Raw genomic sequence first — 69,448 nt, forward strand, 5'->3', positions numbered from 1 at the left:
TCCCATCCTCTCACCCATGGCTGACCTGGTGTTGATCGGGTCTCAGGAGAGGCATGCTTGGACAGATTATCTGTGACCTTAGACTTGATGGCAGTGAACACCTATTTGATCATGAACTGTCAAGTAAAGCAGCAGTCGTTCTTTGAAAAAATGAAGTAGCAGAACAATGGTTGCAGTATAACATACCGGATTAGAATTCAAATCCTCTGGTGGCTGCTCCTGACCAGTAAGCCATTTCCACAAATCGGTTTTCCTGTAGTCATGGGATCAAGACTAAATATAAATTTGAAACAGTATTTGATAAAAGAAATTCTTCGATGACTTCAGGGCCATAGGAATCATAGTCTCTCCCTCTGAAACTGGTATTCAAAATGTCTTGACTCCTGAATCTAGATGTAACATCCAAAGTTTTAAGAAGCAAACATCAGCTTAAGGAGTGGAATTTGTGTCTGATTGTGATTAATGGTCAGATGTTACAACACGCACGTTAGTGTTCATAAAGCCCAAAAGAAAAAAAATTCTGGTCCAGACAGTATATAATATATGTAACAGAGAGATAATTCCATATATCACGATCAAAAGGTGGATGGCGCATACAGAAGCTACCCAGTTAAGGCCCCTAATGATCACTAACCTGACAAATTATAGGTAATATGATGGAATGCCAAGGTAAAGAGCAACACTGATAGGGCCTTCTGCACTGATTCTAGTGGACCTATTCATAGCCGGAATGGAAAGGTAAAGAACAACACTGGTAGGGGCATCTGGGAGGATTCAGGTGGACCTATTCATGGCCGTGATCTAGTGATAACTGAAGCAGTATTATAGAAACAAGTTCTGAAATTGGCAAGTAGGAAACAGTGTTTTGATTTTTAATTGCTATTAGAAACTGTGAAGCTCCAACATGATGTTAAGACAAAGAGATGTGCATCTTAGCTTAAGGCAAGGCACAAAGATCCAGCTTTGTTTTCTGTTGATTCAAAGTTCAGAATCAGCAACAAGGAATTACATGAGATTTGCAAACTATGGCATTACTATTATGCCTATCCCACCCACTCCACCCCCATCCCCAACCCCAAACCTTTTTTTTTCCTTTCAGCATAGTGCGCAGACACTGAATTCACAGAGAGCAATGTTCCTCTAAGCAAAATCAATTACGCTACTATTTGGTTTCTAGGAACTGCTTTTCATTTCAATACAGCTGAGTAAACATGACCCAATATGAAACGATGAAAAATATAGGTGTTTTTCTTATATACTTAACATAGGAGTTCTCTTAATCATGCAACTTATAGGAGCTTTTATTTTCCCCTAAAAACATAAAAGAGCCCACTCACAGAGCACATGATTCTTTGTAGTTCCATAAACCTATTGACCTTAAGAATAAATAGAACATAACATAGACAATTTGAAATCACCAAGAACACTTGTTGTGCCCCTTACAAGAAAATTTAGCCTGAAGTGACTTATATTTTTCCTTTAAAAATTTGAAGACCTTGACCTTGAATGGACCATGTAAAGACAAACTGCTTTCCAATTTCTTGAAGAAGGATTGATTGTACGAATTTACAAGGAATATCTGGCTCCTAATGTTGCTAACATATATCCTCAGCAACCAACATACTAATGGATCAATTGATTGATCCAATTACTCCAACAAAAAACAGGATGGCACAAAAGAACCATCAGACAGACGAAATTAAGACTGGAAACAGCAACTTGTGAAGGAGAATACGCTACAACTACAAGGCGGAGCAAGCGCTTTCCCTTGCCGTTCCCCCTCTCCTCTTTCGAATCTTCCCCCAAATCCTTGCTTCCCCCTATCTAAACTGCATCTAATTCTTCAATCGCCTCTGACGCGACAGAGGAATTGGCCGGCCACAGGCAGGGGAACTTACGAGGTCGAGCACTTGCAGGAGGGCGCGGCGCGGATGTTGGACTCATCCATGGAGTGGACGTGCTGTTCCACCCAGGTCCCCAGCACCAGGTCCAGCTCCAGGAACCCCCGCTGCTTCTGCTTGCTCCGGTACACCAGCCTGCGCACCACCGTCCACCAGTCACTCCAACAAAGGGGGGGAAACGGAATCTCAAGCGTGAATCAGCAGCAGAGACCCGGGCACGGACACGCACCTGTTGAGGAGGAGGCGGCGGCGGCTCTCGTCGGAGGAGAGGTCGACGGTGGTGGCGGCGTTCTGCTGGGAGGTGGTGAACGCGGAGAGGAGGCGTTGGCCGGAGGCCGCGGGGAGGGTAGGCGAGGGGAGGACGCGGCAGAGGAGCGCGGCCACCATGGCTGTTTGGCTCGCCGCGCGGGAGGACGAAGAGAGATCGGCGACGGCGAGGGGGTCGCGGCAGTGGAGGGAGGCAGAGGCGTAACGAGGCTCGGCGCCTTTCGAACGGGAAGGCGGGTTTCTATAGAATACGTGTCTCCACGTGCTCAGAATATGTCTCTTCCTTTTCAACAACAGCATCCGTAGCAGCAAAACAACAAGGATTCAAGTACTTGGCCATTTCTGCCTGCATTTCCTGCTCATGTAGCTCATGGCAGGATTGTGGTGGATGGGATGGGATGGGGAGCAGTGAATGTTGATCATACGCCTTGGCAACCACAACAACGAGCTAACGGGTCGCTCAGTGTGTTCAGCCATGTTCCATATCTACTACTCAGTAATGGCACTCCAATATTGAACTGACACAGGTTTTAGAGCAGAGATTACCGACTTAACTTCCAGTAGATGCAAATGCCACCCTGATGTGTCTTTGCTCATGAGAAAAAACAAGATTTGTTTCCATCTAGAAGTTTTGCTTAAGCAGTCCTGAGTCTTTTATCTTTTCTTTTCTACTTCCTCTGAATATGCTTCGGCAAATAGCCAGGACCTCAATATCTACATCTCGCCACTATGTAATGCAGATAAACCTGCTCACAAATGAAGCTTCGGAAGCAGCCGGAGCGGAAGGCTCGCCAAAGCAACGGAGCAAGATCCGTGGTGAAATCAGAACAGATCAAGCGACCAAGGAGCAAGGTTTGTTCCCCTTCCAGTCTTCCTGCGGTTTTCTGTTTGATTTTGAGGGGATGCTTTGGTTAGGGTTATACTAAATCATGTGCTTTTGTAGGCAACTAGGCATTAGTCAATACTGCATACATTTGATACATCAGGTCATACATATATGGTGAATTACTCCAAAACAAAATAAAGTATACCAAGATTCAGTTTCACTGTAAGGTATGGAGACATGGAGTTACATACTACAGATCAGCTTTTCGATTTTTCCCCCCTAAAATCTCAATGACATCGCTATCAAAATCAGAAGTACATGCATATACACTGCAAGCTTTCATATTAATGAAGAAGTGTCCTTGACACAGCTGAAGCAACAGATTCAGCCAAGGAGTGTGAGCACAGCCTGTTCTTCCTGTAGCTTCACAGCGATGCGAAAACCGCGTATGTGGACGACTGAAGAGACAGAGATTCTGTTGAAACAATCCAACAGTGATGCGAAACCGCGTATGTGGACGACTGAAGAGACAGAGATTCTGTTGGAGCAATTCAACAGTGATGCGAAAGAAAAACTATTTAAGCGTAACAAAATGGATTTTTGTCGTGATGTTGTAGCATATATGAATAACCAGTTCATAGGTCGCTGCTATGTTGGATATGTTCCTTTGACTGCTGAAAATATCAAGTCAAAATTGACAGTAATTCGTCAGCAATTGGAGCAACTCCCTAATGCTACAGACAACTCTTTAGCATCCCAGGGAACTTCATACATCAGTCTCCTTCAAAAGTATTACGTGAGAATGCGTTCAGTTCTCTGTGAGGATGCCACAAGTTCACGTTCTAATTAAGAGTGTGCCGAAGAGGGGAAAGAAGAAATTCACAGTTCCCGCTGACAGAATGGCTACTCTGAAGTATTTGAATGAACATGGTTGCATGAACGCTCAGTTATTTAAATATCGAGATGTACTGCTGAGTCCAGAAAATCTAGAAATTTTTCTAGCTAAGGAAGACTTTGCTGACCGGATAGAATTCCTCAATGAGATGCACGAGAAGACACCTTATTCCGAGTGGGTGCCACGGAACATGTAATGTCTTCCTGCAGGTGCCTCTTCCTGCTCTTCGAGCTGATGTCAAGGGAGCTTGTTATGAACTTAGGTAGTGTTTGGTTGGCTCAAATGTAACGTAATATGATTAATGAAGGTAACGAATCCCATTACATATGTTTGGTTGCGGTGGTTTGTAATCAATTGACACTGTAATCGAATCCCTTACCTAAATAATATATATACAAGCTTATTACCCCTCCTCCCCCACCGTAATCAGATATAGCACCCACATAATAATCTGATTACGTTAACAGAGTGCAACCAAACAAAGAGGGCAATCACCTATTCCACCTTTAAATACACTGTAATCTGATTCTCTTTACGTTTACATTACCTTAGCACGAACCAAACACTATCTTAATATGTTTCTTCTTTAGTCTAGCGTGTTTGAGCAAGTGATGCTCTGAACTTCCTGTGTTGTTGGCTTTGTTGCCTGGATCTCTTTAGGCTGGTGGCTTTGTTGCCTTGGGTTGTAATCGTATCTTGTTCCCTATGCTGTTGAACCGGTTTGTCTTTATGCACATGTTTGCATGTTCCATTTTTAAAAATGCACAACCTTCTGCCATGATTTATTCATTTATTCACTGAACGTTTGACTCTACTAGGCTCCGTTTAGATGTTTGTATTGGCAGCCTAGGCATTGCATTTGGAGAAATTGTTCTTTTCCTCTTAGTAATGTACAATCAAAACTGGTGACAACTCCTTGACCGGGTCAAAGGGCAGTGCAAATTCAGTTAGGGCCCCACCTCCCAGGTTTTACCGCGCCAAGGCGAGTGGCGCGGCAGCACTTTGCTCTTGTTCTCTCTTGAAGCATGAGCATTTTAGTCTTGATGTGAAAATTCCACTCATGTTAAGTGACATCACTAAAATTTTCCCTAGGTTGAACAATAATTAAGTATTGTTGACGAAACCATCACCACCAATTAGACTAAAGAAGATACATGAGTACTGATGGTTACTGTAGCGTCATATTATCAAATCATGGATTAATTAGCCTTAATAGATTCCTTACGAATTAGACTCCATCTGTGAAATTAGTTTTATAATTAGCATATGTTTAATACTTCTTATTAGTATCTAAACATTCGATGTGACAAGAATTTTAATCCGGACTAAAGAACCAAACGGGACTTATATATCACGAAATCTATCAAATAGTTGTTGAACCTTGTTCTATTTCATTTGGAGTGAAGAGATGTAGTCATTGGATGACTGCACAACAGCGGGTTACTTGGGTTCCATCATCATCATCATCACCACCACCACCACCATCATCTTCTTCTCATTTTCAATTCCTCTGAGTTTGATATTGACCGCTCATTTCTACCTCAATCTTGGACTTATTTGACGGCCACGATGGCCTTTTAGGCATTTTGACGAACTCAGCAGACTACTTAGACTTACTATTTGACAGCCACGGCGGGCTAGTTAAGCATTTGAGGAAGATTATATCAATCTAGTATTCGTTCCTGCAATAGGGGATGTTGCTTGCCAGTTTTTAGGCCTTGGATAGGTTACTGATAATTCATGACTGGTGCTTGCAGCACAACGAAATCTTAGACCTGCACCCAGTTATTAGACGCGCTCGACCGCAGACTGTGGTTTCAAAATTGGGTCGTCCTACTTTGATTCGCTCTTCGCGTGCTAATACTTCATCTAATAACTATATGGTCCCCTTGCGCAAATCTTCAAGCACCACAAGCATCACATACGCATATTGCATTTCCCCGGTTAACTCCCGTCTTCCCAAAATTCTCCATGGGAACACAACCAAAAGTGCTTGAGTATCGAATAAGGTTTGTCAAACACAGGTGTGCTGTACGTGTGCGGCTGTGGAGATGTTCAAAGTACCATCACCCCCTGTGATATTCCCCCTCCCCTGAGACACAATTAGTTAAGGACGACTTCAATCTGATAGATCACTTCTTCAAAAGGTTGTTAACCATCTAGCAAATTACTCCTTCGGCTTCGGCTTCCGCTTCAGCTTCTGCATCGCTCTCTCCTCTTTATCCTTCTGCATCATTCTCTCCTTCTTATCCTTCTGCATCGTTTCACTTAGTTTCCGACTGCACAAAAGAAAGCACTAGTTAGCTCATCTCTCCATTCCATCTCCTCATAACTACCATCTATTTTTTTTACCCATGTACAATTAACAAATCAAGCAATTGCATCTTCATGTTTATTTGAGGAAAAACATTGCAACTAGAAATTACTTAGGCGTTATTGAGATGCAACCATATTACTTTGACATTAATATATGCTTCAGTTTCTTAAATGTCTCAGTATTACCAGCAGGCTTCACCAACTGCACATGGCAGCTCAGTTTGGAAAGCCGCCTTTCTGTTCAAGAGAAATGGATCCAGTAACCCAACAAGTTGCCTATCATGAACACCATTCTTAGGAGCATGGCTGACTGTTTCTCAGTGTCATGGTCAATCTCAAGATTACTGACAAGGTTTATTATGTATCTAGACAATCCTGATCCTACCAGGAGCTATTGTATAACTTCAATTATTAGCGAAGGTTCCCTAGTCCCTACTGTAGTAAATTGATTTATGTCATCGTAAGTATGCAAATGTTTATGTGACTACGCAAATGAATGGGCTAAAAGAACAAACAAATGCCTTTTTTATCAGAAGAAACGGTATGACAATCAAGTTGGTTTGTTGAAAAAAAGAATAAAGATGCCGAGATCATAAACCGTGTGCATTTGGTTTGCGTAGGTTGAGTTAGTTTGTAAGGTGCTACTAACATAAGGGTCGCAAATTTTTTTTATATGGGTTGCTCTGGTTTTGGTTTAGATCACAAACAAGTAGTATAGGCGTACTGACTGATCCAGAACACATAAATTGGAATCATGGTGAAATAAAGTCTGAACTGACAGCAATTATGTTGGCCCTCTTACAAAATATGCATAGTGTTGCATTGGCTTCAATTAAACCATGATAAGATAAAGTTACAGTTTGCACAATGCAATTTAGCTGATAAAGCTATTCATATCATCAAAGCACTGTTAACACATTGGTTAGTCATTTAACTTAGCATGGAAATCACGGCGATGCCTCAGTATGCTAAATACCTAGCCACTTAATGATCATCATGTTATCCTCATGTTTTGGAATGTACCCTAGATTCTGCTCAACTAAACAATATAACTAGTTTTAAGACTATGCAAAGCGATACAAGCAAGAAGCAACTGCAGAGGTAACATGCACTGAATAATAAGGAGATACAGTAGTACCTTGTGATGGCATCCTCAGCCAAGTAAGAGGAGAACTTTGTGGGGATAAAGGAGTGACCAAAGAAAGTATTCCTGCGGTCCTTTTCAGAGGGAGGTCCTTCTTCTTCTTCTTCATTGATATAGATGGCGCTAGACTGCAGGACCTTGTTCCTCATGTTGACCTCAACCATCCACGAAAGGTTGCGGCCCTTTTCCTTGAGCAGGAAACAGATGACATCTGGATCAACCAAGCTCACCACAGGGAAACTTGGCCGCACCCGTGGAAGGCAGCTCTTGGCAGCCTTGCAAAGCCCAAAGAACTCATCGGCTCCCACGATGGTGTCCACATCCTTCCTCCAGCTGCCTTGGTTGATGTCAACCAACGTCCATGTTATGATGGTGAATTCATCATCAGGAGGAGGATATTTGGTAAGGATGCAGACGAGCTTAATGATGCCAGCATCAGTGACGCAGACACGCCGAAATGGGTCAGGTGCGCCTGGGTCGATGTAGAGGCGGCGAGACTTGAGAGCCTGAGAAGGCAGCCGGACGTAGTGGAGCTGCTGCTGAATCGGGCTGCCCTGGCTGTCAGCGACGACATCAATGAGCAGGATGCCCTGGTAGTAGTCAACCCAGCACAAGGATCTGCCGATGGGGACGACAAGATCAGTCTTCCACGAGTAGAGATCGATCTTCATCTCTGGAGGTATCTGCAGCCTGTTAACACTCCATTTCGGTGGAGTGCCGGCAGGAGGCGGATGGTGCAGCAAGCAGAGGTCGACCTCCTGGTCGTAACGGTACGTGATGTCTCCCACAGTGAACTCCCCATTGTCGCCATGGCAGAGAATGCCCATGTTATGGTTGAACATGATGCGCTGGTGCTGGCGCCGGTACGGTTGGAAGTACTTGTCAGAGGGGTCGGTTCTGCCGCCGTCGAAGAAAGGGGGAAGCACGGTCAGGGACGGCGGCGATGAGGAGGAGGAGGAGGAGGAGTAGCAGGAGTAGACCAGGTAGTCGACGGGGAAGGAGGGGATGTCGATCCAACACATGGAATCCACGAAGGGGACGGACATCCGGAAGAGGATGGAGTTGCGGTGGGCGGCGATGGCGGTGGGCCCCGCGAAGCCACGACGGATCTGCGGCCTCCCCGCCCAGTGGAGGTAGAGGCGGGACAGAGCTATTTCCAGAAGCTGCAAATGCTGCCATTTCATTTTTTTCAGAAAAAGATGACGATATTGTTCAGAAGATAGATCGCATGAAGGTATGTGAAATGAATTTGTGACTGTTTGTCTATATCAACCAGTCCCAATTCTTATTTTTTCTTGTTCCAGGCTTTCTTTAGCTATTTTGTTCCTGCGGACCGTTTGAAGTCTAGGGGAAGGGTGTAACTGAAGTTTTGTCCCTCCTGACCGTATGAAATGAATTTGTACTTAAGGGTGTAATTGGCCGAAGCTACTGTTGTCTCAATAATTCCTGACGATAATTGTTCTGAAGGAACTTTGTAATGTTTCCTAATATCTATTTGTCCTGTTCCTTTGTTTTAGGTGGTACTCGGATTTCAGTTTTAAATTTTGATTGAGGAAACATTAGAATTGTCAGCATGCTAAATTTTTGTTAAAAATACAAATGAGGAAACATTAGCTGTGTTTAGCTGATTTGCTGCCCGTGTGATGCATTATATGAGAAGAAAGACAAAATACTTGAGTACTTGACGGTTGTAATAACGAAAAGCTACACGGGACACCAAAGATAGGTAAGTGATATTCAAGTGACACCAAGTTGTTGATAAAAGACGCATTTTATTGCTGATAAATACGATAATAAAATGCGAGCTGTAAAGGATGATAAAGTTTCAGACACGGATGCTGGGAAATATGATAAAACAGCATTTTTATCGATGGTAAAATGTGAGGCAAGGCAGATGATATTGAATCAATTTGTCATCTATGCAAGTTCACTAATAACTAATAGAAGCTTTAAATGGTGAGAGCTCGTGAAAGGATTCTGCTCCGATTTGCAGGATATACTTGCATCTTGCATTGAACCCACACCTGCAAGGTTGCAACTGCATAACTTCATGGCATTGGTGTAAGACTCTTGGTGATGCTGTACTGAACTTTTTGCAACTACTGAATGTCTAGGCAGGACAATGCCGTAAGAGTTGAGCGGAAGAGAAGCTAAAGAGTTGAGACTTACAGGTCTTCATTTCAAATATCTTAGCACTCTTATATATGGAGGTGTACAAGTCCTGCTGCTCAATGGACCAGAACCTCCTGTCTGTCGCTGTCCTCTGCCCCTCATGGTGGTTAATAGTTCTGAGCCTCTTAAGCTTGTCAGAAGAGGCCAAGGCATAGTCCAAGGGCTTTCTGTCCTGCACTGGAGCAACTGGAGGCAACTCCTTCTCCTCCACAACCTCTATTATTGGCTTTACTGTAAAACTTAGGCTGCTCAGTTGTGCTGGGGTGCTCAAACTGTGAGCTCTCTGGCTGGTATTCCTCATGAGCGATTCGGCGGTTTTGGATTCCTTTTCTATATATCCATTCATGTGGTACATCTGTTCCACACTCAATTCATTGAAGACTTCAAAGAACTCTTTGAACCACTTGTTCGTTTTTGGAGTCTCAAAACTTTTCTCACTTGCATCAGAATCATAGTCACACTGATATCATCACTCAAATCATCACCATCATCTAATGTATTGTTGCCATCAACATTCTCCACCTCAGGGTCAGAACCAGATGGAGGAGCATCATCCATCTCGACTTCAGAACCAGATGGGCGAGGCCTGTATTGCCACTGCCAACCATTTGCCAGAGGTGGAGTCAGAACAGGGCGCAGTGTTTGTGGTGGCGGTCTAGTGTTGCCTCTGTTAGCAGCACCACGATCTGAAGCTTGAGCCCAAGTCGTTCCAGAAGGGTGCAAGGAACCATTGCCACCTCATGCTGGCCTTGCTGTGTTAGGTATCGCATTTGTAGAACTCCATGGTGCCCACTGTCTCCCACCTACTTGCCCTTGTTTCTTGGACTTCTTCCCCATGGTTTCCCAGCCACCATCTGTATGCAGGGTAGGATTATGCAGCGTCAGATAAATTAATCTCCATTTTTATGTTTTAGTTCTTTGTTTTTCATTTTGTCTACTGTAGTTTTCAGTTTCTATTTGTCAATTTCAGTTTTCTTTTTCTGGTTGTCAATTTCAGTTTCAGGGAGAAGTTAATGGGTGACCAAGTCTTGATGAAGCAAGAGCTGGACAACCTGAAAAGGTTGATGGGCAACCAAGAGTTGAAGAAGGATGATGTGCATAAGCTGAAAGGGACTACAGGGAAACCTTGGAAGATGGCAATGTGTTCACTGTGTTTTCTGCTTTTGGCGATCTTGATTGGGTGGTTTGTAATGGACCATATGAATTGGGAGGAAGCATTCAGGGGACTTGTGCTGAGCCCTTAGGCTAATGAACTTAGGATGATGGACTTTTGTATAGCTAGTCCAGTGTTGTTCATGCTGGAAGGTCTCAAGTAGTGTCCAGCCACTAGTACTCCTGAAAGCCTTGTATGTGTTACCCTGAGACACACTATATTAAGTAGCTACATGCCCTTGAAAGCCTTATATGTTTCGCTAATCTCCCGGTCTAGGGAACTTTCTTAGCTCGAATTTACCCTCCTCACCCCGATTTACCCTCGTATTCCAGATTTACCAACCACATCACCACAATACACGAAGGCAATGCAAGCAGCTCACATATTTCTGCCATTCTTTCATTCACTTTGCAAAATCAAACTTTGCGTGCGTGCACTCGCGGCTGAAGTTGTGGTGAAGCCGTCCCTCCTCTCTCTCTGAGCTTCACCTTCCTCGCCACCCTGCCGTCTCTTAGCCGTCGGCACCCCACCCTGCCGCCTGCGGGATCTGGAGCCGTACGTCCGCATGAGGAGTGGTCGTCTTGAGATCCGGCGACGCCGGAAGATTTGGCAGGTCTGTTCATGTAACCCAACTGCAGCTCTTCTTTTGATTTGTCGCATGAGTTGAGATAAAAAACACTGATGGTTTCAAATCTATTTCATCAGCATCATTGTACGAAGCTGGGGAAGCAAATTTGCCTGAAGATGGTACCAAAGAAATTGGTTGGCTTGGGCCTTCACTCCCTACGCTCCGTCGTGGGCAAACATGGTAGCATTCCTATCTTACTAAGTTGAAGCAATACGCCAAGTATACTGTGGTTTCCTTGATGTGTCTATTTTGCTTATGCAGTTCGTCTGACTTGTCAAGTGAGACTTGTCCGTTAGGATCGTTACCTAGGTAGGATTATTCTTATTTAATATCAATTATATGCAATATGTCATGGACTCTGATTTCCTTGGTCTCGTTATGCAGTCAGTTTGGCTTGTTTGAGGCCTTAAGTGAGATGGAACTGTCTGATGTAAGAAGTTGGATTTTATTTTGCACAATGATATTTACTTTTAGCAAATGCTGAACATCTCCATTACAGGACCTAGCTATTATGCTTCTCCCTGATGGGGATTCCCTCACTGATGCAAGGTACCCGGACAGATTTTCTGACTGTGGTGGGTCATCTGGTAGCAGCTGGAATGCTGGATGGGTAAACCAAGTGAGCATAGCAGGCGACTCCAACTACTTGCCATTGAGATTGAAAGGATATATCTGCATATTGAGTTATCTGAGCAGGAACTCTACCAAAAGAGCAATTCATGTCAGTCGCACCTACAGGAAATAAAAGAAAAAATTCATGTTGTGCAGGCACGCAAATATTTCTCTTAAATTGCTTCACTTGTTTGATTCCATCTACTTTGTGTGATTCCTAACTAACAATTCTATATCGCAGTACTTTTTTCTCTTAAAGCCATTCTATTTCCAGAAGCTGTGGTTATCATGGATCAACAGGTTCTCGCAACTCTACTTCCATGTAGAGCGCTCGGCAAGCCTTGCAGCCCACCTGTGCGCCAAGTGTGCTTCTGTCTCTAGAACCAGTTCAATATATGCAGTTGAGTAATGAAATGAGAAGCTAGTGTTTCCCAAGGAAAATAATCTGGTGTAGTATCATGCATCCTGAATATGATGTAATAAACAAGCAGATGAAACACATGGATGTTGCTTTGATAATGTGAAACACATGAAGGTAATTAGGTCTAATACATTGCTAAGCCTAGTAAATTGCCCGTGCTCCTACAATCTCTTCGGTTTGCCATTGTGTGTTGGTATGCATGTCTCAAGTAACTTCACTATATATATGCACGTTGCAGCCATCTAAGTAGATACTCCTTCCGTTCCAAATTGTAAGTCATTTCAAGAATCTTGGAGAGTCAAATTATCTCAAGTTTAACCAAATTTATATGATAATATAATAATATTTATGATGTCAACTAAGTATCATTAGATTCTTTATCAATATATTTTCATAGTATATCTATTTGATGTCATAAATCTCTATATTTTTCTCTATAATTTTGGTCAAACTTGATATGCTTTGACTCTTCAAGATTCTTAGAATGACTTCCAATTTGAGACGGAGGAAGTAGCTTTTATTTTAAGGAAACGGTGGATTTTATTGCATCAAGCACAGTAAACACATATCACTCTCTTTTGTCGGTCTTGTTATGGACGTTTCCGGATTTCTTCTCCGGCCTGCTGTTGGTGGTGGTATTGGTGGTGCCGTTGCTTCTACTTCCTCCTTGAGGGGGAAAATGTCTTTTTCATTGATCAACGTTTTGTTTCCTTTTTTATTTAATTTGTGCACCTATTCTACTGAAGGTACAAAGTTTCAGCAACTATGCAAAGTGCTTGCTGCAGGACGATGATTCTTGTTAAAGAAAGAAGAGTTGACTAGGATGAGTCTTTTTTTCTAGAATACGCAGGGGATGAGAGCTACGTATCATTCCATTAAGAAGAAATAATTAAAGTTATAGTACAACACGGGCCAACCGGGCACGGATGAAAATGGTGAGGTTTAGTTACATAATGACAGGATATTGACCATGTCGATCGCTAGATGACGACCGGTGTTGGAGCCGCTAGATAGCCCGGTCATTAGGCGCTAGATCTCCCGTCCTGCCTGGCCCGCGATCTGCATTAGTTGGGCGCCAAACAGTTCGTTAGCCGAGGGGAATATGTCTCTAATCGCTGCAAAGTGCCTCGGCTGCATCGTGGTTGACAGAAACTTATCAAAGTCGCGTGCGGCGATGCAGTCGGCATCGGCGTCTTGGCTAATGACGCCTAGTTTTCTCGTAGCCGGAATCTCCCCCTTTCGCGATGGCCGAACGGTGATGTTCAAGGGCTTGCTCGCCGTGGGCACCGTTTGCATGTTCGCTGCTTCGGCCGGTGGCCCGTCGGCCAACACGGCAAGACGCAGGCTGCTGATGAATGCAGCTGGTTTTTTTTTCTCTGGCCACAACAATGGAGGAGCCCGGGGCTTCAAGCAGGGTCATCATCGCGCGGGGCAGCGTGGGAGTGCTGTGGCAGTAATGTTTCCGGCGGTAGCTCGGCGCGCGTAGGCATAGGCATGCAGGCTGCCCGTGACCCATCGCCACGCTTTCGCGCCTCCCGTTGCTCGCACTGTAGCTGCGTCATGCATCCAGGGTATGGGCGCGCCGAACGCTGCAGGAAGGCCTGTCACAGTCGTTGCAGGACCTTGAGCCCGGTCGTTGTTCACCTTGCACGCCATCGAGCTCGAGGGAGGCTCGGAAGAAGAGCGTGCGTCCGTCCGCTCGCACAAGACGCGTCCACGGCCGGAGAAAAACGCGGACGCCGCCGACGGGGACGCTGTCCGCGCTCAAGGCAGCGTCACGCGCATGCTGCGTCGTAAAAGTCACCAGGAAGTTCTCGGGCCAGAACTGACGGATCGCGAAGTTATCCGCTCCGGCGATTGGTAGCTCGGAGATGGCGCGCCTGAACCCATGGAGCGGCACGTCCGGCACACCCGGTGCAGCGGTGAACAGCGAGTGTCGTAGCCGCCCCTCCTCAGCATCTATGAACGCGTCTCGGGCAAAGAAACACGTGTGCTCCGGCGGACGGCTGTCGGGGTGTCCTGGTGGCGAGGCCGGCCCGTGCTCGTCGCCACCAGCGTACCTTGAACCTGACGGCCCCTCCCGCAAGGGAGCACGCGGCAGATTATGTTGCTGGGGCGGATGCACTTGTTGACGACGTTGTTGCTTTGCTGAACCACCTGCTCCCGGTCGGCAGGTAAATGTCCTTGAGTTGCAGATCCTCTATGAATCGTCGGAAACGGCCCAAGTTCCTCCGGTTTACGTTGTCGCTGTTCCGATCGGCGGCATCAAGGATTAGATTGAAGTCTCCGGTGATGAGCCACATGGGCGCGACGACGCTGCGGACGGCGCGTAGTTCCTGGAGCTGGAGGAACTCCACCTTGTCAGCATCAGGCTGTGGACCGTACACGGCTGTGAGACACCACGAATCCGCCGCGCCGTTTGCTGAAACGGTGACCGTGATCGAGAAGCGACCGACGTGTAACACCGAGCAAACACAATCAGGAGCACGACAAGCTACGAGGATTCCACCACTGGCTCCCAGGGATGGCAAGTAAGCGAAGGAGGAGAACGAGCTCCCCAGCATTTCAGAGATTAAGTACTGCGATACTACATGCATCTTAGTTTCCTGGAGACAGACGATAGACACCTTGGCATCACACGCCACCGAGCGCACCACATCACGTCGGCACCTTCCATGGTTCTTGACAGCAACTGGAGGTGGCAGCGGTTGATGCGGACACGATCAGGTGGTGGCGCTTGCCTGGCACGCTATCTGCAGGAGATCAGCGTCGGACAGAGTACTAGCCACCGGAAAAATGTCGCGCAACGCTGCGAAATGGCGCGGTTGCATAGTGGACGCCAAAAACTTACCAAAGTTCCTGACTTGCTCCGCTTCACCTTCACGTGAGATAATGCCAAGTTTCTTCATAGCCAAAACCTCCCCCTTCTTGGACGGTCTGACCGTGGCGTTGAGAGTTTGCTTGGCGAGGCGGCCGCTCCTTCTTGGTGTAGGCGTTGGCGCCGTCGTAGGTGGCACGGCCAGTCTGGATGCCAGTGGCTGCTGCAGCGCCAAGCGGACGCTGGTCAAGAACGCTTCTGTTTTAGCTTTCGCCGTATCAATTTCGTTGGTTGGTGCAGGTAATGATGGTGATGAACTTGCCCTGCCCGCACCGTTGCAATTCCTGGCAGCAGCAGTTCTGCTCCCGCACTGGCGTCCAATCTTCATCAGTGGCGTGGTGTTGCTGGCTCGTCGTGAACGTCAACATTGGTCAGCCGTGGCGAGGACATCGTTTGCTGGGTGTCCTCAAGAGTTCTGCTCGCGCCGTGCCCGTCTGGAGTATGTTCGGATAGGGGCGACACAGGCTCCCGTGCCTGCTCATCCTGGTTTCACAATGGAGCCGAGGTTGCAGGCGGGGTATGGCAAAAAGCTACCATCGGGTCCTCGGCACGGGGCTCGTAGCGACTGCGCCGCGGTTGCAGGATTTCCGGGGGCACGTCTCCCATCGGCGTGCAGCGCACCCGTGACCCGGCAGCAGGTGGCAGCGCTAGGGGGGGTACACTGGGCATGGGCGCTGCGCAGGCACGCCGCTCACGGACGGCGTGCAGGTCACGCTCGCGTGCGCCGCGCTTGAGCCAGCTTTCCCCGAGCTTGACAGAACGGTCACCGGACAGGTCAGCGACGGCCTGGCGTTGCGCCCCCCACCCACCCCCATGAGAGCAGGTGGGTCCGTTTGGCCGACTGACCGGCCCTTGCTGGCCGTCGGCCGCCGTGACGGTAGTTGCCGGCGGCGAGCCTCGGATCTCCCGGACGCAGCGTGGCACACGCCATCGGGGGCGGGGGGCGAAGGGAGGGAGGGAGGTCGCCGGCGATGACGAGGCCCTGCGCGAGGATGCGGATGGATTTGAAGAGCCAGGGGAGCTCGAGGTCCCCGCAGGGGCTCGGGCCGGGGTCCGGCGACGGGGTGGGGTTACGCCCCACGGCCACTTGAAGCAGACGAGTAGGGGTGGCCTCGGGAGCGGAACAAAGTGGGGCGGGGAACGGGGAGCACTACGGGATAGAGTGTCACGCGGAGCAAATTGTCACAGGCACACAATAAGCATCACATACAGTAACAGGCTAAACGCAGCGGTAGCCGACGAGTCCAGGAATCTCGTTCGCTTCACGCTTACGTTCCTCATGCATCCTAACACATGCTACGGATACGGACAAGCACAGGGCGCCCTGTGGCGTTCTGTTCCCCGTACGCGCGTGGCGTGTACGCTGAGAAGAAGTTCGTTCGAACTCATTTCACCGGCCCCACGCTCTGTTCATTCGATCCGAGGCGGAGGGCCGGGACGGCGGCGACCATGGGGAGATCGGTCGTGCCCGCGACCGGGGAATAGTCCGTCGACCGGCCGGCGGGCTGCAGGCCCGTCGCCGGCGCGCGCGGCAGACGGATCGAAAACAGTGGCGTGCCATCCATGCGGGCAGTGCACGGATCGATCGGCTAGCTGCTCCGCCCGGCGGGGTCCCCAGCACGCGCATGCAGGCGTGCTCGCGTCGCGCGCATCATATCGGCTGCCAGCTGGCTCTCGCTCCCCCAGCTATTGATGCCTCGGCGGGCGGCGCTCGCGCACGGGGACCACGCCTGTGCGAAGCTGGTCTGGACAGCGACCCGGCCGGGCGCCGGGAGGAGGCGAGGACGTACATGCCCGCCGGGCAGCTCGCTTGGTGCGCGCGGCTGCTGCGAGTACTGGCCGGGCCATAAAGCCGCGCATGTGATCCACCGATCGCCACTGGTCGCGTGCGCGGAGCTGGTTGGCCGCCTCGCTCTCCCGCCGGCGGGGCCCGCCGACATAAAAGCCGGGCGCAGAGGCGAGGCCGGGACCCATGGGCGGAGTAGTGGAGTGAGTGCTGAGTGGGTATGGTGGTGGTGGTGACTCCCATCCATCCCTAGCTTTCCGCAAACGTGCTACGCGGCTGGGGGCCTAGGGTTTCCCCCCCTCTTGATGCTTTGCCGGAAACGGCAACCTGACGCCCCACCCTTGCGCCCACCGGTTCCTCCCCTGAGCTCCACCACCGCTAGGCTCTGGCTGTTGGCTGCTACCTTTCGCCGGCTTGCCAGTTGCTAGCCCGGCCCCGTGCCATCGCTTTCCCCTCGTCATTTAATCCCCGCTCCGATCCGTCTCCTTCGCCCCCGTCTCCTGCCCTTGGTTTCGCTTGGCTTTGCTGCTGATGCTGCTAGTGCGAGCTGGTGCTTCGGTCGAGGTCGTCGATCTGGCAGCCGGCGGCCGGCGGAGGGTTCAGGCGGCTGCCGGGGGGGGGGGGGGGGGGGGGGGGGGGGGGGGGGGGGGGGGGGGGGGGGGTGTGGAGCTGAAGCGGATCGAGAACAAGATCAACCGCCTGCAGGTCACCTTCGCCAAGCGCCGCAACGGCCTGCTCAAGAAGGCGTACGACCTGTCCGTGCTGTGCGACGCCGAGGTCGCGCTCATCATCTATTCATCTTCTCCAACCTCGGCAACCTCTACGAGTTCTGCAGCACGCAGAGGTATAGTATCCACAAACACGCGCACGCAGAGGTCTTTCAAGTGCTCGTATAGTTGTGGTTGTCAGCCCAAATTCATGATCTAGGCAGCTGGCTGGCTGGCACGCGCGGAGAGAAAGCTGGGGGTTGAAGGGGAACGGTGAGCTAGCTGCGCTAGTGCTAGCGCAGTGCTGGGGGTTTAAGGCGAGCGAGAGGAGGCGCCGGAGATGGCGTGCGACTCGGTGCCGCAGGAACCGCCGCCGTCGTTGGAGCGCCGGAGCAGCGGCGTCGCCGGTGGTGCCTTTTCTCCCCCTTATTTTCGACATGATTTCTTGGGACCAATCCCAAGCGCTCCACTAACCCGGCTTCTTTTCCCGTTTCTTCGCGTCGCCGTGTTTGCAGGTAACAAGAGATTGCGGCGGTAGGGTTTGGTTCGAAGTCTTGACAAAAATATGGGGCTCAACTGAAGAGAGGTCGCAATGCCGAAGATGTTACTGGTTACTCGGCGCCGGATGAAGCTGGGGGGGTGAGATTTCAGTTCTTCACCCATAAATTTCGCTGCTTTTCGTTGTTTGGTTCTTATCCATTTTTTTTCTACTAAATATTGGTAGATATTTCTTTTCTTTATCTTTTTTGTTGGTACTCATGGGAAAAGATTTTATTTTTATCTGTTGTGCGAGATGTTTCAGTTTGATTTTCTGATTTGGCTGTGGTTGTTTGCCCGTTTAGAAGATCTAGGGGTTCAATGCAAGAAAAAAGCTTGTGCTTTCCATCTCATAAATAAATACAAGAAGGAAAAAGGTTGCCCTCGAAAAAAGAAGCTGGTGTTGATAAGATTTGGTTTCAGTGAGCCCCAAATATATGGAGAAAAGAGGTTCTGTTAAAAATGTTGAACTTATTTGTTAATTTCTGGGAGATGTTTGAACCTAATTTCGATTCCTTCTCTATATAACTAGATATGTTTATTTAGATGACTTTTTCTTAGTCTTCTTTCTGTAGTCACAAGATTATTTGGTTACTGTGATGAGCTTGAATCTTTTAGATTTATTATTTCTTTCAAGTCGTAATCATAAGCTTGGCTAGTTGAGTTACAAAAGAAAAGGTCTTTCATTGTGCATTCACTCTGCTTGCCCTTAACCTTTTATTGGTCATATGATTTCTGCAGGTTAAAGGGTCATCTGCACGATCCTTTCCATGGCTCACGGAACCCTTCACGTCAAACTAAGCGTTTTAGTCACCCCAATGTGAGATTTTCTGGTTCAACTGTATTGCATTTGCCCCCTGGTTCTATCGTATCAATGAATTTTAAGTTTATTAGATCATGGGATTTGTCTAGGGAGAAGATCCAGTGACTACATAAGGGAGTCGCGCGAGTTTTTTGGCCTTCGCCGAGCACTCGGCAAACTTACTGTTTCACGTAGTGCGCTGCGCCGATGACCTTGCTTGGCGCTGCTCATCTGATACATTTGATCTCAATGGGCACGCTTTTGAGAGCTCAGAGAATGGGGCGGTGCTGTTAACAGAGGGCGACAAACCAACTCCACGTTTTGATGTAAGTAACCATATTAAACTTCCTATCTGTTTGTAAAAAATATTAATTCGAGTGCTGTCCTCCTCATCAATATTCTCAAACATTCTTTGGGTGTAAACAGCTTGCAGCAGCCATGGTAGGGAGCAACATGGCAGTCTTCGGTGCTGATTCTGGCCATCGTTTGCTAGATGATACCGAGGTAATGGGTGAACACTAATCTTGTAATGAGATGACTTCATGATCTCATCTTCTATGTATCTTTCAGATCATTATCTAAAAAATGTATCTTTCAGATATTGAGCTTAGACAAACTTAGCTGGGATTCCGTGTCTCCTAAAGTTCGACCATCATCAAATGGACGTTGTCCGAAGTTGTGACCGTGCAAAGGTCATTGTCTGGTATGTTCTTAGAGCTCATTGTTCTCTCACTAAGGTCTTTTTTATCAGTTTCACTATTGCGTATTGCTGTGTAAATAGTTTAAGAAATTTTTAGGATCACCAAAAGTTGCTTACCTTTAACCTTTTAATGGTATTAGGATGTATTTATCCTTTCCTTGTATACTTGATGTATACCTTGTATTCTAGGCCATATTGGCCATATATATATAGAGAGAGAGGTTACCCCTCTCATTAGGGCGTGTGGAGTTTCCCATCTACTTTTTTACATGGTATCACGAGATTACATCGTGGGCCTATCCTCTCCTTCGCGCCTCCCTCCTGCTGTGTGAAACCCTAGGGCGGCGCCCTTCTTGCTACGCCGCCGCCACCCCCTCCGCTGCACCTCCCTGTCATGCACCATGGCCACCCTCTCCTCCGCCGACTCCTTCCTCCTTTGGTTTGGTTATCCCCACATCTGCCGCCACGATCCACCACCCGTTCTTCCTATCTTTGAGCAAGCATTTACTTCGTTTCTTCTTCTTATTCTTGTCCGATCACCTGTTGTTCACCAGCATTTCAATTTTCAGGGTTCAAGTAAAGAAACGACTGGGCTTGACACTGTCCTGCTCCTCCCATCATCACCATCATTAGGGAACTTCACCAAGGAGACCTCAAGCACACAGGAACCAAGGTGTCGACCTTGCCTCAAACTAATCTCTATTTATTTGCCGTTGAATTATACCGCAATTTTTTTTTCCATTTCTTTTCTTAGTTATCATCTGTAAAATTCTTGGCATTTGCTCCTTTCAAAGAATGCACAAACGGATTGTATTGCGCTTGAGATTGAACCAGTGAGCGTAAGCTGTGTAAGTGTGTCCTCTGTTACCTTGCATTGACTGCATTGTGTTACTGTCTTCTTACTCAGAGCGCAAGCTGTATCGCCGACAGACAACTCAACCGAACATCTTATGTCCTATCTGCAAGTAAGGGTTCACCACTGTACTCATCCATTGTCACAAGGCGTATTGGATCTGTAGGACTGAATGCATCTTTCGGTCCAAAATTGTGTAGGATCCCAAGTCAGTAAGGCTTCTGGCTGAGAAAAGCAGAGAGATTTGAAAGGTGTCTTACCTAGACAGCATGGAGGAATGCGTTGCTGCATTAGCAATGCCGCTTCTGGTGGTTGAAGAGAATATATCAGCTCCAACGAAGAGATCGTGTTATAACTCTATCGTTGACGAGGCTCTTCAGGTAGCTATTTACTCTTTCCATTTACTTGACACTAATGTGACCTGTGAATAATTGGTGCCATTTCATTTTTTTTGCATAATATGCTTCTTCTTAATACATGGGATTATGCTGCAGTGATGAACAGTTTTGTGAACTGTGTTAGACTCATGTTGGGTTTACATTTAATTAAGGTTGCCATTGTACAGTTCAGCTATTTTTAAATTCAGTTGATTTGCCATTGTACTTCTGTTCATTTCTGTTTCACAGTTCAGCTATTTTTAAATTCAGTTGATGGAAGCACTTAGGGAAGATTTATTAGCATTTTTCCGTTATCTGCTGCTATGTGGCGACACTCTTCGCCCCTGCTCACTAGACAAAGAATGAAAGAACTTAGGTGGCCGATCCGGATTTGAAGAACTTAAGTGGCCCCTGCTCCCGTGTTTTCATAATGTGCTACTCTGGGTACTAGGCAACTTGATTATTTGGTGTGTGTAGTTCCATGCCTAAACCTGCTTCACTTTTTCCAATAATAAGAACCGCCAATTTTTCTAAAATTGGTTATTGCAATAATGCTTTAAGTGCGCTTTGCATAACATGGTCAAGCCTCTGGGCTCAGGGGTATCTACAGGAAGGCTTATTCTGATTGACCTTTCTGTCCAGATTGGAGATACGAATGTGACAAATATGCTTCTGATGGGAAACACTGATGTCGATGAAGCTGATCCTGAACAAGACACAGAAACTTACTTGTGCTGCAGTGTTAGTTCAAGCACACAGGAGCCAAGGTGATCTCATTTGAAATTCTTCTTTGTTAACCACTAAGTTATAATGTAGGTCTTGTTCCTCTTTCCACCTTTCCTTCTTAGCTGTCTTCTGTCTTTCTGCAGGATTTTGTGGCTCCTGCTGAAGAATGTTGCTGGAAATTTCCAGGGGAAAATGCATGATCTTACACCAGCACACAGCGCTGCAGCCAAGCGCAGTTACAAGACTTTTCAGGTATCCTTTCATTATACCTTTCCAAGCACTAAACACTGTTGTGTATGTTGGTTAATTGGTTCCATTCATATTTTGTTCTATAATTCACTTCTGCTTTGTGCACAGAATTTTGTTGCAGGGAAGAACGTTTCTATGAGCTTTGTGAAACCCCTTTGGCGTTTTGGTGCTAATACAAAAGTTCAGAATTTATGGTGGGTAATACCTTGGTTTCTGAAGAATGCTTCCATTTGATGGAATAATGCTATGAGGCTGTAATTCTTTGATTTGGAACAGAAAGCATGGGCCAATACTCATGGCAGCAGTCCAGGACATGTGTTTTAATATAAACTCTGCAAGCATGGTACCATGTAAGGTATTTCCCGCTCATTTCTTTTAACCCATTTGATTTGATCTACTCAGAAAGAGTTCACTTTAATGGATACAAACTAAATGTGGATATACATCAAAGCTCCTTTTTGACCGAATTATGTTTTAATTTTAGGGGACAGCTCACTTCAAAAGAATCAAGTTTTGAAAAAGGACAGCTGCAACAGACTTTTGGATAATGAATCGGACGTTCAGATTTGGGATGATAGTTGGAAGAAAATCCTCTAAGGGAGCAGGTATCATTAATTCAATTCTGTCACCAAGTTATGAGTGTGGCTGGCTAGTGCATTAAGCTGTGTGGTGCTTTAGCATTTTGCTGAAATAAAAAAAATTCAGCAACCAGTCGAAACAAAAATAGATTGCACTTTAAATCCTAATTGCCAAAATTATTTTATTTTTTTGGGTCGACCCTCGTACTAATGTTTTATATTAGTAACATGAAGCTGATATGACAATTAATTCAAGCAAATATGATGTCACAACTATTCCTTAACTCATCTTTCTGTTTTTAATAAAGAAAAGAGATAAACAAACCCATCCAAGCCCTGCTGAGAAATTGACTGTTGAGTAGTAGTTAGTTAGGATTATGTTTCTAAATAATAAGGACAGTTGGCATAGCTGATCACACATGATCTTTAGAACCTACCACACTGTGACCATTTTCTTTTCTAATACTAACAGCAGAGCTAACATGTTAGTTAACCCAAGCTATGAGAAGTAGCAAACTACTCACCAGCTCATCTTTATATTTTAGAGAAAAAAAAGATAATCTACCTGAAATCTTGCGGAAACGATCCTACTATACAAGTTTTATTTGGGCTAATAAAACTACCATTATGCTACCACACAGACACAGTTCCCATTCAGCCCTTCCTCCCATTCAGCCCCACATTCCCCAATATGTACTAACCTGCTGAGACCACGGAATATAAAAAATATGTATTAATGGAAGAAAGTTAGAGATAAAGCTTAACTTATACTGTGATTGTCTTAGCATGCAAGACCCATATCTTCAATAAAAATAAAGGCTGAAACTCTATAACCTTTATATTGTAAGCCTTTAACTTTTGCTTTTTCAATAACATACACAAAAAATGATGATGCAGTAGGTAGTTCTGAGATCCAAGTTTCTGCGCAGCATTTATTACATTCTCTTAGAAGTCTCATTTACATCTCGACCTTCATATTCGCGGAACAACTCTATTATCATTCTTTCTGTAGCATAACAGGTCATTCATTAGATATGTGTCTAAAAAAATAATTTATCCTAACTTGTTAAAATATTCGTTACATTCAGACTAAGCATAAGACGATTTGCAAATACTATAAATTGTTTCAGGTATGATGAATACTTTGAAATCAATGATGTCCTATTAGAGCATAAGATGTGTTTTACATGAGTAACAAACTTAATCAAATTATTTACCATTGAACCAGTGGGGCAATTGGTTTTCGTTCATCTAATGTTTCGAATGTGCCCATCAATATTGTTAAAATGCTCTAATGTAAATTGACAATTCCAACTCTGGCACTTAGTGAATGTAGCTGTAAAACAATTTTTCCATGATGATAGAAATTGACATGATTTCGTAGTCATTTGTTGTGAAATCCGTTTATTTGGAAGGTTAACCTCTACTGTAAAGATGTTGCTATTATCACGGTCATCTAAAATGTTACAATTTAACTATTAGTGAAATAAAATCATAAAGACTTTCTAACAAAATAAAACTATACCTAAAATGAAACACATATCAATATTGTTAAGGTTAAAGTTTTGAACATACTTTTCGTCGAGCAGACGGGTACACGTATGAACTATAGGGTCACGTCCTACCCATAAGATAACATACTGCACTTAGTGTCAATCCTATATTTCCTATATTTGAAATATTGATGCAGAAGTTTCATTTTGGTTTGCTTTTCATATAGGTGCATCATATGTTCTGAAGGTTTATCTAACTTAACTGTTAAGAGTATCTCTCCAGAACAGTGCCTAATAAAAATTGGAACCTTCTAATATTTGGTTCTTAAAGGAATAAACTTCTGTCTTTTAGTATTGCTTCTGCTGCACTTATCCTTGTTTTGGATCTGAGCGTTTCTCTTTTAATATGCAGCAAGCTGCTATTTGTCAATTATTTGAGCAAAAGCAACATTGATATTGTCGGTATATTAATATCTTATGGACTGTTTATCCGATTGGAGTTCAATAAGACAAAAGCAAAAAGGCTATAGGAAGAGTGGTCCCCTTGCTATAACTTTTTTTTCTTTGGCCTTATTGAACTCCAATCAGATCAGCAGTCTCCAAAGTGTTCACATACCGACCATATCAATGTTGTCTCTGCTTAAGATATTAACAGACAACAGGTTGTTGCATACTGCAAGAGCAATGCTCAGATCCAAAAAAATGATGAGTGTAGCAGAAGTAATACTAAAAGACAATAGGTTAATCCGTCAAGAACCAAATGTTAGAAGGTTTCAATTTTCATTAGGCACTGTTCTGGAGAGATACTCTTAACAGTCAAGTTAGATAAACTTTCAGAACATATGATGCACTTGTATGAAAAGCAGACCAAAATAAAGCTTCTGCATCAATATTTCAAATATAGGAAATATAGGATTGACATCAAGTGCAGTATGTTATCTTATGGGTAGGACGTGACGCTATAGTTTATGCGTGTACCCGACGGCCCGACGAAAGTTATGTTCAAAAATTTTGACGTCAACAATATTGATGTGCGTTTCATTTGAGCTATAGTTTTATTTTGTTAGAAAAAGTCTTTGTAATTTTGGTTTCACTAATAATTAAGTTATAACATTTCAGATGGACTACTCTTGTTGGATATGTTCGTGATAATAGCAACATGTTTAAGTAGAAGTTACCCTTCCAGATGGACGGATTTCATTATAGATTACTACGAAAGGGTGTCAATTTCGATAATTATGGACAAATTGTTTTACAACTGCATTCGTTAGGGGCTAGAGTTGGAATGATCAATTTACATTGGAGGATTTCAAATATGTTGATGGGTACATTTGGAACATTAAATGGCTGTAAGACAATTGCCCCATTGATTGAATAGCAAATGATTTGACTAAGTTTATTAATCATGTAGAACGTATCTTATGCTCTAACAAGACATCCTTGATTTCAAAATATCCATCATATCTGAAACAATTTATAGCATTTGTAAATTGTTTTATGATTTGTCTGAATGTAACAAATATTTTAACAAGTGAGGATAATTTATTTTCTTTAGACACATGTTTAATGCATGACCTGTTATGCTAGAGAAAGACTGATAATAGATTTGTTCCGCGAGTATGAAGGTCGAGATGTAAATTAGACTTCCGACAGGGAGAAAGCAATAAATGCCGCTAGCTGCGCAGAAACTTGGGTCTCAGATCTGCCTACTGCATCATTGTTTTTTGCGTATGTTATTGAAAATGTAAAAGTTAAAGGCATACAGTATAAAGGATCTAGAATTTCAGCCTTTATATTTATTAAAGACACGGTCTTGAATGCTACAGATAGTCACACTGTAAGTTCAGCTTTATCTCTAACTTTCTTTAGTTAGTAGATATTTTTTATTTTATGTTGTCTCTGCATGTTAGTTGATATTGGAGAATGTGGGGCTGAATGGGAGGAACTATGTCTGTGTGGTAGCATAGTGGTAGTTTTATTAGCCGAAATAAAATTTGTGTAGTAGTATCATTTCCCGGGAGGTTTCAGGTAGATTTTTTTTCTAAAATAGAAATGTGAGTTGGTGAGTAGTTTGCTACTTCTCATAGCTTGGGTTAACTACCATGTTAGCTCTGTTGTTAGTACTAGAACAGAAAATGATGGCAGTGTGGTAAATTCTAAAGATCATGTGCTCAGTTGCGCCAATTGTCCTTATTATCCAGAAACAAAATCCTAACTAACTATTATCCAACAGTCAATTTCTCAGCTGGGCTTGGTTGGATTTGTTTATCTCTTTCTTTATTAAAAAATAGAAAGATGCGTTGAGAAATAGTTGTGACATCATATTGGGTTGAGTTAATTGCCATATCAGCTTCATGTTACTAATATAAAATATTAGTTTGAGGGTTGACCGAAAAAAATAAAATAATTTTGTCAATTAGGATTTAAAGTGCAATCTATTTTTGTTTTGACTGGTTGCTGAATTTTTTTTGTTTTCAGAATGCACTGGCCCAGCCACTGCCATAACTTGGTGACGGAATTGAATTAATGATACCTGCTCACTTAGAGGATTTTTTTCCAACTATCATCCTGAATCTGATCGAGAAGAAAGTTGACATCAGTACAAAGTATGTTGATATGAACTTCACATCTTTTAGCTAATTTTAAGCAGAAAAATCTTAACATCTTATTACTTGCTGGTTGTTAGCAGCTATTCAGTGTGCATGCAGGATGTGCGATTCTTCATACTAGGTATCCCCTATGCTCTTTTCAATATAAATATTAGGATATGGACAGTTGGGGCAGCTGTGCACTAGGTAACACCTAGGCGACAATTAACTCAAGTGGAGATTAAGTATGAGGAATTAAAAATGTCTTGAAAGGGTTGATGTTTACCCACCCCTTTGTGACAACTCATAAAAAACTAACAACCAACTTTGTGGTGAAATACCCCACCATCTTTGTTTCGCATCTTCAATTTTCTGGTCATTTTCTGTGTTGACAGGATGATGATAAGCGAAAAGGATAGAATAAACATACAGCATTTTAGTGACGTAATGTGCAGTCTTGGATAAATATATCCATTTTTTATTTATTACTTCCAATCTTCATCACTAATGTGATGCAACAGCAGCTTTATGCTGTTTTTTAACGAGTGAACGATGCAATGCTTCAGGAGAAGCAAAGACAAATTTTTAATCCATTATCTGAAAGCGGTACGTTAAGTGCAATTGCAACATGGGCCTGTTTGGTTGAATGGTTTCTTGTGTGAAACTTGAGCCAGGTGTGGCCGATGCAGCTTGCCTATGTATAGATTCCTGGTCCTCTCCTGATCTTGGTCGCAAGGAGAAAAACACACCAACTTTTCTTTCCCGAGGGTTTGCTGGAAACCTGCTCATCATTGAGTTTATAGAAGAGGAGTAATTGAGTCCGGAAACAAACAACACAACAGAAAAGAGGTTCCTAAGCAGCTTACCAATAACTCCTACCGACAAAACATATTATAGGAACAATTTTTGAAGACAGCTTACCCCTGCCAGTTTCCTAAGCAGACATTCCTCATTGACTGCAGTGGCAACCTGTGAAAAATGCTTGAAATAGTTGTTAAGGACTCTAGTAGTCCACATCCAACCAAACATGGTAAGCATATTAATGGTCAGTCCAATTTTTTGTTGTTGTTTATACCAGGCATGAGGCTTTTAGTTCTTAAGCGAAGGAAAACCTGGTAACAAAGAAGAGGTCCTTTGGGTCTAGGGTTATCTCCTATTAAATTTGTTTACAGAAATTAAATCTGAGTTGAAGAGAAACTAGTCATGCTTGATTTAGCACCAAAATGTTTTATCAAATTTGTTCCTCTGTTGGATGTTCTTCGCCCATTAGTTTCGCCTTCTTTTTCTCTGGCAACAAATCTACTAAACCAAATAAGGTTCGAGTTATTATGACTGCCAGCCATGTATGGATTCATTACTTCGATTTTTTTTTTATTAGAATTCAATTTGGAGTCTTTCGCTAGAGAACATGGGATTTCTGAGAACATTCAGGTGTGTTTGTTAACTGGTGTAAAATTAGATTATAAATTTTTTATGGTTTATGGTTAAGTATTCTTACTTTTCTAACTAAAAATTGAATATAGGGATGATGCAAGGGAACAATTCAACTAATGAAATAAACAATTCTTATTTACTCACGTTTTTCGATAAGGGGACCTTTATTAATAAAACAATGACTGAAATAACATTTCTATTGCACTCATGTAAGAACAAAATTGAGTTGATAAACTTTCAATGCATAAACAATGACAGACTTGCAATGCATATGCCGGACGTTAGGTCTGGTCCTTGCAGAATTTGTAATTGCCAACATTCTGAATTTTTATTTGAAAAGAACCGTCTTTTTTATGCTACTTGTAATGCCTTTTTATCTATGAAGATATGATGATGCGGATAAGATTTGCGGATAGCCACTGCCTGAGGCATTCTTTTTATCATTGCAGAGAGATCTCTAATGGACTTGACACAACAGCGCATGGGTTCTGTGATTGTCTATGGAGAGATGCTTTGGTGATTGATGCGATGCCTCTTGTTGTGCAAGTAAATGTAATAAGCATGTACGTTCGTTTTTAGAATTGTGTAATTTAATCAACTTTATGTTACATTCTTAGATCAATGTTAGACCCATGCATGTATTGTACCTTCGATTCTCTATTCGGTCCAAGTACTAGGTATTATTTGTTGGAATTAGAGATATCGTCGTATGTATCTTGGATCATGTAATCCTAGAGATATAGGTGTTGAGACTTTGGTTTGGTTGTTAGAGATAGAGATAGGAATCTTGTTGTAATCATATCCAACCAAACCGAATATCTGCAACACCCTAGGTTGTAATATGTTGGGATTCTCCCTATATATTAACATGCAACCGTGGCGAGCCAAGATAGGTAACCACGTTCTATTATTTTACATGGTAAGCACAACCTCTTCTTTCCTAATCCATCTATAGGCCGGTGCCACCCTACCCTTGTGGCTGGCGCAACAACCTCCTGTTCATGGCATCATCGTCCACTCCAACCCTGGTGCCGCTTGGAGCTCCCATGGCTGAGAAGCTCACGAGAGAGAACTACATCTTGTGGATGGCTCAACTCCTTCCTGCTGTGCGTGGTGCGCAGCTTATGGGGATCCTAGAAGAGTCCTCCAAGGAGCCAGCCAAGACTATGGAATTGGTGAAAGCCGACGGCAAGAAAGAGACAGTTGCCAACCCCGAGTATGACTTGTGGGTGGCCAAAGATCAGCAATTGCTAAGCTACCTGCTCAACTCCATCACCAAGGAAGTGCTTGCACAAGTGGCGGCGGAGACAACTTCAGCAGGAGCATGGAGTGCGTTGCAGATAATGTTTGCAGCCCAATCTCTAGCACGCGTGATGAATTTACGCATGCGGCTGTCTACTCTCAAGAAGGGTAGCATGACTTCGTCAACCTACTTCACAAAGATGGTGGTCATCAAGGATGAGCTTGTTGCAGTAGGTATTCTCATTGATGATGGTGAGATGGCACCTCATATGCTTAATGGTCTTGATTTTGAGTACAATCCTTTCGTCTCTTTGATGGTTGGTCGAGCGGATCCCATCCCCTTTCCAAATTATATTCCAATCTGATTTCTTATGAGCTACGTCTGGAGGCTTACAATGAAGGGGGTCAGTGCTCATCCTCAGCTAATTTGGCAAGTCGTGGAGGCTTTCGTGGACGAGGCAGTGGAGGCCGTGGTGGTCGCGGCCGCAACCGTGGGTGCAATAATGGTGGCTGCAATTTGCAAAACCGTGGCAACGCAAGCAGCGGGAAGCAGCCCAAGAAAGTCATCTGCCAGATATGCAAGAAAGTAGGCCATGAAGCGCCTAGATGCTGGTATAGATACGAAGATGACGATCAGCAAGATCCTAAGGTGGCCGATGCTACAGCTACTGGTTATGACATCGATACAAACTGGTATGTGGATAGCGGAGCCACATATCACATCACTAGAGAGCTTGACAAATTGACGGTCAGAGACAAATATAATGGGCAAGAGCAAGTTCAAGTGACTAATGGTTCAGCTATGAAAATCAGTAATATTGGTCATTCAATTTTACATACCCCTAGCCGAAACTTACATCAGAAAAATATTCTTCATGTTCCTAGTGCCCACTAAAATCTTGTCTATGTCCACAAATTAGCTTCTTATAATAATGCTTTTCTCGAGTTTCATCCAAATTTCTTTTTTATCAAGGATTAGGGAACGAAGAAAATTATCCACCAAGGTAGATGCAAAGGAGGTCTTTATCCCCTGGAATCTAATTCGCCCCAAGAAGGAGTTAGCAAGAAGTCTATGGAGTCAGTAAACCATCTGCATCTAAGTGGCATAGTCGTTTGGATCATCTTACTTTTCCTATTGTCCTGCGTGTGCTTAACAATAATAATCTTCCTTGTGATAGCATTACTACCATGAATCAACACGAACATGGCTCTGTATCCACAAATCTGCTTGACACATCATCCATGAATCAATACGTGTCCCATGCATCTATGCTCATCTCTTCTCTTGATCTGTATACTAGTCCAACATGGGGCTAAATAATTTTGAGACACAAGTATTACAAATTTATAAAAAATAAGATAGCAGATGATGCTAAAAACTATTTGTGCTAAAAAAATAATTTCAATGTGCTTAAACTATTTGTACCAACATTGTTTATAATGATCAAAAAATGTGCACCATAGAGCATTACAATGTAATTGAAAGGTTTTGATGGCCATTGAGCATTACATAAAGGTGCACCACATTTAGTGGTTGGAATGTGACTACATGACCGATGCCATATGATCCTTCAAGTCAAATTAAAGGAGAGTGGGACATGTCAAAGTGTTGGTCCTTTTAAACATCCCATCATAAATTTGTACATGCATATGTGTGTGAGGTGTGCTTAGACACAAAAGCTCATTGCCAAATGCAACTTCATTGTAGTCTTACAAATTGTTGTATGAAGTTCTAAGAAGTTTTTCTAATAAGGTAGAAAAACAAAGTTGAGAGACACGATGCAATGTATTCCATGTGATAAATAAAGGTTTTCTAAGAAATTAGGAAAAAGAACCACCTGATTTGGACAACAAATGTGAAAACTAAACATGTTTAAAGTTTTTATTATGAATCAAAATACAAAATAATAAGATCACCATGAACCCAACTAGAACTGGATAAGAACCCGGCGCCGACAGGTGGGACCCATAGAAAGTGCAAACGAGGAATGCGCCTCCTCATCAGTGTGTTGCGTCCCATGCATCATGGGCCATTTCGGAGTTTCGGCCACTAAGGTAGGCGTGCGGTCCTGTGCATCAAGAGAACTTTAGACCCAACCATGATGTGCAAAAGCGAGCACTTATCACACTACCAAGGTGTGATTGCATAGGACGCTACAAGGTCTTTACAAAGTTTCCCTAGTAAGTGATAACCCGCTAAGATTTCAGATCAAAGCAAAGCATAAACCTCTCTCAAGAGTACGAAGCTACCATAAAGCAGATCAACCTGAGGGCTGGGTTATACCCCATCAACACCTCCCCTCTTGCCCTTTCGGTAAGATTACCCTAGACTAGAGTCTCTAATTAATTAGTCAAGACTAGAGCCATGTAGTCTTTGTGGTTGTACTGTTTTTCTGGGTGGTCGCTCCATGTTCCAATTAATGCATGGTATTCTTGTAAATAAGCATAGACAGAAGGACGGTTAGAGACACTTGCCTTTCTCCAACAAAAAGTTACTCTTACTGTTCTTTAGTTCTTGCTCACTTGAAACGCTTACTGCTCTTCAGTTCTTGCTCTCTTCAAAGCTTTCGAACAACAATCCTTCTACTTGAAGCAATCGTCGGGCATAACCATACAAAGGGAAACAAACATGTACAACTAAGAATAATACACCAATCAAAGAAAATTTTTAAAAGAACGTACGAAAGGATAGGACCCAATTCTAGGATCATGAAGGCGCATAAAATACTAAGAACGGTGCTACTGTTGGAAACATAAATCTATTGGGAAACTTGGTTGTGAAGGAAAAGGCAAGAGCTATATGCTACATTTATTTTTAATTTAGAAAAAAATGGTAAATTATACTTTTAGAAAATACCTTAGAGTTGATTCAAATTATATTTGTATCTGAAAAGACCATGTAAAACCTAGTCAACTTTTATTTATATAAATAAATATTCATGTATAAATTATCCCATTTAAACATTTAACTTTGGGAAATAAATTATATGTAATAGCATCTAATCGATTATGTTTATATGTCGCATAGAACTACACAAGTTATAATTAGAAACTCATCCATGTTGGTATTAATCATATTAACACTTATTTAAGAAAAACTAATGTATAAACCTAATTAGCCTTTAATTAGAAAAGCTGAGTAAATAAGTATTGTTCAAAATTAATATCATATTTATTTTCAAAATAACAAAACTAGGTGAAACATACTTATGATTTTGGAAGACTAACAAAATGTGAATCGATTAAAGTGAAGCTTTGGTTGAGAAGATACAATATCCAAAGATTTCGGTTCATAAAAGAAAAAAACTATGTGCTTCATAAATTTTAAATATAGAAATTAATATAGATGATATTTTAGAGAAATATCTTAGAATTAACTCACATTATATTTATATTTTGAAAACACGAAGTAAAGCTTAGTCAAATTTTAGTTACATATGTTCATGTATAGTTTATAGGACTTTGAACATTTAGTTTGGAAAAATAATATATGTGGGAACATCTAAGTGCATAACTTTATGATTCGTGCTCAACTAACCAAATTATAATTCAAAACGCATTTATATTTATACTTATCCAAATAAACATTTAATTATGAAAACTTGAGATATAACCTATGTATCTTTTATTTAGAAAGCAAATTGAATAAACATTGATCAATTGAACATTTATTATGAAAGACTGAAGTGTAGCTGTAATTAGATTTTATTAGAAAATAAGCTTACTAGGTATTAATCAAATTAACTTTTAATTATGAAAACGAAGTATGACTCTAATTACATTTTATTTAGAAAACTTCATTAAATAGAATTAACCAAGTTAATATTAACTAAGAAAAATCGACATGTAAACCCTAATTAAGTTTTATTGAAAAAAAGGCATTCAACTAAACATGGCCGTGGATGGAGCTCCTGGCTGCTCCAATCGACTGGCGGTCTAGGGGCCTGGGGGTTCTGGCGGGTGGTGCGTCAGGAAGAGGAGGTGGAGGGGAGCATGGAGAGGCTCTCACCGACGGTGGAAATAAACAGCGGCAGATGGAAATTGAAGAAGGCGGCGGACGAAGGCCTGCTCGGCCTTCAGGCTGTGGTGGCGCTCCGACGTGGATTGGGCAACGAGGACAGGTGGTGGAGCAGCTCCTCGATGTCGCAGAGCTCCCCGTGGCTTCAGCTTGTTCCGGCGGTGTCCTTGGGCAGCGAATAAGCGACGGTCGGGGGCACCCTGCTCCGCTAGCTCCAAGCGGCGGCGGTGCAAAGCGAGGAGAGGCAGGGGCGGCGATTCGAGCAGCAGCAGGGGCTCTATGGCTCGGGTGGCGCGTTTTATAGAGGCACGGATTTAGCCCCACGGCTTGGCACACGGCGGCGTGTAGTTTGGGGAGAGCTGCCCCTGCCGCGGGCTCAGATGGGCTCCACTAGGCCAAGCGGCGGGCCTGGATTGGGCCTCGTAGGCTCGCCCCAAGGGAAAAGAGAGCTGGGCCACGGGTCGGGTTCGCGGGTGCGGGCTCGGCCCAAAAGGGTAGTTTAGGTTTATCATTTTTTGAAATAACTTTTCAGTAGAAAACAAATCCAGAAAATTCTAGATAATATTTTTAAAGCATAAAAAAATATCCAGAAAATCTCAAAAAATTCTATGAAAACTCCAAGAGATATTTTGGGGGCATGAGGAGTCCAAATGAAATACTTGGAGCTTGTGAAAAAGAAATTAGAGCCCTCTAATAAATAGATTTAGCTCTAGAAAAATGAGAGTAATTACAAGAAAAATCTGAAAAATTCTCAGAAAGATCTAATCATCATCTAATCGGATTTTAAAACCCTTGCACTCGTGAAACACCAAAAATGCCTCTGCATGAATGCACCCACAGACCAAGCTCATTTTAATTTCACAAAAATAACATATTATTTTTCCTATACTAACTTTCCTGTAAAAAAAATAAATGTTCAGAAAATTTAAAATTACGATAAAATCATTATTTAATTATTCTTCCTAATCACATCCTGAAATTTTTGAATTTGAGAGTGTGACAATCTTGCTCTAATCCTCAAACGTACATAGTACACACTCAATTCAAAGGGAATTCACCAATTTGACCTGTTGTTGGTCCGAATTTGAACAGAACCATAAGAATTTGTGTCGAATACAAATACGTCTCTGTCTCGAAGCAAAGTATACGATGTTAATTTTGGAGGGACAGTAATATAGCTGAGGCGGCGGATACGGTGGGTGGCCTCGGTGGAAGAAAATTCAGTGAAGCCTGATTGTCCAACTGATTGTCCAACTTGAAGCCCGAAAATTCCGAATCAATTTTCCAGCTTGAAGCCTGATTGTCCTGATTGCAATGCAGATGGACTAGGGATCCTATCCAAAAAAAAAATGATTTCCAACTTGAAGCCCGCTCGAGCAGGAGACGTCGGATCCCTTGGACCTCCTCGCGTCGGCCATCCAGTGTGGGTCCGTACGGGAGGGACTCTGGGGACCGTCCCCACTGAATTTTCTTCCGGCCTGGGTCCACTTTCCTCGTCCACTTCCTTCCCAAGAGCAGCCGCCGCCGCCGTCGCTGGCGAGAGGAACCCTAGATCCCAACTCCATGGATCTATTCCCGGCGGCTCCCGCCCTCCCCTCCTGGCTAATCCTCGACCGCTTCATCCACCGCAGCGACCGGGACGTGGAGGACGAAGCGGACGGCACGGCATCGGAGATCTCCTACACCTGCACCAACAGGCCCATCCGCGCCTCCCTCCGGGTCGCCGACTCTCCCGCCGTGTCCCGCCTGTACCTCGACTGGCCGAGCAGGCCGGAGTTCGGAGGCCGCCTGCGGGAGCCACACGTGATCGCCGCCCACAACCACTCCATCCTCTTCAGGGCGATCGTGCCCCTGGAGTATAGTTGGCCAGACGGGCCGCCCGGCACAGCACTGGCACGGGCACTATCTGGCACGGCACTATATGGCACGACACTATATGGCACGATTACTTAGCCATGCCGTGCCGTGTAGTGCCGCCGTGCCTCATTGTCGGCACAGGCACGGCACTAACAGGTAGTTAGCGTGCCGTGCCGTGCCACAGGGCACGGCGGCACTGCAGTGCCCGTGCCGGCCCTGGCACTAAGTGTGCCTACCATAGTACCACTCTTTTTACACAGAATTACAAGCACAATTCAAAAATAATGAGATTCACAAGCAATTTAGAACTTATCTTGTTGTATTCACAAATTTGTAACAAAGTCACAACCCAGTCACACAGAGTCATAGAGATAACAAAATAACATTTTATTGGGAGTTTTAGTGCAATGGCTACCTCATTAAAAACCTATCTAGGTAAAACTCACCCTTGTGAGAAACCCTAGACAGGAAAAAAGAGTGCAGCCCAGCTCCAATTATAAAGTTCATCACAATCCATGAGTCCAGTACTTAATATTACTGTCCCATTACATAAAATGATAACTAATCAAGATAAAGTTCTTCAAAAGCTTCTTCAAGTTCCTTGTCCTCCACCATGTGTTGCAGCCTTGCTTCTGCAGCCTCCCAGTCTTTGATGCAGGTGAGCATCTCCACCATGTCAGGCTTTAGCTTCCTCCGCCGCTCCTTGATGATCCTGCCAGTCATACTAAAAGTGGATTCTGAAGATATGGTTGAAACAGGAACAGTTAATATATCCTTAGCCATGGTTGACAACACTGGGTATGTGAGTTTGTGTTGATGCCACCAGTTCAAGATGTTAAAATCATCATCTTAATGGTTCACTGTGTCACAGTCCAAGTAAGAAACAAGTTCAGAAACATTACCACCTGAAGAACTGGCAGCATGCAGAAGGGCAGTTGCAAATGTATCTCTAGCCATGCTTAGAGTAGCAACTAGAGAATGCATGCCACCAGCAGAACCAACATCATCATCATCATAAATTTCATCCCAAGCAGACCTTTTCTTACCAGATAGGTTAGGAGGTACAGTCCTCCTCAACCTAACACCTCCATATTTCTCCTCATACTTGTTGTAGACATCAGTAAGTCGAGCTCTAGTGCTAACCTGGTAAGCACTGTAATCTGTACTGGTAAGGGTACCCAACCACCTGAGCACTCTATTGAAACCTTTCATTTTAGCTCTAGGGTCCAGGATGAATGCAAAAGAATAAAGCAAAGGTATGTCCCTCCAGTATTTGTTATACTTGTCTATCATAGGTTGAACCACATGTCTGATGTGAGTATCATTAGCATAATTCTTTAAGTGCATAGCAATCTTAACAAGATAATGAATCATAAGTGGAGATGTAGGATAGTACACACCAGACAATGTAACTGTAGCATCATAAAACGATTCAAGAAATCTTAGCACTTTTTCTGCCATAGCCCAATTATCATCAGATAAAAGCAACTGATCACCTTCAACCCTAAGATATTGAGCAACGATGAAAGTTGTGAATGGGACCTTATGAGGAAACAAATGCTTAAGCATTAGATATGTAGAATTCCACCTAACTTCCATGTCTAGCTGAAACTTTCTAGGCCTAACACCAGTGGCAATGCAATAACTTTTATATGCAGCAATTCTCTAATTAGATGAGTTTAAGAAAGATATTGCAATTCTAAACTTCTCAATCAATGGCTTAAGAGCAGTTAGAGCCGCCTTAACAATCAGATTGATAATATGGCATGCACAACGCTGATGCAAGAACAAAGAATTAACTGAATGTGCATTATCATCCCTATCATCATCCACAACTTCAATACCAAGATATTTAGAAAGAACAGGTCTAAGCTTTTGCATGGCTGAAACATTAGATGATGCATTGTCCAAAGTAACAGCAAAAACTTTTTCAGTCAAACAATAGTCATCAAGCACAGATGCAACACGATCAGCAATATTTTGACCATTGTGTGAACAATCAATCAACCTAAGACCAAGCACTCTCTTCTCTAGTTGCCAATTAGAGTTTATGTAGTGAGCAACAACACTGAGGTAGTCCTCTTTGGCATTACCAGACCAAATATCAGACGTTAGACACACACAATTAACACCAGCAGATTTCACAATCTCAACAAGCTTAGCCTTGCAATCATTGAAGTATTTTAGCAGGTCTCTAGTGGTGGTTTGCCTAGATACTGCAACAAATTTAGGATTATGAGCAGTTGTAATGTAATCTTCAAATGCATAAGATTCACCCAAAGAGACAGGAACATCAAGCCTAGCAAGCAGTCTAACAAGTTGAGTACGGGCAACTATAGGACAATACTCCCAATTACGAATACTACTATCAGGATTAAAAGAGATTTGTGACTTAGACATGTGAGTTTTCCCACGCCTTCTAGGGCATCTATCCCTATGGCGGGTGAGGTGACCAGTGCCACCACTAGAGCGCCCAGAGTACTCCTTAGAGCAATGGATGCATTTAGCTCCATACCTTACCTTCTTACCGTTCACCATTTTGAATATCTTCTTGAAATCAAGCCACACGGCCGAGGTAGAGGGGCGTGAGCGCTTACGGTTGTTCTCTTCCCCGTCCCCGTCCACTGCTTGGTCATCGCATGGCTCGAGGATGATGGGAGGTTGAGCCACACGTCCGAAGAGCTCGGCGGCATCCTCGCGCATGTCATCCTCGTCATCATCTCGGGCCAACCCGCAAAGCCGTCTCTCTTGGTTCGACCCACCCTGAACCGTCTCGTCGTCGTCGGATCCGGCCATCGTCACACGCCCGCGCCCCGGTTCCTCAACGGCTACACAAAAACAAGAGTTAGGATTAGCCGGTTAGGGATAAGGGGTCGATTGAGCAAGGGTTAGGGTTTCCTACCTTGATATCCGGAGCACCGGAGTCGCCGGCGACGTTGACGAAGCACAGATCCAGCGAGACCGACTACGGATCCGGCGAGTTCTAATGTGGATCCGGCGAGATCGACGCGGGGCCGAGACCTGGCGAGGCCGACACGGAGATGACGAGAAGGACGACGCGAAGTGAGAATGCGAGATCAAGAATAGCCATAGGTGATAGGAGTATACATGGCCGTGCCGTGTGCAAGTGCCGGCGGAGGCCAGAGGCCACCGGAGGGGGAGGAGAAGGGCAGAAGGGAGGGGATCCGGGGAGGGAGGCAGAGAGCCAGAGAGCCAGAGAGAGAGAGAGGAGAGCGAGCGAAGAGAGAGAGAGGGGAGTGGCGCAAATGAGCTAGGGTTACGGATGGGGGGTGCGCGCGCCTTCGGCCTCCCTTACATACGCGCCCTCGCCAACGGTCGGATCCAATGGTCGGATGGAGTGGGGGCAGAGGATCCGATGGCTGATAGCCGTTTGAGCCGTGCCTTATGCGGGCCGGCCCATTAAGCATGCTGTGCCCGTGCCGGCACTACGAGCCGAATTGGCGGCCCAGACACGGCACTAACGCCGTGCCGTGCTTGGCACTGGCACGATGGCTCACGGGCCGGGCCGTTTTTGGGCCGTGCTTCTTCGTGTCGTGCTCGGGCCGGCCCGTAGTGTTAGTGCCAAATGGAAACCATGGCCCTGGAGGATCCGATGTCCTGCAAGGACACCTACCGCTTCCCCGTCGACTTGTTCGTCTACTCGGCCTTCTCGTCGCCGCCATCGCTCCATCGGCTTCGCACTTGTTTCACCGGTGGTGTCAGCACCCCCGATGAGGACATTTACTTCAAGCCGTACCGGCACCGGCAGCAGAGGACCATGGTGGAGGACCATATCGGCCTCCTGTGCCACGGCAGCGAAGGCGGGTTCACGGTCGTGGATTTCACCAACTTGGACCTGGAAGGCGAGCTCTGCCTGCTGCAACACCATGCTCTTCCTGCTTCTGCCTCGCACAAGAACACTGAAGAAGCAGACTGGATGATTAAGAAGGTGCGGTTACCCCCGGGCCCCAGTGTTCGCCGTTGGATCACTAACGCCATCATCCCCCTCCGTGGATGCTTCTTGTGCTGGGTTGACAACTACCAGGGCATACTTGTTGTCGACGTCCTCAATGCCAGCGTCAAGAGCAGCACAGATCAGCTGCTCCATTACATCCCGCTGCCTGACGAAGCTTTGCAATCTGACCGCCGCCCGGATCCCGATGGAGACTGCCCTGACAAAGCTCGGTGTGTCTGCGTCATTTTCGGTGGCATGCTCAAGCTCGTCTACATTACCACCCGTAAAGCCAACCGAGCGCGATCTCCTTTCACAATAAGATCATGGACATTGCCTAACTTCTACCGAAGTAGGCGATGGTGCAGAGATCACACCATGGAGGCGGCCGAGTTCTGGGGTCTTTACAATGGCCAGAGCCTTCCATGGGTGAAGCCTATGTATCCTCTGGTTAGCTTGGTAAATCCAGATGAATTCTGCTTCCTGTTGAAGGAGGACCACACCACTTACTGGATAATTGAAGTCAACATGGGGAACAAGATGCTCAAGTCATCCGCCATTTATATCAATGAAGAGGAAGAAGGGTGCACCACTGACAGGGCTCGCAGGATCGTCTTTGATGGACACTCCTTCATCCCTAGCGGACTCTCCAATTACCTGGGCATGGATGCCATCAAAAGGTAACTTTACATCTTCTTTACTTGTGCCATTTGTTTACGCCTTGTGGCTTATCGTTTGTACACTTCCAGTCTTTAAACTATTTTTACTAAATTTATCGTGTTTAGCAGCCTCTAGTGCATTTTTTTTTGTACATTTTGAAGCAAGAGGACACAAAAGGTAACAGTATGTAGTTTGATGTGTTGATACATAAACCCTACCTAGTCATTCCTCTGAATAGCCATTCAACTGTTTCTTGGTATTGTACATTGTATGTATGTCCTTTAGGATTGAATGTTGCCCCTCAAGTAATTTTTATCCAGAGTAAATTCAGACAGGCAGACTATCGTCTAGTGGAAAATCGTTTTGATATTATCCGGAGTAATTTTTATCTGGAGTAAATTCAGACATGATATTAACTAATCAATGTTTTAGGTCCTACTTTAATCCTTCACACTCTTTATGCTGGAAAGAAACCATTCTTGCTTATTTTAGCCCGTGCATCTTTGTCATCAAGGATTTTATAACCTTCAGTTGCAAACTTGTGATGACATAGGAAACACAAGGTAAATATTGAACACATAAAGAAGCTTGATTTTATGAAGTTGTCAACTGGGCCAGCTGACTGAAGGCTGAGGGAAATGAATTGAATTTCTAACACTTAGCGCCCTAGAACTTGTGCGGCCACTTTTAGGGTTAGGAAAGTGGAACATCTATTCTATGTACCACCCTCATGTGTAGAAACTCCATTGAGTGGTATATAGAGTGGTCGTAATATTCTTTCATACACAAGTTGTTAATACAATCTTAGTTTTTGGGAAATTTTGCCATGGGAACTTCATGATTATGTTTTTGCTCAACACGTTGACTATGTTGATTTTTACTGCTGGGCACTCTCAGTGTGTGTAAACTTGCTGAGGACATAATTTAGTGTCTTTTGGCAAATGTTCAAAAAACAATGATCTTTGCCAAAACACACTAGATTGTGCCCCCAGGAAATATTGACACATTTGGGAGTCTGCAGCAGCAAAAAACAACTTTTTTTTTATGTCTTTGAGGAAACAATCACTAAGCCGTAGTATCCTGTGGCAAAATTTGCGTAGCTTTTTATATCATCTATCCCGTTATATATTATTATTTCTGTGAATTAATGAACTAGTGCTTGTTGTCTACCTTTTTCTTTTTCATGTGATCGGGAACTAGTTCCATTGCGGGATTTGGCGATTTGCCTTGTGACTATTTCTTCTTTTTGTGCAGTCGGGAACTAAGTGAAATGATGCAGAAGGCAAAGCAGTGCAGGGTGGCGCAAAAGAAGAGTAGTCAGTTGGAAGTGGAGCAAGCAGAATCGAAGGAGCATGTTGCTGAATCGAAGGCAGCAAAATGCCGTGCTTGAGCATGGCTTGGTGGTGACAGTCGAGGAAGCGATCTGCTGCCGGATTGATTGATGAAGACACAAACTATCGCCTTACAATTATTTCGAGTAGTATATTATTGCCAATGGATTGTGTTTGGTGAGCCTATATTGCGAGAGCCGCTCCCCCCGCCGGTGACCACTCTGGTCCTGGCGTCCAAAGCCTCCCGCCATCGGCCACTCCGGCACCAGCGGCCACCAACCCAGCCCTCCCCTTGACCTCTCGCACCTCCTCGATCGGGATCTAGATCTAGCGTTGTTCGCCTCCTCCCTTACCCTTCTCCTCCCCTAGCAATGGCGGGGTGGGGATTATACATGGCCAAATGGGCTGGGCTAAACAGGCGGCACGAGGCCCGGCCTGTATTGGCCTGGCACCAGCACAACCTAGCCCGCCATTACACGGGCCCGTGCCAGCATGACCCGAGGTAGCAGGCCAGACTTGGGCCTAAGAGGCGGCACGTCGGGCGGCCCATGGCATGGCCCATGTAACAGTCGGTACGACTGAGGCCCGTATAACCACCTCGCGGCCCACGCGCCACCAACCCTTATCCCCTCTCTAGCTCCCTCAGTCCCTCACTCCCTCCCTCTCCGCAACTCCGCCATAATCGCCACTCGCCTTCACCTGTCCACCTCCTTCGGTCCTTTCCCTCCCTCTCCCTGGCTCCCTTCATCACCACCGGTCACCACCAATCTGCCATCGGTCATCGGCGTCATGCCGCCTCAGCCTGTCCGCCTCCTTCCCCTCCCTCTCCCTAGCTCCCTCCCTCACCACCGGTCACCACCAGATGCCAGTCCACCATCGGTCATTGGCGCCACCCCACTTCTGCCTGTCCGCCTCCTTCCCCTCCCTCTCCCTGGTTTCCTCCCTCAACACTGGTCACCGCCAGTTCGCCACCGCCAACCGGTCACTGGCGCCGCGCCGCCGCCTCCACCTATCTACCTCCTTCCCCTTCTTGGGCCTATGGGCGACTTGGCCTACTGGCCTGTTGGGCTATCGTGCTGGCCCAGTCCGCATAAGGTATAAAGAGGCCAAGCATGGCACTATAGCCGGGCTGATACAGGCTGGGCCAGGTGCATACGGCGGCGGTCCGGCCATATTCCGGCGATGCGCCGGCCAATCCCAGGCAAAAAGTTGTGGGAAAGGCGTGGGAGCTCACCGGAAGTCGATTGGCGGCAGTTGGGGGTGCGGAGAAGGCTCGGTGGGGGCGGAACGGCGCAGGGACGGGGAACTTTGGGCGGCGGCGATGTCCTACGGCGTGCCGGCATCGTCGGCACTTAGGGAGCCCAACAGAGGCTCGAGAAGCTTCGCGTGGGTACGGCGGAGCTAGCACTGGTGGCGGCGAGGAGTGGGGAGCTGCGGAGGTGGGGCTCCGTGGAGAGGTGGCTCAGCGGCGTGCGGTCGAGGCAAAGCAAGGGTGCGGCGAGCTTGCGGGCGGGGGAGAAGAGCGCAGGCGGGACGGTGAGCCATATAAATAGGCGAGGCGAAGCTCCAGAGCCTGTGGATGGGACCGGAGGAGGAAGCCAGGCGGGCTACTGCGGCCATTAATGGTGACGGCACCATTGGCGCAGAGGAGGGAGGGGTGGCGCAGCAGGCGAAGTAAGCGTGCACGTGGGGAACGGCTTTGCCAGGGCATCGGGTTGGCGAGGCTGGCGCTCGAGGCGTCGCTTCCCAGCCAACAATTGGTGGAGGCGGCAGCATCGCGGGGTGTGAGCATGGAGCAAAGCATCGGGGCAGGGCGTGTCCTCGGGCGAGGCAGAGCTGCTGGGAGGGGGGACCGCGACGCTTCACTAGCAGCGGGGCGCACAAGGCGTTGTCCTGCCACGACCAGAGACCGGGCGGAGGCGCTGCGCCAGTGAACGGGGGCCATGCGGCGAGCGACGGGCGGAGCACGGGTGCGCGTGAGCTGAGCGCACTCTGGCCCAGAGGGATTCATGGGATCCGCTGAAGGGCCGGTCTTCGAGCGTGAGATACTTCAGATTTTTGATCTGCGCGACATGTACTCCCTTTACAAAAGTTATAGTCCTCAGATTCAATTTCAACTTTTGTAATTCAACTGAGTTCAAATTTGCAGCAGATTTGAAGATACAAAACTTCAAAGTTTGAAGGAATGCTTGATTTCCAGACTTAGAAGAATTTCAGCGGTTTGGCTGTTTTTGAAGATTTTTGGCTGACTTGAGCTCCACTTTCAAAATGCTTCTGAGGTGAATTTGACAAGAGTCCAATTTATGAAGTTGTTGTATAAAATTAGTTCTCAAACTCTTATAAAGGGTTTTGTTGGTGTTCTGTTCAAGTTTTGTGAGATAAGCTCATGTCAATATGCGTGGTTGAACTGATTCCAGACTTGCAGGTCTTGGGCTGAGTTGACCAATTTGGCCGACCTTGACCTGGATTTTGAAAGCCTTCAGTGCAGATTTCAACCTTACTCCTTTTGTCAAAGGTATTAAGGGCTCGAAGCTCAAAAACGTTTGTACAGAGTTTAGCTTGAGTTCATATTGGAAAACTTTTGATAAAAACCTCCAAAGTTGGAACTTTATCTGTTTTTCTTAAATTGGCATAGATTCAAATTTTGAGTTTTTGAAGGTCTTCTGCTCAGATTTATAAAAACACCAAAAATAAAAGTTGTTAGGAAAATTGAGTTTTACAACTCTTAGTTGGACATATTTTTAATTTCTTAAGAAAAAAATGAGTTCTAGCATAAACAGTTGTTTAGCTTGTGAGGGCAAAAGTGTCTTTTTTTACTTGCCTTCACGACGGCCAATTGTTCTCTTTATGCTCTAATGACCTTACTTAAGATTAAACACAGTTTAATTAGGCTAGGTTGTTACATCCTCTTCACCCCTAGGATAGTTAGTCTCAGTGAACACATTAAATGTCTGCTTGTAAGGGACTAGATGCTTAAGCATGAGGTATGTGGAGTTCCACCTCACATCTATGTCCAAACCAAACTTTCTAGGATAAACATTCACAGCAATGCGATATCTCTTAAATTTTTCAATGTGCTGGTTAGAAGAATTGATGAAAGAAATTGCAATTCTAAATGTTTCAACATATTTCTTAATCTGATCCAAGACATATTTAACCACAAGATTAATGATGTGACAAGCACAACGCTGATGCAAGAACAGGTTACCAACATAAACTAGACAATTTAGGATTGAGTTTCTCAACAACATTGGTATTAGCAGAGGCATTATCCAAAGTAACAGAAAACACCTTTGAAATCAAACAATACTCCTCGAGCACAGCAGTCAAATGATCAACAATGTTCTAACCATTATGAGATTCATCAATGAGCCTAAAACCAACTATCCTATTCTCTAATTGCCAATCAGCATTAACATAATGAACCACACTAAGGTAATCTTCCTTAGCATTACCAGATCAGATATTAGAAGTAAGAGTAACAGATGAAACACCAGATACTAACGAGTCAATAAGATTAGCACGGCAATCAATAAAATACTCGGTGAAATCTCTAATGGTGGTTTGCCTAGAGGCAACCGAGAATATAGGATTATGAGCAAGACGAATGTACTCTTCAAATGCAGCAAATTCACCAAAGAAGAGAGGAAGATCAAGTCTAGCAATCAAATGACATAGCTGAGTACAAGCTACCTCAGAACTGTAATCCTACTTTCGGACACTTCCATCCGAATTGAACTGTAGCAAAGACTGGGAAACACGAAGCTTTGACCTCCTCACCGGGCATTTCTCAACATGCCACCTTAGATGGCCAGTGCCAATAGAAGAACGAGCATCGTATATAAAGCCACAATGCATGCACTTGGTAGAGATCCTTACCACGTACGACGCGCTCGTCCCCGTCGTCACCGGCATCATCATCACCGTGGGGGTAAAGCCACCTCGATCTTCTTCAACCTATTCCATTCTGATTTGTTTTTCCTCCCAAAATTGTACAATGCCGATGCACTAAGGTAGCTTGGAAACCGGATTTTAATGAACCTTTCAACCACCTCACCACGAAGCTGATTTCTTTCACGAACTCTTCAACGATTTTCACACCTCTCTGCAACATGCATTCCGCTTCAAGGCGAGCCGAGCTTCCACCTCTTCGGTTTCATCATGTGCGTTGGAGCCACGGCTGGGAGGGCGCTCAAGACCGTGCTGCAGGGGATCTTGCTATCATCAGAAGAGTAAAATATCGATAATGCTGTCCATCTTCAGGGATTTCTCGAACTGTCAGAATCGGAGGCTTCAATTCGTTTCGTTCTCCTTTATTTACACCTACAGTGAGAAGATGAACTCCATGAACCTCCTCCGTTACATGGCTCCGATGGCCGTCATTCTGCTGGTTCCGGCGACATTGATCATGGAACGTGAGGCGTTTGGCTTGGTGGCCACCCTCGCACGGGAGGACCCCAGTTTCATCTGGATCCTGCTCTGCAACTCCTCCATGGCCTACTTTGTGAACCTGACCAACTTCCTGGTAACCAAGCACACCAGCCCACTCACTCTTCAGGTGATTCGGTCCTCCTCCCCCTTCCTGCATTGCTATGCTCTGCAGACTGCAATCCTGCCTGCTGTTGCTTCACATGATCCTGGAATCTTTCAGACAAACTGGAAAACAGAGCTACATTGCAATTGCAAGTAATGATGCAAATATATTGACATTCCTAATCTTTATCAGGTTCTTGGGAATGCGAAGGTTGCTGTCGCTGTGGTGGTCTCCATCTTGGTATTCAGGAACCCGGTAACATTCATGGGGATGCTAGGCTACGGGATTACAGTCGCACGTGTTGTTTTGTATGGCGAGGCCAAGAAAAGGAGCAAGTGAGCTCAAGCAAACAAGCTACCTCCTGTGTTTCAATCTTTGAGCTCATGCTATACATCTTTCGTTGGTGCCCTGAGTTAGCGCTGATCGAATCATAGCGATGGTATGACTAAGATAACCATATAGAGGTGTCCCCTTTTTGCATGCTCCATAATTGCAATCTGAGCTGCTAAACATTAGGAAACTGGGATGTTGTTAGCTTGGCATTTGGCTCATGTCATTGGAATACATTCTTCAAACTTACTCCTTCCAATCGTTAACATCAAATGAAAAACTTGTATGTTCCTGATAACTAAATGATTTCAAATAAACACCAACCGGGACAAAACGTCCCACCGGATTCCCGAGGGCCACTGACCTTTACAACCGGGACTAAAGAAAGGGTTCTTTAGTCCCGATTCGTATTACCCGCCAGAATTAAATACTCCCTGTCCGTGGCCATCGGAGGCTGATTAAACTCTCTTACTTGAATAAAAAAAATACTTTAATTTAATGGGTATTTGAGTTGAAGTAAATAATTAAGTCAAAATTTTTTAGTTTTCTATTAAACGTGTAGACATCCAATAAGTGGAATAAAATTTTAGTGATGAAAATAAAAAATATCATTCATTTGAAAAATACAATTGATCTTTTACCGTAGCAATGCACAGGCATTTGAAAAATACAATTGATCTTTTATCGTAGCAACGCACGGGCATTTTACTAGTACAAATTCTTTGTCTCGAAGCAAAGGATACGATGGTAATTTTGGAGGACAGGAATATAGCTGAGGCGGTGGATACGGTGGGTGGCCTGGCCTCGTCACTTTCCTCATCCCCTTCCGTCCCCACAGCAGCCGCCACCATGGATCTGTTGCCGGCGGCTCCCCTCCGCCCTACCTGGATAATCCTCGACCGCTTCATCCACCGCAGCGACCGGGACGTGGAGGACGAAGCGGACGGCACGGCGTCGGAGATCTCCTACACCTGCACCGACAGGCCCATCCGCGCCTCCCTCCGGGTCACCGACTCTCCCGCGGTGTCCCGCCTGTACCTCGACTGGCCGAGCAGGACGGAGTTCGGAGGCCGCCTGCGGGAGCCAAGCGTGATCGCCGCCCACAACCACTCCATCCTCTTCAGCGCTATCGTGCCCCTGGAGGATCCAATGTCCTGCAAGGACACCGCCAGCTTCCCCATCGACATGTTCGTCTACTCGGCCTTCTCGTCGCCTCCGTCGCTCCATCGGCTTCGCACTTGTTTCACCGGTGGCGTCAGCACCCCCGATGAGGACATTTACTTCAAGCCCTACCAGCGCGTGCAGCAGAGAATCATGGCGGAGAAACATATTGGCCTCCTGTGCCACGGCAGCGAAGGCGGGTTCACGGTCGTGGATTTCACCAACTTCGGCCTGGAAGGCGAGCTCTGCCTGCTGCACCACCCTGCACTTCCTGCTTCTGCCTCGCACAAGAACACTGAAGAAGAAGAAGCAGACTGGATGATTAAGAAGGTGCGGATACCCCAAGGCCCCAGTATTCGCCGTTGGATCACTGACGCCATCATCCCCCTCCATGGACGCTTCTTGTGCTGGGTTGACAACTACCAGGGCATACTTGTTGTTGACGTCCTCCGTGCCAGCGTCAAGAGCACGACAGATCAGCTGCTCCATTACATCCCGCTGCCTGATGAAGCTTTGCAATCTGACCGCCGCCCACATCCCGATGGAGACTGCCCTGACAGAGCTCGATGTGTCTGCGTCACTGCTGATTTCACGCTCAAGCTCGTCTGCGTTACCACCCGTAAAGCCAACCGAGAGCGATCTCCTTTCACAATAAGGTCGTGGACATTGCCTAACTTCTACCGAAGTGGGCAATGGTGCAGAGATCACACCATGGAGGCGGCCGAGTTCTGGGGTCTTTACAATGGCCAGAGCCTTCCACAGGTGAAGCCTATGTATCCTCTGGTTAGCTTGGTAAATCCAGATGAATTCTGCTTCCTGTTGAAGGAGGACCACACCACTTACTGGATAATTGAAGTCGACATGGGGAACAAGATGCTCAAGTCATCCGCCATCTATATCAATGAAGAGGAAGAAGGGTGCACCACTGACGGGCCTAGGGCTCGCAGGATCATCTTTGATGGACACTCCTTCATCCCTAGCGGACTCTCCGATTACCTGGGCATGGATGCCATCAAAAGGTAACTTTACATCTTCTTTACTTGCATTGTGCCATTTGTTTATGCCTTATTGTGGCTTATCCTTTGTACACTTCCAGTTTAATTTTAAACTATTTTTACTAAATTTATCGTGTTTAGCAGCCTCTAGTGCATTTTTTTGTACATTTTGAAGCATGAAGAGGACACAATGGGATGTAGTGTAGGCGATTAGCATATTGGTATTGTACATTGTATGTATGTCCTCTAGGATTGAATGTTGCCCCTCAAGTAATTTTTAGCCTCTAGGATTGAAAATTTATCGTTTTCTCAGTTGGATGCTAGCTGCTCTTAGATTGTCGAAACACTCCCATATCATCATTAAGCAGTTTGAGTGTACTTGCATTGGTATACTTATGCCCCCCTGCTAAGTTAGAATTATATTGTCTAAATCTATGTGATAAATTATGCCGAACTATTTTCTTCTGCGGTGAATAATCCACCAAGCAAATAAACGGCAGCTGAATCAGATCTCTATCTGATTAACCCACAAGAACCCAGCAGGCAGCCATCTCAGAAAGATACATCCCGTTATATATTACTAGTAATGAACTAGTGCTTGTTGTCTACCTTTTTCTTTTTCATGTGATAGGGAACTAGTTGCATTGTGGGATTTGCCTTGTGACTATTTCTTCTTTTTGTGCAGTCGGGAACTAAGTGAAATGATGCAGAAGGCAAAGCAGCGCAGGGTGGCGCAAAAGAAGAGTCAGTTGGAAGTGGAGCAAGCAGAATCAAAGGCAGCCAAATGCCGTGCTTGAGCATTGCTTGGTGGTGACAGTCGAGGAAGTGATCTGCTGCCGGACTGATTGAAGACACAAACTATCGCCTTACAATTATTTCGAGTAGTATATTATTGCCAATGGCTTGTGTTTGGTGTGATCGGCTTTGAATTATGGTGGTGCTTGCTGTTTAAGAACTACTAATTTATCAGCTGTAGCATGTGAGCGACCAGTTGGCTATGGTTGTCTTCCACGTTCCATTCTCCATGGAGATTTTCTGGAGGCTATTATGCATCTTTATATGTAATATGCGAATGCATTACCCATCTGAAGTGGTTAATAGATTAATGTGGTTTGAATTTTGACTTATGGAATGTACAAAAGGCTCATTTTTGAAGCGATTGGCCAACAAGTGCGCAGCCTATATTGCGAGAGCCGCTCCCCCGCTCCCCCCCCCCGGCAGCCACCAACCCGGCGCCAGCAGGGCGGGGATGTCATCGGAGGCGGGTCCATCCATCCCCTCCGTGCGGGATCTGTGGGCTTTCTCTGCATCTGGGTCGCCGGCGTGCTGCTCCCCCTCGCCGACCTTCAATGAGGTCCTCTGTGGTTCTGGCATCCCTATCCTCGAGCGGACACCTTCCCCATCCCCCACCCTCCTACGACGTGCTAGTCACCTGCCAGTGGAGCTCCCTGGTCGTTATCCATCCCTCGGCAAGGCAGCGGTCAGTGCCTCCTCCTCCTTTGGTGCGTGGGTGGCCCACGTCTCCCCTGCTCCCTCCCCGCCGCCTTCGGTGATGAGCTAGGTGGGGGTAGGGACCTCCAAGGCGGCACCTTTCAGGTCTGAGAGGCCCCACCCCCCTTCTTCGACTGTCCCTCTGCCGCCTCCCCTTCCAGCGCCTTTGGGTTTCATGGCGGACGCCTAGCATGTCACTCCTGTGCATGCTGCGGCTGCCATTGATGAGGATGGTTGGGAGGTTGTGGGGCCACGGAAGAGGAGGCTGTCACGTTCGCCATTGTGCCCTTGCCACCCAGTGCTGGTGGACCTCGTTGGCAAGTGCTTCAACTGCTTTGCCAGGGACCATGTGGTGGCTTGTTGCCCCCCGTGCGGCTCGCTACTTCCAGTGCCACGTGTTGGGCCACCGGGTGGAGGACTGGCCCTAGCCCCATCTTCAGCAAGGGGGTCGTCGGGCTGCTCCTCCACGGTGGAGGGCACCCGGCCGTGTTGGCGGTCCTGCTCTGCATCAAGTTGCACCAAGGGAGCCTCCTCTCCACCAGCCGGCATAGGAGATGGATCCCCACGATGGCCATCCCCCACACTGGCGCCGAGCACGGATGGGGGGCTCCTCCAACGAGGGTTGCTAATGGTCGGGGTCCACGGCCACAAGCTCTGATGCTAAGTGCCGCACCCCCTCTCCGCCTCCTTCGTTGGCAGCCCCGACACCCTCGCGTCCTGACTTTGCCTCTACTTTAGTCGTTCCCCCTCAAGCTCCTTCGTCAGGTCACCCGAGCAGGCAGCCTCGGGTCGAACTCTGCATGATCCCCCGCACTTTAGAGGTTGAAGCTAATGAGGTGGTGCTCGAGAGGGCCCTGGTCACTACGGTCGCTGGCTCTCACCCTGGCGCCTCCTCGGATGTAAAAGCATACTTGGAATCACACTTTGGTGTTTAAACCTAGGCCGTTTGTAGTGTATCCGCACTGCCCTGAGGATTTTCTAATCATCTTCGGAGAATCGGTCGCTATGCTCTAGGTGTTGCGCTCCCTGGTCCCTTAGAGTGGGCTTAGGCTCGTCTTCAAGCGATGGCAACATGAGGCCTCGGCTAGCACGACATCTATGGACTTCTGGCTTTAGGTTGCTCTTATCGATATTCCTACCCATTTGTGGCTGCAGAGCACAACGCAAGAGATCCTTGGCTCCTACTGCAACATCATTGCTTTAGCCCCAAAAACGGAGTCCAAGGCTACTCCTAAGGAGTTCAAGATTAGTGTGGGTTGCATCCATCCTGACCTGTTGCCCTAGAAAAGGTCATGGTCGCTCCGATCCCTGTAGCCATGTCAAATGATCAACCTTGTCTTTGTTACGGGGTCATTATCAATATCCTTGACGCAGAGAATCTGCGGTCAATTGATAATATGGTCGTTGGCGGGGATGGTGGTGCACCCAACTGAGCGGATCTCCCTGGCACCAATTCGACCAGTAGCAATGGCGACGCAAGTGGTGCTCCCTCCAGCGTGTCGGGTGCCCCTTCTAGCACCCCTAGTGGTCTTCTTGAGGCCGGCCGTGGGGCGTGACATCTTGGCCGCCCAGCCTACCGGGCTCAGGTTGCTGCTCAGTTACCTCCTCGTCGACCTGGGTCCTTCCCAGCTTGGGGTCTGTATTGGATCCATGCTCCACCAGGTCCTCGCCGGACTTCTTTAGCGGGTCTCTCTACATTTGTGATGCCGTTCATCCCGTCCAACTCTGCGGAGAGGAGCCCATGTGGTCGTAGCCTGTGATGCCACCCTCACGCATGGGGATGGCACTGTCGGGTACATCTCTTCACGGATGCGTGCGTCGGAATCCGCCCCGCCACATCAATCGGGACAGCGGGGGTCTGTCCCCAACCGGTCGCTATTCCGAGAGTCAGCGTTCATGACGCTGAGGCAAGCACCCTCCACAAGGTGCTTCGACCCGATGGCATATGAGGCCAACCTCCCTAATTGGCCCCAAGGGTCGTTGTTGTTGCTGATCCTGATCAAGTCATTTTTGGTCGCTTCTCTATGCTCTTCGTGGCATCCCCCAATGGCCCGAGGCGTCTTTCAGCCCCCGATCCCGCCTTGGAAGCAGTGCGCTTTCTTGAGGTGGATTTCCATCCCTGCTCAGTCCTGGTCGCCCCCTCCCCAGTTCCTAGCAAGGCGGTAGCCTCCCTGGTTCCAAGCAAGGCAGAATACTCCCCAGTTCCTAGCAGGGAGGAACCGGTCTCTGGCCAGCGGCCGGATGGTGCGACAGCCAACCCCTCTTCCCCACCCCTTGTGGTTGACCTGACTAACGTTACGACCACCAGGTGTGCTTCGCCGACAAGTTTGCGGGACCTGGTCCCTGACTTCTGCTCCTCCCTACATCGGTCACCGTATCGTGGCGCTCTCCAAAGGGAGTGGGTCGAACCCAGTCATGGTTGGCAAGAACGTAATCATGAGGCATCTCGGAATTGTACGACATGATGAGGCCCCGGACACTTCTTCCTTTTAGGAGTACTTGAGACTGTTTGCGGTCAGGCTCTTGGATGATCATTGTAGAGCCATTCAGGAGCTATTTGGCAGCAGATTTGACACATCTGTGCAGTGTTGCATCATCGAGGATGAGGACCTCCTGGCAGCCACCAGGGAGCTGTTCCCGGAGGACCCCGCGGTTGCTGGGTGGCCCCCAGTGTAGAGCCTCTTTTAGTTGGTCGTTGGTACATATGGTTGTATGGAACGTGTGTGGCTTGAATCATCGGTCCAGGCACATGGTGGTCCGTGAGCTAGTTAGGTTGGAGAAGATCTAACTTGTTTGTCTCTAGGAAACTAAGGTCAACTCTGTAACTGATGCATTTATTTTAGATATGCTTGGCCTTGATTTTGACTATGTCGCGCTTAACACCACCTACACTGGGGGGATCTTGATTGCTTAGAATGTTAACGTGTGGTTGATCTCCAACGCATCCCTAGGCACTAATTCAGTAACGGCGCGGGTCACTCTTTGCTCCAACCCCACTGAGGGATATGGGTACCCCATGACTCCCCACCGATCAGGATACTGGTTGATCCTGGCAAGTGGGCCTACCCGACCAGAATGTGCGGGCTAAGGATGTGAAGATACTTGGAGCGCAAGTCAAGGAGGCCGGGTGATTCAAATTAGTCTAGATATTGCGGGATACTTGCTGTAATCTGGCTCAGATTGCTTTCCATGTAACAACCGACTAGGATTAGATTCAAACCGACTTGTAACCCTAGGTCGTCAGCCTTTATAAGGCATCCAAGGGCGCCTCTTGAGGGCATCCGAATTACTCCTTGCACCAACACAAAGTAATACTATCCAGCAAAACACAGGACATATAGGGTATTACTCTCCGGAGGTCCGAACCTGTCTAAACCTTCGTGTTGTTGTGATTACCTGGGTAACACCTCAGTGAACAGTCGAGCTATTAAATCCGACAGTTGGCCCGCTAGGTAGGGGTGATTTTGAGATTCTCCCCAGCGAGCTTGATAGCATCTCACCCCGGCATCATCTTCTCCGAGATCATGAAGGACATCTCGCTAACCTGATCCAGCTTCGCTTCGGGACCATGCTAGCAGATTCCGATTACGCCGCTTTCTTTGTCAACTCGACGTCCACCCACCGTATCTGCTGCCTCAGCTATATATATTCCTGTCCTCCAAAATTACCATCGTATCATTTGCTTCGAGACAAAGACGTATTGTATTCAACGCAAATTCTTATGGTTCTGTTCAAATTCGGACCAACGATAGGTCAAATGGGTGTATATTCCCTTTGAATTGAGTGTGTACTTTTCTACGTTTGAGGATTGGAGCAACTATCACACCCTGAAATTCAAAAATCTCGGGATGTGATTAGGAAGAATAATTAAACAATCATTTTAGAGCAAGATTGGTACGGCTTGAAGTAGATAGTGTTTGGTTCGTGCTAAGGTAACGTAAATGCAAAGGGAATCATATTACAGTGTATTTGACAGTGGAATGGGTGATTACTCTCTTTGTTTGGTTGCACTCTGATAACGTAATCAGATTACGGTGTGGGTGCTATATCTGATTACTCTGGGGGAGGAGGGGTAACAAGCTTGTACATATATTATTTAGGTAAGGGATTCGATTACAGTGTCAATTGATTACAAACCACCGCAACCAAACATATGTAATGAGATTCGTTACCTTCAGTAATCATATTACGTTACATTTGAGCCAACCAAACACCACCTAAATGTCCTCGTCGGGGGTGCTGACGCCACCGGTGAAACAATTGCGAAGCTGATGGAGCGACTGGCGGCGACGTACGAGAAGGCCGAGTAGATGAACATGTCGATGGGGAAGCTGCCGGTGTTGGCGATGGATGGATTTTTGAATTTCAGGGTGTGATAATCTTGCTCTAATCCTCAAACGTAGTAAAGTACACACTCAATTCAAAGGGAATTAACCAATTTGACCTGTCGTTGGTCCGAATTTGAACAGAACCATAAGAATTTGCGTTGAATACAAATACGTTTCTGTCTCGAAGCAAATGATACGATGGTAATTTTGGAGGACATGAATACGGTGCGTGGCCTCGGTCCACTTTCGTCATCCCCTTCCGTCCCCACAGCAGCCGCCGGCGAGAGGAACCCTAGATCCCAACTCCATGGATCCATTCCCGTCGATTCCCGCCCGCCCCTCCTGGATAATCCTCGACCGCTTCATCCACCGCACCGACCGGGACGTGGAGGACGAAGCGGACGGCACAGCGTCGGAGATCTCCTACACCTGCACCGACAGGCCCATCCGCGCCTCCATCCGGGTCGCCGACTCTCCCGCGGTGTCCCGCCTGTACCTCGACTGGCCGAGCAGGCCGGAGTTCGAAGGCCGCCTGCGGGAGCCATGCGTGATCGCCGCCGACAACCACTCCATCCTCTTCAGGGCTATCGTGCCCCTGGAGGATCCAATGACCTGCAAGGACACCGCCAGCTTCCCCATCGACATGTTCGTCTACTCGGCCTTCTCGTCGCCTCCGTCGCTCCATCGGCTTCGCACTTGTTTCATCGGTGGCGTCAGCACCCCCGATGAGGACATTTACTTCAAGCCCTACCAGCGCTTGCAGCAGAGACTCATGGCGGAGGACCAAATCGGCCTCCTGTGCCACGGCAGCGAAGGCGGGTTCACGGTCGTGGATTTCACCAACTTCGGCCTGGAAGGCGAGCTCTGCCTGCTGCACCACCATGCTCTTCCTGCTTCTGCCTCGCACAAGAACACTGAAGAAGAAGAAGAAGCAGACTGGATGATTAAGAAGGTGCGGATACCCAAAGGCCCCAGTGTTCGCCGTTGGATCACTGACGCCATCATCCCCCTTCATGGACGCTTCTTGTGCTGGGTTGACAACTACCAGGGCATACTTGTTGTTGACGTCCTCCGTGCCAGCGTCAAGAGCACCACAGATCAGCTGCTCCATTACATCCCGCTGCCTGATGAAGCTTTGCAATCTGACCGCCGCCCACATCCCGATGGAGACTGCCCTGACAGAGCTCGATGTGTCTGCGTCACTGCTGATTTCACGCTCAAGCTCGTCTGCGTTACCACCCGTAAAGCCAACCGAGCGCGATCTCCTTTCACAATAAGGTCGTGGACATTGCCTAACTTCTACCGAAGTGGGCAATGGTGCAGAGATCACACCATGGAGGCAGCCGAGTTCTGGGGTCTTTACAATGGCCAGAGCCTTCCACAGGTGAAGCCTATGTTTCCTCTGGTTAGCTTGGTAAATCCAGATGAATTCTGCTTCCTGTTGAAGGAGGACCACACCACTTACTGGATAATTGAAGTCGACATGGGGAACAAGATGCTCAAGTCATCCGCCATCTATATCAATGAAGAGGAAGAAGGGTGCACCACTGACAGGCCTAGGGCTCGCAGGATCGTCTTTGATGGACACTCCTTCATCCCTAGCGGACTCTCCAATTACCTGGGCATGGATGCCATCAAAAGGTAACTTTACATCTTCTTTACTTGTGTCATTTGTTTATGCCTTGTGGCTTATCATTTGTGCACTTCCAGTCTTTAAACTATTTTTACTAAATTTATCGTGTTTAGCAGCCTCTAGTGCATTTTTTTTGTACATTTTGAAGCATGAAGAGGACACGATGGGGGATGTAGCGTAGGTGATTAGCATATTGAAACATAGCAAATCCTCTTCTTTTATTGGTTTGAGTTAAATTAATGGCCAACCTATCTCTGAACAGTATGTAGTTTGATGTGTTGATACATAAACCCTACCTAATCATTCCTCTAAATATCCATTCAACTGTTTCTTGGTATTGTACATTGTATGTATGTCCTCTAGGATTGAATGTTGCCCCTCAAGTAATTTTTATCCCATCAATCTTATCTGGAGTAAATTCAGACAGGCAGACTATCGTCTAGTAGCAAATTTATTGTTTTATCAGCTGGATGCCGCTCGTAGATTGTCGAAGTGCTCCCATATCATCATTAAGCAGTTTGAGTGTACCTGGTATAACTATGCCCCCCTATCGTGCTAAGTTAGAATTATATTGTCTAAATCTATGCGATAAATTACGCCGAACTATTTTCTTCTGCGGTGAATAATCCGACCACATAATCATGTCCACCGAGTTAATAAACGGCAGCTAGATCGGATCTGTGTCTGATTAACCCACAAGAACCCAGCAGGCAGCCATCTCAGAAAGATACATCCCGTTATATATTATTATTGCTGTGAATTAATGAACTAGTGCTTAATTGTTGTCTACCTTTTTCTTTTTCATGTGATCGGGAACTAGTTGCATTGCGAGATTTGCCTTGTGACTATTTCTTCTTTTTGTGCAGTCGGGAACTAAGTGAAATGATGCAGAAGGCTTGACTATTTCTTCTTTTTGTGCAGTCGGGAACTAAGTGAAATGATGCAGAAGGCAAAGCAGCGCAGGGTGGCACAAAAGAAGAGTCAGTTGGAAGTGGAGCAAGCCGAATTGAAGGAGCATGTTACTGAATCGAAGGCAGCCAAATGCCGTGCTTGAGCATGCATATGGGTTGGTGGTGCATGGGTTGGTGGTGACAGTCGAGGAAGTGATCTGCCGCTGAATCGAGGAAGTGACAGACTAGCGCCTTACAATTATTTCAAGTAGTATATTATTGCCATCGGCTTATGTTTGGTGAGCTTATATTGCAAGAGCCGCTCCCCTCGCCGGTGACCATTTCGGTCCCGGCGTCCAAAGCCCCCTGCCGGCGGCCACTCGAGCGCCAGCAGCAACCAACCCGGCCCTCCTCCTGACCCCTCGCACCTCCTCAATCGGGATCTAGATTTGGCAGTGTTCGCCTCTTCCCTTCACCCTTCTCCTCCCTCTGGCGGGGTGGGGATGTCGCCAGAGCCTCGTTCGTCGGAGGCAGGTCCATCCATCCTCTTCACGTGGCATTTTATCTTCTAATTTCATTCTTTTTCTAAGTTTTCTCTGGTAAGCACCTTGTTCTTAGAGAGTAGCCAAAAGGAAAAAAATTAATTACTCCAAAGAGCAAGAACATAAACTGGGATTATGCCCCTAAAATTAATTACCCCATATATACAAGGATTGACTTGAATATGATTGAGTTTTCTTAATCATTAATTTTATTGTGTACGTCTCAAGAGTATGCATGTGTATCCTCATTGGCCACAGACTGCATCGCCTGCTCCTGCAAATCACTCTGATTGTGGTTCCAATCAGGGGCGGATCCAGGGCCCGGGCTGCCCGGGCTGCAGCCCGAGGCGAGATCATGGAGTCCCTTTAACCTACGTGCTATTTAGCCTAACAAAATGAGGCTTAGGAGACAAAATTAGACTATTTTAGGTGTGATTCAACAGCTCAGCCCGGAGCGCAGCCCCGTTCTGGATCCGCCCCTGGTTCCAATCCACCCTTCTGCATTGCTCTCCCTTGCCTTGCCTTCTGCATCTTTTCACTTAGCTTCCGACTGCACGAAAGAAAGCAGAGTCACAAAGAAATCGATGTTCCTGACTGTGTCATCAGAACTGTAAGAAAATCAAGTTGGGTAATTGGGTTCATAGAAAAGTCTAAGCGTAACGGCATTTCTAGAGCCATGGTCGCGTCAAGCAAAGTCTAAGCGTAACGGCATTTCTGTTGCTCTCTTACAGCATAGAGTTGCATTGGTTTTAAACCATGACAATGTTTAGCAGATTGGATTATAGTTTGTCAACAGATTGGCTACTCATTTAACCCAGCATATATAGATATATCGGCAATGTGTGGATATGGCAATCGCGCCTAGCCATTAACTACCATCATGTTCCCTTCTTGTATTAACATGTACACTAGAGGGTCCTAAGCAGAACAATGTAACTAGTAATAGTTTTAAGACTATGCAAAGCGATACAAGCAAGAAGCAACTGCAGAGGTAAATGCACTGAATAATAAGGAGATACAGCTTGTAGTACCTTGTGATGGCATCCTCAGCCAACTAAGAGGAGAACTTTGTGGGGATGAAGGAGTGGCCAAAGAAAGTTCTTATGCGGTCCCTTTCAGAGGGAGGTCCTCCTTCTTCATTGATATAGATGGCGCTAGACTGCAGAACCTTGTTCCTCATGTTGACCTCAACCATCCATGAAACGTTGCGGTCCTTTTCCTTGAGCAGGAAACAGATGACATCTGGATCAACCAAGCTCACCACGGGGAAATTCGGCCGCACCCGTGGAAGGCAGCTCTTGGCAGCATTGCAAAGCCCAAAGAACTCATCGGCTCCGACGATGATGTCCACATCCTTCCTCCAGCTGCCTTGGTTGATGTCAACCAACGTCCATGTTATGATGGTGAATTCATCATCAGGAGGCACTACGGGAAACAGAAAGTTCGCCGAGTACCTGGGGCACTCGGCGAAGGCCCAAAAACACTTGATAAAACGTTTGCCGAGTGTAACACTCGGCAAACAGCACACGGTAAATTTTGAGTCGGCAAAGTTAACTTTACTGAGTGTTTTATGTCGTGCACTCGGCGAAGCTTTTGCCGAGTGACAAAAAAACACTCGGCAAACATATTTTTCGAAAAAAATAAAAAAAAACCAAAAACGCCAGCAGCCACCACCACCGCCACCACTGCCAGCCACCACCACCGGCCTCCACCATCGCCGCCTCGCCACAGCCGCCGCCCACCGGCCTCCACCACCGCCACAACTGCCACCCGCCACCACGCCGCCTCGCCACGGCCGCCACCCGCCACGCCGCCACATCCGCCGGGGAGGGGCGGGCCACCTGGAACTTTCGGCGGCCGACCTTGTCGACGAGGATGATGGAGACGACGGTGGCAGGCCGCGCGTCGCTGGGGAGGGGATCCGGCCGGGGGAGGGAGGGCCGCCTCCCATCCTCACCCGGATCTAGCCCCCGCCGCCCGGATCTGGCCCGTCCGCCGGGGGAGGGAGGGCCGCCCTCCCATCCTCGCCTGGATTTGGCCCCCGCCGGGGGAGAATGGGAGAGGGGAGGCGGCGTCCGGCGGGAGGGAGGCGGCGTCCAGCGGGAGGGGAGGAGGAGGGGGGCGGCGGCGTGCAGGGGAGGAGGAGGGGCCCGGCGTGAGAGGAGGGGGGGCGGCGTGAGGGGAGGAGGAGGGGGGCGGCGTGAAGAGGGGGGGTGGGGGGGGGGGGGGGCGGGTGTTTTGAGGGGGGCAATCTGGTTAAAAAGTATCGCCGAGTGTCCTATGTGGACACTCGGTAAAGGGTTTCTTTGCCGAGTGTCCAACGTAGGACACTCGGCAAAGTTTTTTTTGAAAAAAAATTAAAAAATATCCAATAGTTTCAAAAAAATACCAAATTTTCACACGAACCAATATATGTTCTCTATTGATTATGCAAAAAGTTTTGTAGTCAAACCAAACTCGACCGTCACTTCGACTCTAAATCTTATCGAATCCTCTCAAAGTTACTATTCTTCTTCTGAGATGCTTCGGTTTGTAATCATTGTACATGATGAAAAATGCAAAATCTTCTCAATTTTTTTTCCACAGCCTCCACGTATTATATCATCATATCATGACAAATCTCATGATTTTCAGAATTTGCTTGTTTTTTTACAATTTAAAAATACTATTGCCACACGTTCATGGTCGTGTTTCCTACACAAGATGTTCGAAATTTCTTTTCATTTCATGGGTCAGGTCTCAAATTGGGCTAAATAACATGAATATCATTTTTCTACTCATTTTGTTCCATAATTTGAATCACTTGCAGTTCAAATTTGACTTATACCAAAAATTTCCTTGAAATGCAATTAATTAAATAAATATAGCAAATAAATCCAAAAATATACCAAATTTTAACATGGAGTACCACATGTTGTATGTGGGGAGTAGAAAAAATTACATGGTGAAAAGAGGAAAAAAAACATATTTTTTTGCCGAGTGTCAAAAAAAACACTTGGCAAACCCCCCTCTTTGCCGAGTGTTTTTTTTGACACTCGGCAAAGCCGTGTCTTTTTGACACTCGGCAAAGAGGGCTCTTTGCCGAGTGTTTTTTATTTGACACTCGGCAAAGCCCCAATTTGCCGAGTGTTTTTGGCTTGGTATTCGGCGAAGAGCTTGTTTGCCAAGTGCTCGAAAAAATACACTCGGCAAAAAAAATACACTCAGCAATTTTTAGCTTTCCCGTAGTGAGGAGGATGTTTGGTGAGGATGCAGACGAGCTTAATGATGCCAGCATCAGTGACGCAGACACGCCCAAACGGGTCAGGTGCGCCGGGGTCGTCGATGATGTAGAGGCGGCGAGACTTGAGAGCCTGATGTAGTGGAGTTGCTGCTGAATTGAGCTGCTCTGGCTGTCCGATGGGGACGACAACATCAGTCATCCACGAGTAGAGATCGATCTTCATTTCTAGAGGGATCTGCAGCCTGTTAACACTCCATTTCAGCGGAATGCCGGCAGAAGGCGGATGGTGCAGCAAGCAGAAGTCGACCTCCTGGCGATAACGATATGTGAGGTCTGCCACAGTGAATTCCCCATTGTCGCCATGGCAGAGGATGCCCATGCTTTCGTCGAAAATGAAGCGCTGCTGCTGGCGCCGGTACGGTTGGAAGTACTTGTCAAACAGGGGGTCGGTTTTGCCGCCGTCGAAGCAAGGTGGAAGCGCTGTCAGGGACGGCGCCGGCGGCGATGAGGAGGAGGAGGAGGAGCAAGAGTAGACCAGGTAGACGAGGGGGAAGGAGTAGACCTCGGTCCACCACGTGGAATCCTCAAAGGGGACGGACATCCGGAAGAGGATGGAGTTGCGGTGGGCGGCGATGGCGACGGGCTTCCCGAAGCCACGGATCTGCGGCCTGCTGGACCAGTGGAGGTAGAGGCGGGACACCGCGGGCGGGTCGGCGATTTGGAGGGAGGCACGGACTTGCCGGCCGGCGCACTCCTCGGTGGCTCGGCGAGCGAGGAGGCGGTGGCGTCCCCTGCGACGACCCCGCGCCGCCGCCTGCTGAGGTGGACGAAGCGGTCCAGGATCAGCCAGCTGCCGTCGCCCGCCCCCGGCGAAGGAGGCTCCGTCCACCCGGGGGCGCGCCGCGGCGGAGAGGCGGCGGCGGGCTTCGTCAGCTGATCCGGGCCGGGGGATCGCTTCGGAGTCGGAGAGGTGGCTGCAGGCTTCCTCCTCTCTCCATGCCCGTTTGGTCGCGTCCGGGAGGGTTTCCGCCGGCTCCGGTGGCCTTGCTCCATGCCGCCGCAGTAGGATAAGTCGGCGGAGTTTCTTACGTACGACGGCGGCAGGGGTAGGGTTTCATCTGGACGCGACGAGATGTGATGCGGCGGCGTGCATGCCGGAAGAAGGGGATCACGCATTCACGCACGACACGACAAGCGTCTCCACCACACGCGAAAGATCAAAAAACTTACTGAACCACACGTCCAAAATTTAAATCCGACACTAATGAACCTCCAATAAAATTTGAAAAAAACGGGTAAACTTATCTTTTCTTTGTTTACAGGGTAATGCTACAGTACGGATGTTTCAATAGTTAAACATTCGATGTTGCAATTATTGGTTCCGCATGTTTCACAATGAATGTTGCATGAAACATAGTGTTCCTATTGCGGCGGGAATTTTCTGTCTCGGAGTCGAACGACGTAGTCATGTTTTCGCATATTTTTTTAATGTTGCAACTGTAATTTTTTGATGACGAAGCCCGCCGCCTCTCCGCCGCCGCGCGCCCCGGGGTGGACGGAGCCCCCTCTGCCGGCGACGGGCGACAGCAGCTGGCTGATCCTGGACCGCTTCATCCACCTCAGCAGGCGGCGGTGCGGGGTCGTCGAAGGGGACGCCACCGCCTCCTCGCTCGCCGAGGACTGCGCCGGCCGGCCCGTCCGCGCCTCCCTCCGGATCGCCGGCCCCCCGCGGTGTCCCGCCTCTACCTCCACTGGGCGTGGAGGCCGCAGATCCGTGGCTTCGCGGAGCCCGCCGCCATCGCCGCCCACCGCAACTCCATCCTCTTCCGGATGTCCGTCCCCTTCGAGGATTCCACGTGTTGGATCGACATCTCCTCCTCCCCCCTCGACTACCTGGTCTACTCCTCCTCCTCATCGCCGCCGTCCCTGGCCGTGCTTCTCCCTTGCTTCGACGGCGGCGAAACCAACCCCCTGCTTGACAAGTTGTTCCAACCGTACCGGTGCGAGCAGCAGCGCATCATGTTCGACGAAGACATGGGCATCCTCTGCCATGGCGACAATGGGGAATTCACTGTGGCAGACCTCACGTACCGTTATCGCCAGGAGGTCGACCTCTGCTTGCTGCACCATCGGAGTGTTAACAGGCTGCATATCCCTCCTGAGATGAAGATCGATCTCTACTCGTGGAGGACTGATGTTGTCATCCCCATCGGCAGATCCTTGTGCTGGGTTGACTACTACCAGGGCATCCTACTCATTGATGTCCTTGCTGACAGCCAGAGCAGCCCGATTCAGCAGCAGCTCCACTACGTCCGGCTGCCTTCTCAGACTCTCAAGTCTCACCGCCTCTACATCGACCCAGGCGCACCTGACCCATTTCGGCGTGTCTGCGTCACTGATGCTGGCATCATTAAGCTCGTCTGCATCCTTACCAAATATCCTCCTCCTGATGATGAATTCACCATCATAACATGGACGTTGGTTGACATCAACCAAGGCAGCTGGAGGAAGGATGTGGACACCATCGTCGGAGCCGATGAGTTCTTCAGGCTTTGCAAGGCTGCCAAGAGCTGCCTTCCACGGGTGCGGCCGAGTTTCCCTGTGGTGAGCTTGGTTGATCCAGATGTCATCTGTTTCCTGCTCAAGGAAAAGGACCGCAACCTTTCATGGATGGTTGAGGTCAACATGAGGAACAAGGTCTTGCAGTCTAGCGCCATCTATATCAATGAAGAAGAAGAAGAAGGACCTCCCTCTGAAAAGGACCGCAGGAATACTTTCTTTGGTCACTCCTTTATCCCCACAAAGTTCTCCTCTTACTTGGCTGAGGATGCCATCACAAGGTACTACTGTATCCCCTTATTATTCAGTGCATGTTACCTCTGCAGTTGCTTCTTGCTTGTATCGCTTTGCATAGTCTTAAAACTAGTTATATTGTTCTGTTGAGCAGAATCTAGGGTACATTCCAAAACATTAGAGAACAAGATGATCGTTAAGTGGCTAGGTGTTTAGCATACTGAGGAATCACCGTGATTTCCATGCTAAGTTAAATGACTAGCCAATGCGTTAACAGTGCTTTGATGCTATGAATAGTTTTATCAGCTAAATTGGACTGTGCAAACTGTAACTTTATCTTACCATGGTTTAATTGAAGCCAATGCAACACTATGCATATTTTGTAAGAGGGCCAACATAAGTGCTGTTAGTTCAGAGTTTATTAAACCATGTCCCCAATTTATGTGTTCTAGATCAGTCAGTACACCTATACCACTTGTTTGTGATCCAAACCAAAAACCAGAGCAGCCCATATAAAAACGATTTGCGACCCTTATGTTAGTAGCACCTTTATTCTTTTTTCCAACGAAACAGCTTGATTGTCATACTGTTTCTTCTGGTAAGGCATTTGTTTGTTCTTTTAGCACATTAATTCATTTGTGTAGTCACATAAACATTTGCATACTTATGATCACATAAATCAATTTACTACAATAGGGACTAGGGAACCTGCACTATTAATTGAAGTTATACAATAGCTCCTGGTAGGATCAGAAAATGTCTACACACAGAATAAATCTTGTCAGTAATCTTGAGATTGACCATGACACTGAGAAATAGTCAGTCATGCTCCTAAGAATGGTGTTCATGATAGGCAACTTGTTGGGTTGCTGCATCCATTTCTCTTAAACAGAAAGGCGGCTTTCCAATCTGAGCTGCCATATGCAGTTGGTGAAGCCTGCTGGTAATACTGAGATAGTTAAGAAACTGAAGCATATACTAATGTCAAAGTAATATGGTTGCATCTCAATAATGCCTAAGTAGTTTTAGTCGCAATGTTTTTCCTCAAATAAACATGAAGATGCAATTGCTTGATTTGTTAATTATTCATGGGTAAAAAAATAGATGGTAGTTATGAGTACATGGAATGGAGAGATGAGCTAACTAGTGCTCTCTTTCGTGTAGTCAGAAACTAAGTGAAACGATGCAGAAGGATAAGGAGGAGAGAACGATGCAAAAGGATAAAAGAGGAGAGCAATGCAGAAGCTGAAGCACTAGCCTAAGCTAAAGGAGTAATTTGCTACATGGTTAACAACCTTTTGAAGAATTGATCTATCAGATTGAACACGCCCTTACATCTCCACAGCCGCACATGTACGGCACACCTGTGTTTGAGAAACCTTATTCGATACTCAAGCGCTTTTGGTTGTGTTTGTATTGTAAAATGTTGAGAAATCGGCGCCCAAATCCTAACACCAACTGCCTAGAAGTGGCACCAAAGTGGTGTGACACCACTTCTTCTGTGGATCTTATACCCACACTACTCTGAGGATGCCTTCACATCGACACTAATACGGAAGACTAACTCTCTATAAGGGAACCCAAATCTTTTATTCACATACTCACAACTTGATACAACACTCTTTATGTGACTACCCTATCATGACACCACTATACTACATGACAACCTTGTCATCTCTTCACCTATGGCTCACCTACCACTCTATGCCATGGTATGGCTAGGAGGGAGGGGACCACCTCTATTTATAGGTGCTCATGATTATTGTGGTATTGCCATGTGGCAACTTCCACACTCTTCAATACAAAATATCCAAACTCTAGAACTCTCCTCATCCTTATCTTGTTTCTTATATTTCTACCATGCTAAAATATCTAGTTCTAGAGTATTCTACACTTCACCATGAAACATGGCAACTATGGCTCATGCATTCGCTTCAATTTTCTAGAACCTTCTTACCTTGCTATGATCTTATACATATACATGGCAAAGTTAGTCTCTTGAGATCACCACAATCTTCTAGAATGTTCCAAGTATGCATTGCATATTTTAACAATCCCCCTCAATGCATACTTGTCTCGGGCGGTCGAACCATTGTGTGTCACTACCCTTAGATCTTCTGCGCTCTGCCATTACAAATCTTATTCTTCACTTGCCCTCGTCAAATGGTTTTCTCTTCTTTCAACTCATATGCCTCTATCTTCAAGGTTCCCCACAGACTTGATGCATCAATGCATCTCTTCTTTCTTCTTCACCCTTCTAGTTGTCTATCCTCTAGATGCTTCTTGTACGAAGGCAAAATAACTTTAGCCGGTGAAGCATTGTCATACCTTAGATATTCACAACTGTGTCCTTCCAGAATTTTCTTGATCTTATCGTGCTCCTCCAAATCTTCATGGATCACCAATGCTCCATGTCTATCTTCACCATGCTCTTGTCGCTCTTCGTCATCATGAAGACTAGGCTCTATCTTCTCATCTTTAATATCTTCCTCATCGCTTAGAGCCTCCCAATCTTCATCACTATCATATCCAAATACTATGAATCCTTTTGAAGTATCTAGATCTCTCACCTCCATGGAGAAGCCACCTTCTATATCGTACTCTTCTTCTTCTTCAATGCTATTTGATGGAGTTTCACCTTTTGTCAAGTCTTCCACGAAGTAAGCTCTATCATCTTCAATTGTGGTAGCTACCTCAGCATCCCATTCTTCTTCACTTGGGCACATACTCAAGACAACTTCTTTTGTTGTATCCATGTTTCCTTCTAAGTGCCTCCGTGGACTCTAGCAGTCTCGTGCAAGATGCCCTTTCTTGCCATAGTTGAAGCACTCACCTCTTCTTCTCCTCTCGCTCTTGACCCACTCCTGGCCATCTTCGTCGTCGCTCTCTTGTTGAGCTCCCCTGAGTAGCCGCTCTTCTTTGGGCAACGGCTATCGCCTCTTGTCTAGTCTTTCACCTTTCCTTGGTCTCTTAGTGGACCCTTCTTCCTGATGAAGAGTGCCTCCTCTTCATCCTTCTCCTCCAAATTGATATTGCTCATTTTCTTGGCTAATGCCTCCTGATTAGCCAATAAATTTTCTAGCTCCACCAATGAAGGTTGAGTAGGCCATCCACTCTACGGCTATAAACCCTTGATATTCGGGTCTAAGGCCATTAATAATGATTCTCCTCATACGTGCCTCAACAACCTTCCCATCCGGTGCAAGCTCGGATATCTCTCGACAGATGGATTCTACTTTTGTAAAATATTGACTAATAGTCAAAGTTCCTTGAGAGATACCTGACAGCTCCTTTTCTAAGAGTTGGAGGCATGCCTCATTCTTTTTTGAGGATACCTTTGCCAATGTCTCCTAGGCCTCATTTGGTGTCTCCGCGTCTCTCATATGCTCCACCAAGTCTTCCTCGATCGTCATCTTCAACACGAACATAGCCTTGCCTGTCTTGATTCGCCACTTTCGCAAGGCTTCTGTGTTCTCCTTCGGTGGAGGAGTTTTCTCGGTGCTTGCTACAACCTCCCATAGGTCCTGACCCATCAAGTAGGACTTTATGCATGTCTGCCAATCGCCATAGTTGTGGCTATTGGACCTCCTCATGCCTCCCGCGCTCAAGAGATCCGACATCTCAACTGACACCCAACATCACCCACGCTTGGTCCCGGACCAGCATTCCTTCACAATCCTGGACTGTGATCTCAGGCAAAGTATCCCTTTAGCGCCTCTCAGTGCTACACTAAGCACTATAAGTGCCCTGCATCTACCAACAATTGCACCGACCACTATGAGTATCCTGCACTCACCACAAAGCTCCTCCCAATGACGGTCCCTGACCAACCTACTCTATGCCATGGTATGGCTATGTGCCAACTTCCATAGTCTTCCATACAAAATATCCTAACTCTAGAACCCCCCTCATCCTTATCTAGTTTCTTATATTTGTACCATGCTAAAATATCTAGTTCTAGAGTATTCTACACTTCACCATGAAGCATGGCAACTATATGGCTCATGCATTCTCTTCAATTTTCTAGAACATTCTTACCTTGTCATGATCTTATCCTTATACATGGCAAAGTTAGTCTCATGAGATCTCCACAATCTTCTAGAATATTACAAACATGCATTGCATATTTTAACATAAAATGTACTCTCCATTCAGAATTTTGGGAAGACAAAGTTAACCGGGGAAATGCAATATGCATATGTGATGCTTCTGGTGCTTGAAGATTTGCACAAGGGGACCATATAGTTAGTAGATGAAGTATTAGCACGCAAAGAGCGAATCAATGTAGGAGGACCCAATATTGAAACCACAGTCGTGCGGTCGAGCGCTTCTAATAACTGGGTGGAGGTCTAAGATCTCGTTGTGCTACTAGCACCAATCATGAATTATCAGTAACATATCTAGGGCCTAAAAACTCGTGGGAAATATTACAAGCGTCGAGTGCACCGGATGATCCGATGGGCGTATATTACAAGTGTCGGAGCAATTCGCTAAGGAGGAAGAGGAAATGTTATAGCCTTGGATGTTCCGATACCCTATGGAGTTGACCGTCGGACAAAGCATATTTTCTTTGAGAAGTTCTAGAGAGGTTTTAGGCAAAAATCCTTCAGCACCGGATGATCCGACGGCACCATCGGAGAAAGTGTCGGAGCAATGACGTCAAGGGATCCAACAGCTATGTGACATGAATAGTGGCACCGGATGATCCAATGGGGGCATCGGATAAAGCGTCGGATGAATTATTGAGGAACTTGTGTGTGGGGAGCCAACAGCTAGTTGCACTAGATGTTTCGATGCAAACCTAAAATAGACCATCGGATTCTGATGGTATCATTTTTTACTAGCCGTTGGAGCAATGACTCTTTGAGCCCTTAGGGCTATTTATACCCTCACCACTCACCCATTCAGAGTTGTTGGAGTGTCTAGCGATGCATCGAAGACCAAGACTCATCAAGAACACATCCTTACCACGAAAAGTGCTTAAGTGATCCATCAAAGGCTTAGCACAAGCTTAAGAGAGTGACTAGTGCTAGGGTAGGCCTAGAGAGGAGTGAGTGCAAGGTGTGCTTGTGATCAGTTTCTAGAGTGAACCACCGTTATACAAGAGGTGTGCCGGCACCTTGGGACCTTGGTGGCTCCCCGACAAGTCTTCGACCCTCTGGCTTGGTGTGGAGCGGCGTCGATGACCTTGTACGGGGGACGTGGAGACCCCCTTCCTTCGTGGAGAAGCTCCTTAGTGGAGACGACATCAAGGTGACCGAGGGATTTAGCGTGAGCCTTAGTGGCCGAGCCTTTGTGGAAAGTCAAGGAGCACCTTGGGAGAGACTTGGTGATCGGGAAGCAATACTCTTGTGTGAGTGCTTCAACAACGTAGACTAGTGGTGACTTAGTGCCTATCGATACCACGGGATAAATCCTTGTGTTAAGAGTTTGCTTCCCCTCATCCCCTCCTTACGTTTCCGTATTTCATACTTGCAACTTGTGTGCTTTTTCTTACCTAGAGTAGTATCCTGATAGGATTGGCTACAGGTTGCAAAACTTGTTTTGGGATGAGGGTTTCACACTAGATCAACCATAGTTTGCACATCTATATAGCGTGATCTAGTTTATATTTCGATGTAAAGTAGTAAAAACCATGGGTTAAGATTTTAAGTTGCCTAATTCACCCCCTTCCCCTCTTAGCCTACGAGCACCCATTACTTACGAGGATCTAGATATTCTAGAGTGCCGGGAGAAGAGGGGAGCGGGAGATCTTCGACGAGAGAGAGCATAGGTCGCTTGTGGCCTTGGATCGTACATGAGCGTTAGGTATTTGCGGCCGTGCAGATGGATCGAAAAATGGCCAGCCGATTGGCAGTCTTTACCAAAAAATATTACTCCTATCTATGCTTAGTAGGAGCTAGTACAAGGTATATATAGTATCTACGCTTTCACTGATGTAACTAATTAGTATATGTACCGAGATTTTTCCAACAGCCTAAGCCTCACATTCTTACATGACAGACGTTTAAGCTGTTACTGCTAGTAAGTAGTAACTATTTGGCATTAACATTAATGCTGAACTTTTTGCTTTGTTTTTCATTTCCTGGTTCTTGAATGGAACATTAATGCAAGTGGCTGTTTTACTCCAATTTCAACAATTTAGCAACCAACTAAAGCTTACCAACATGCATGCATTTTTGTTGACTAGAAAGTTACCAAGAAAAGGCATGCTATCTTCCAAAGCCATCCTCGCTCCTGCATGTATAGCAAAGGCATAGGATTTTTTGTCTTGTGCACGTTGATTCGGCATCATCACTTGGTGCGAATCTTCATCTCTTGGAGACGATCGATGCCAGCAAGGGGCGCGCGTGCGAAACAAGGGAGCTGACAGCTGAGTTCTCCATCATCTCCTCCGCCACCCACCTATACAACAAACTTCTCCG

At 46.4% G+C, this 69,448-nt stretch overlaps 5 protein-coding genes, 1 long non-coding RNA gene, 1 other non-coding gene and 1 pseudogene across 14 annotated transcripts; 6 read left to right on the forward strand and 2 right to left on the reverse strand.

Moving 5' to 3' along the window:
* LOC117866257 (succinate dehydrogenase assembly factor 2, mitochondrial-like) overlaps positions 1-2,387 on the reverse strand; it is a 3,333-nt pseudogene extending 946 nt beyond the window's left edge.
* Positions 2,388-5,899: 3,512 nt separating this feature from the next.
* LOC117834692 (uncharacterized) lies at positions 5,900-8,533 on the reverse strand. Its single transcript, XM_034714221.2, has 2 exons — positions 7,344-8,533; positions 5,900-6,168 (listed from the first exon to the last, which is right to left on the reverse strand). The coding sequence occupies exons 1-2, from the start codon at positions 8,531-8,533 to the stop codon at positions 6,057-6,059; spliced, it is 1,302 nt and encodes a 433-aa protein (XP_034570112.1). The 3' UTR covers positions 5,900-6,056.
* A 1,041-nt stretch (positions 8,534-9,574) lies between these two features.
* LOC117866720 (uncharacterized) lies at positions 9,575-12,576 on the forward strand. Its single transcript, XR_004642979.2, has 6 exons — positions 9,575-10,386; positions 10,519-11,287; positions 11,380-11,482; positions 11,564-11,611; positions 11,687-11,732; positions 11,802-12,576. It is a non-coding gene; the product is annotated as an uncharacterized lncRNA (long non-coding RNA).
* Positions 12,577-17,648: 5,072 nt separating this feature from the next.
* LOC117833330 (uncharacterized) lies at positions 17,649-28,953 on the forward strand. 8 transcript variants are annotated; one of them, XR_011898989.1, is made up of 19 exons: positions 17,649-17,843; positions 17,927-18,113; positions 18,222-18,345; positions 18,985-19,063; positions 19,156-19,371; positions 19,472-19,549; positions 19,644-19,748; positions 20,315-20,418; positions 20,653-20,710; positions 20,799-20,978; positions 21,618-21,742; positions 21,845-21,953; positions 22,059-22,144; positions 22,227-22,305; positions 22,435-22,555; positions 26,500-26,627; positions 26,708-26,751; positions 27,988-28,040; positions 28,493-28,953. XR_011898989.1 is itself a non-coding variant. In XM_072295661.1 (18 exons), coding segments are annotated over exons 10-14 (432 nt in total). In that variant the 5' UTR covers positions 17,649-17,843; positions 17,927-18,113; positions 18,222-18,345; positions 18,985-19,063; positions 19,156-19,371; positions 19,472-19,549; positions 19,644-19,748; positions 20,315-20,418; positions 20,653-20,710; positions 20,799-20,867; the 3' UTR covers positions 22,228-22,305; positions 22,435-22,555; positions 26,500-26,627; positions 26,711-26,751; positions 28,493-28,953. The 8 variants fall into 8 exon arrangements, 2 of the variants coding, with proteins under 2 accessions (XP_072151762.1, XP_072151763.1); XR_011898988.1 differs by having other exon boundaries at positions 26,711-26,751; XR_011898985.1 differs by lacking the exon at positions 27,988-28,040 and having other exon boundaries at positions 17,927-18,116; positions 26,711-26,751.
* Positions 28,954-29,521: 568 nt separating this feature from the next.
* On the forward strand, positions 29,522-29,662 carry LOC117834910 (small nucleolar RNA Z247). The gene has a single exon (XR_004635864.1). It is a non-coding gene; the product is annotated as a small nucleolar RNA Z247 (small nucleolar RNA).
* A 15,297-nt stretch (positions 29,663-44,959) lies between these two features.
* LOC117834693 (probable sugar phosphate/phosphate translocator At3g11320) lies at positions 44,960-46,087 on the forward strand. The gene is made up of 4 exons (XM_034714222.2): positions 44,960-45,033; positions 45,231-45,335; positions 45,433-45,661; positions 45,830-46,087. The coding sequence occupies exons 1-4, from the start codon at positions 44,960-44,962 to the stop codon at positions 45,974-45,976; spliced, it is 555 nt and encodes a 184-aa protein (XP_034570113.1). The 3' UTR covers positions 45,977-46,087.
* Positions 46,088-46,739: 652 nt separating this feature from the next.
* LOC117833914 (uncharacterized) lies at positions 46,740-49,240 on the forward strand. Its single transcript, XM_034713506.2, has 2 exons — positions 46,740-48,147; positions 48,809-49,240. Exons 1-2 carry the CDS (start codon positions 46,817-46,819, stop codon positions 48,918-48,920), a joined length of 1,443 nt encoding a protein of 480 aa, XP_034569397.1. The 5' UTR covers positions 46,740-46,816; the 3' UTR covers positions 48,921-49,240.
* Positions 49,241-54,079: 4,839 nt separating this feature from the next.
* Positions 54,080-56,629, forward strand: LOC117834106 (uncharacterized). The gene is made up of 2 exons (XM_034713722.2): positions 54,080-55,583; positions 56,497-56,629. The coding sequence occupies exons 1-2, from the start codon at positions 54,250-54,252 to the stop codon at positions 56,627-56,629; spliced, it is 1,467 nt and encodes a 488-aa protein (XP_034569613.1). The 5' UTR covers positions 54,080-54,249.
* Positions 56,630-69,448: the final 12,819 nt, after the last annotated feature.

This window comes from Setaria viridis, chromosome 8 (assembly GCF_005286985.2).
Source record: "Setaria viridis chromosome 8, Setaria_viridis_v4.0, whole genome shotgun sequence".
In the NCBI taxonomy this organism is placed as follows: Eukaryota; Viridiplantae; Streptophyta; class Magnoliopsida; order Poales; family Poaceae; genus Setaria; species Setaria viridis.

Bases quoted from the DNA above. Each gene is read 5' to 3' on its own strand.
- LOC117834692 (XM_034714221.2), bottom strand. From the start codon at position 8,533: ATGAAATGGCAGCATTTGCAGCTTCTGGAAATAGCTCTGTCCCGCCTC. The intron at 6,169-7,343 runs GTACTACTGTAT...TCTTTTGTGCAG, and splicing joins GCTGAGGATGCCATCACAAG to TCGGAAACTAAGTGAAACGA.
- LOC117833330 (XM_072295661.1), top strand. From the start codon at position 20,868: ATGGAGGAATGCGTTGCTGCATTAGCAATGCCGCTTCTGGTGGTTGAA. The intron at 21,743-21,844 runs GTGATCTCATTT...GTCTTTCTGCAG, and splicing joins TCAAGCACACAGGAGCCAAG to GATTTTGTGGCTCCTGCTGA. The intron at 21,954-22,058 runs GTATCCTTTCAT...CTTTGTGCACAG, and splicing joins GCAGTTACAAGACTTTTCAG to AATTTTGTTGCAGGGAAGAA.
- LOC117834693 (XM_034714222.2), top strand. From the start codon at position 44,960: ATGCACTTGGTAGAGATCCTTACCACGTACGACGCGCTCGTCCCCGTC. The intron at 45,336-45,432 runs GTAAAATATCGA...TTACACCTACAG, and splicing joins ATCTTGCTATCATCAGAAGA to TGAGAAGATGAACTCCATGA. The intron at 45,662-45,829 runs GTGATTCGGTCC...AATCTTTATCAG, and splicing joins CCAGCCCACTCACTCTTCAG to GTTCTTGGGAATGCGAAGGT.
- LOC117833914 (XM_034713506.2), top strand. From the start codon at position 46,817: ATGGATCTGTTGCCGGCGGCTCCCCTCCGCCCTACCTGGATAATCCTC. The intron at 48,148-48,808 runs GTAACTTTACAT...CTTTTTGTGCAG, and splicing joins GGCATGGATGCCATCAAAAG to TCGGGAACTAAGTGAAATGA.
- LOC117834106 (XM_034713722.2), top strand. From the start codon at position 54,250: ATGGATCCATTCCCGTCGATTCCCGCCCGCCCCTCCTGGATAATCCTC. The intron at 55,584-56,496 runs GTAACTTTACAT...CTTTTTGTGCAG, and splicing joins GGCATGGATGCCATCAAAAG to TCGGGAACTAAGTGAAATGA.